Consider the following 72,089-nt stretch of genomic DNA (forward strand, 5'->3'; position numbering starts at 1 on the left):
TTCTAGAAGTCATCCATATTTACAGTGTTGGGGGTGCCTTCAAAACACGAAGTGAAGCACTGAGCATTGGGATGGAGCCTTCAAAAGGGATTGCATCCACTGTACAAAAGGACAGTTATGTATTAGTATGTTGAAGTACATTTGATGCAGCCTTATAGCAAGTACTAGTTAAAAACATAGAACACAGTTCTTTAAAACGAGGGCATAAAATGGAGTTAGTGGACAGAGAGACAAGACTTTTCAAAATTAAAAAAGACATGAAAATATTAGAAGGTAAACATTTTATCTGATGCCTTTTATTACCCCCTCACAGGCTGAAGCAAAAACATTCTCTTATAGTCATATAACAGGTTTCTTTTTTGTTTTGATTTTTGTCTTACACAGCACAGAGAATATTTTAGGATTGCCACTGTAGTTACTCAGTGTGACAGGGTAGTCTGCCCTCTTAAGGGTAGGGGTGCCTAGTGCTCAGCCCACCCAACACATGGCTTAGCCCTTTAAGGTTTGAATTGATACAAACTCACACACACACAGAGGCCTAGGGGTTATTGATAAAGAGGAAGCAGTCCTAGGAATAAGAGGTGCTTGGGAGACAATCGCATCATTATATTTTTAAGGGCCCAGGTCCAAGAGCCTTGCAGTGATGGTGGGTCAAGGCTCCTCTCTCGCTCAACCAATTGGGGATAAGCTGTGGGTAGGGGGCCAACATAAATGGTGTCTTCACCCTCAGAACAGAACAGATGCACGTAGGAGTTGTCTGTTGGTTTGGTCTAGCTTGCGGATTAATTGGGGGAAAGGGGCCCAGGTGGGGGTGGGGGAGAAAGTTGGCTAAAGCATAACAGCCCAAGGAGGAGAGCAGCTAAGGGCTCCTGTTTAAGGAGAGAGGTAACATTTGCCTGAATTACTCAACTCCAAGGGAAGGCTGGGGTTCCTGCCATAGAGACAGAGTGACTGTCTCATGGATGTATACTCTGTTCCAGGAGAAGAGCTGAGGATTCCTATTTAAGAAGAGATGGGGAACTGGTTAACTCGTAACCTGACAGCCTCCTCTTGAAGGAGGAGAGCTGGGGGGCACTCTTGTTGTGAGGGTGTGAAAGACCTTTGGAAGCACAGCCCCAGCTCCAGGCAGGGAGTTGCGGGGGGTCTCCTGAACTGGGATGAAGAGCTGACCTGAACTCCTAGGGGGGGACCTAGAGTGAGGCAATATGGGGCAACTAACAAAGTAACTCCCCTTTTTAGAAAAACTTAATAACTCAGCCCACATGAAGGGGGTGCATGTATTTGAACCAAACAAAATCTGGTAATTGATTGAAAGAACCTGAAGGGGTCCTGAGTGCAACACACCTGCATTGCCACAAGGGGGTGTGCTGGAGAGGCTCACTCCTTCACAGGTAGTTGTTAAAAATGCCATAGTTTATTAAGCAGGAATACTGGGCCCCAATCCTGCAACTGGATCCAGGGCCGGCTCCAGAGCCCAGCGGGGCAAGCACCTGCCTGGGGCGGCTCTTTCCCGGGGGGGCGGCAGGCTGGGCCGGCGGACCTGCCGCAGTCATGCCTGCGGGAGGTCCACCGGAGCCCCGGGAGCAGCGGACCTGCCGCAGGCATGACTGCGGAGGGGACGCTCGGCCGGCGGCTCCAGTGGACCTCCCGCAGGCATGACTGCGGCAGCTCAACCGGAGCCGCCGGACCTGCGAACCGCCCGCAGCTGCGGGAGGTCCAGCCGAGCCGTGCGACCAGTGGACCCTCTGCAGTCATGCCCGCGGGAGGTCCGCTGCTCCCGCGGCTCGGGGGCGCCTCCCGGGCATGACTGCTTGGGGCGGCCAAAAACCTAGAGCCGCCCCTGACTGGATCCCTTGAAGTTAATGGGCTCCACATAAGAGTCTGCCCACATGGAACCCTAGTGGCATCAATGGATCTAATAGCCTGATAAAGACCCAGGTTTTTAGTTAATATTTTTAAAAGTTTTCCTTGAATTTCATATAGAATTGGCCACCTGTAAAGCCCAATGCATCTAGGGAGGGTAGGAGCTCCCAGTGAATGTGGAAGATTGTTAGGGTTTCCAAGACCATTGCAAACAATTTTCTCATACCACAGAAGTGGTACATATCAGGTTATTTTCAGTCTCTGTATTAGGAAATCTTATTCTGAGTTTGGCTTCAGTAGGACTTTTCCCACTCTTATTTAAAACCAAAATCTCTAGCCATTATGAAGAACAGCACCACCTTCAAACAGTAAAGAAACCAAAACAATAAGACATCATGAGAGGGGAAAAAATTCTACAAATCATTTCAGAAACAGCAGTCACGAAGAGCACACGTTGAATGTGAATATCTGCTTTAGGCCTGAAAAATCAGTTCAGATACAGAGGTAATCAGTTAAGTGCCAATTTGGAGCAATAAGCTGTGCCTTTGCTAAACTGTATGTTTGAAGGCTTTTTTTATAAGGATAGCTTACTATATATATTTCAAGAATTATCATAGGGGTGTCTGTGTTTCCTTTAATTTTTGCAGTGATCAAAGGTTTTAAATGTGCCCTTATTGGGTTTTTTTAAAAATGTACTGGTAGCTGTATATCACTTAATGATTATGTAGACTCAATCAAAAGACAAACTGCAAAATCCATTATCTGTGAAAAGCTTTGAATTCAAAATTTCAGAAATGAGTTAACTGACCTAGACTTAATATTATGCCCAGGTAGGTGTTATGTAAATTCAACAAGTTGGGGATTACATTGATTGCTATTAAGTTAATAACATCAACATTTTTGTGGTGTGTGTATGTGTGTGTATAGTTGCACCTGTAACTTTTTGTCTCTCTCTTACTGTCCAAGTTAGCATGGGATGTTAGGAAGAGCATATTGCTGCCTTTTTAGAAGGATGATTAATAGATACACCCACTACCTAACCAGCTAAATGTGAAGACATCTGAAGACATTTGGTAACTGCAGGTGGCAGGAGAGGGAATAAAAAAATCACAGTAGGATATTCACACTTTTCATTTCAGTTGTCTCACATGTCAGAACTGACTGACCATTAACACCATCTGACAGTGCTGGTATGAAATGGGTGATCTGACTCAGTAAGTGAACAGGTGTCTGCCTCACTGAAGCCACCTCACAGGGCTGGCTCCAGCTTTTTTGCCACCACAAGTGACGAAAAAAAAAGACCCCCCCCCCCAAAAAAACCATCTGATTGAGCTGCCACTAAAGTGCTGCCGAAGAAGAAGGGGAGTGAAGAACCCGCTGCCTAATTGCCACCGAAGACCCGGACGTGCCACCCCAATCACATGCCCGCCCCTTTCTATTGGCATCCCCAGGCACCTGCTTCCTTCACTGGTACCAGGAGCTGGCCTTGCACCCTCACAATAAACATGCCCTGAGGACTGAATAGCACAGAGACTGAAATCTTTCTTGTCCCCAAAAGGTGATCCCTCAGGAACAGACTGAGGCAAGATAAGTAATTATGCACTGTTGCTCCCTGTGCTGTAAATATCCTGTAGATAGACGGAAAGGCACTCTTCAAAGCTATAAATATGGCACCTTTTAGGACCATGAAGACTGAAAAGAAATTCTTGAATGATGCTCTTTTGGGAGAGCCCTGACAAAGCAGTTTAAAATTACATGCAGCATAAGAGGTTCTCATTTACCATCACTCACAAAGAGAACCCTTCTACATTTTCATGATTACTCACATCTAGTGGTGCTGAAAATTTGGTCATATGGTTCCACTCACAGCTCATCCAGCTCAGGTTACCTAGAGATGTCCAGGTGTGCACTGGGGTGGTATTGAAATGAAACACATACAGTAATGGCTTCATGAGCTATAAAAACAAATGTGTGGATGCACTTTCACAATGAGAATACATAAGTTTGTGTGCTAACTTTGCAATTCAATACACCAAAAATCATACAAGGCAATTAGCTTTCTATTTTAAATATAGAAGCAAGCTGCATTAAGCAAGATGTGCTGCAGACCCTGACTAACCAGGCTAGAGGGCGCATTCAGTACTGTGTAAAAAATATACTGTTTTCATCAGCTTTTAATTCACAAAGACACTTCTGCAATTCACACTCGTGCACCCTTACAACTTCAGCATTCTCCATTACAGCAAGGACACAATCTTTAGAGGAGGAGAGAAAGATGCACAGATGTGATTAAACTAACTCAAAATGCCTCAAACAATTACGATCCTGTCATCCTGGTTTGTATCTACTGTAATAAATCTAACTGAAGAAATCGTCTTCTCTGTTGTGATGGTGCCAGATACTGACAGAAGTTGTCTGAAGTTTAGATATCCACTTTTTCTGCTACTACTACCCCTACATACTTCTCTCTACTATGGGACTCATTCAGCTGTGTTTGTCTATCTGTAAAGGAACAGCCTGGCCCTAGAATACATAGCTAGTCTGTAAAAGAATAGTGCCTCACTTCCTAGATTCATTTTCTTCATAAAAATGATTTGGGATCCAATCTAACTGCTGTACATAATACCCATAGCCCCGCTACAGAGTTATATAACTCTGACTTCTAATCCCTCTCATATGCTAATATGACTCATTTATTTCTATTCATTTGATTATTTTTTTAATTCATATTTAGGTCATCTAAGGTCCTATTAAAAATGGGTGGTTCTCTGGTACAGAAAGTTGCCAAGAATTCCAATGTAACATGGTGGCCTGTCCTTTGAAGAGCCAAAGGCCTTGGGGCCAGCTCTACCCTAGTAGTTTATCAGAGTCAGCTGGGAAGAGGCCAGGTGTGCCCCAGAGAAGACTGAGAGGGAGCAGTTGAAGGTTGGGAGGTATTGTGGGGGCAGTGGTTAATTTTAGCCCTAGAGTAGACTGAAAGCTCTCTGGATCCCAGTAGCCTGTGCAGATTGAGTTTTTGGTGGCTTTGTGAAGCTTTAGTTTGAGTTAATAAAATAGTGTTGTGGAAGCCTCCGGGGACCAGCAAAGAGGAGGTGATGTGCAGCTGAAGCCAAAAAAAGGGAAGAACTGGAATGGAGCTTCCAGTGTGGACTAGGTGGGGCCATTAATTTTAAATATTTATTATTTAGTGTTGTGGGCCTCTGAGGTTTCTGTCTTGGTGGGTTAGCACAAGCAGGCAGGGTCTCAGGAATGATGATGACACTGGCACAAGCTCAGTGACCACAGAACATGTATTTATTACTGGATGCGGGGACAGAGGCCACTGCTGACTGCAAAAACACTGTATCCCCCTTCCCCTCTCGGGGGTTGCTTCCTCAGTCAGGGGTCTTCCCTCTCTAGGAGGAGCCGCACCTTTTCAGGGGCTGTCTGTGTGGATATGCCACAGCCAGCACAGTAACTCAATGACAATATCTATTCTTTAGTTGGGATCTGGGTGAGCAGGCATCTTGGTGATATGCAGCACTGTATGCAAAATTAAACCATGTCCCTAAGTGAACTCAAGTTAAACTTGGCTCCCAGCTGCTGTTAAAATAATAAACCCTCTCTTCTTTTTGTGTAACTGTCCATTTGCAGCAGCACCAGGCATGATGAGAGCTGCTGCTCAGAAGTCTCTCCACGGGAGGAGATGTGGGGCTCCCTATTCATGACCCCACAAAGTTCTGACACCATCTCATCAACAACTTTCTGCCACTGGCCATGCATACATCTCGGAGATGAAAGCTGGATGGGGGAGTGTTCTCTATCGCTGGGGCCTTTTGTAGAACAACCTGTAATGTTAAAGCCATCATCTTCCTCATTACCTTCTCCTTCATCATCAGTGCACCATCATTCTGGTACCTCCCAAGAACTACATCTCCTTCTTTCTCCTGCCCTAGGCTGGGATGCAACTTTTATAATATGTTATGCTGACGCCACTATATTTGATGTATATTTGGCAGGGGATTTTTCCCTTTTCCTTCTTTGTATTTCCTTACCTCTCCAATATTAGAGTGTCTTTCTTCTATAGGTTAGTATATCAATGATCTCAATTTATTAACGTATAATTCAATTCGCTACCATGGCCCTTTTGTGGTTAGGTAGTACATGTACCTGTTATATACATCAACTCATTGCCATGATGCTTTTGTGGGTGGATCGTGTACCTGTGGTCAGAATTTCCCCTTAAACATTCTAATTTTGGCTCCCCAATACTTGGGGTTTCCATTGGCCATTTATCTGTTTAAAATGTATCTGTTCAAAGGTCATAGGCCTGAAGCCTTATGCTAACTTGCTGAAGCTGATACAGGCCTGTAGGTCCCTTGCATTACTGCTGAATATAATGCAAAGCAGAATATAATGCAAAGCAGTGAATATAATAAAGGCAAGCTAGCCCACTGGGTTACACTGGTGGCAAAGGATGACAAAGGCCACTTTTCTAGAGAGGCTTCTAGTTCACATCTGCCCATCATAGTAGTACCCTTATAATACCTGAAACAAAGTTGTTTAAATTCCCCTATACAGTTGTATTGTAATATAGCACATAATACTAACTGCTGAAGAGGTCCCTGGCATAACACTGTGAGCTGGGTCTCTGCCTATGTTTCAGGGGCTGTCTCCAGTTCTGTCTCTGCTTCAGGGTCTATCTCAGGTTGGCATGCTGAAGATGTCCAAGGCAATCTCTTCCTGCTTAGAGCCCTGATTGGAGTCTTTGATCACTTGAGTGGCATCAGTACTGTTCATAAAAAGCTGGGGTTCAGTGATGTCTCCCTTATAAAAATCTGGTACAGCTCCTTCTAGTAGGTGCAAGTACTGGTACCATTGTTAGTGGTCTTGATTTTGTACCTGGAACTTTTATCATTCTCCTGGAACACCTTTGCTTTGTTGTAGCACTGGGCCAGATCCCCAAATCTCCTTTACCAGGACTTGTAGGTGCTTGTTGATCCTGGCATTCTGGTGACAGCTGTTCAGATGGGCTTGGATATGATCGTCTCCCCAGAGGGCAAGGAAGTCCAGGACCTCTGTCCAGGATCATGTGAAAGCATGGGGCATGCCTGCAATAATGGATAGGTGACTGGGTGTATGAACTGGAAACACAAAGGGGTGCACTTGGCTGCTTCCCATGAGCATTCAAATATGGAGGGGGCATCTGGTCAAGTTTACCATAGAGCCGTAGAGGACACACAGCCAGTTCGGCGTAGGCCAACCCAGGTGTGCAGCAATGTAGAGTGGAATATCAGTGGGAGGACTGCCTGAAGCAGAGTAGCTCATTTGAAATGGGGATGTGACCTTATTCCAGGATTGATCAACTCAATTTTGGAATGAGCTATCTGCTTTGGAAGTGGATTATTGTGGAATGAGATGCCAGATAATTTTAAAAAACCAACAACACTACTTGTGTGTGGACTTTCTTGTGTAGACAAGCTCTTAGTCCCCCATACAACTACTCCCCTCTCTTAAGTGTGTGTGCCCTTTTAAACATGCCAGAAGAAGTCTCTTGATCTCCCTGTGTTAAGGGACCTTTACCTCTCTTGACATTGTCTCTTAAGAATTCTCAAGTGTTTGCAGAGGAGTGGCTTATCTTGAGCCATTCTTGCCCTTTCCCAACAGCCCCCTATTAAAGTACCCTATTGTATTCATACTATAAGCATTCCAATAACAAGGTCAACATACAGTACCCATAAAATATTACCCCAGAGAAGCTCCAAATCTGTCACAGTCATCTGAAAGCTGGGGAACCTAATCATGTATTAATCAGGCTGTTGCCTCTGCCAGTGTCTGCCATACAGATAAAGTGGAACAAACTTCCTCCTAACAAGTCAGCATATCTTTCTGATTATAGTATTCAAGCTCTTAAATTCTTTTCTCTAATGTGCAAGAAACAGCATGCCTGTGAGAGTTATCCATTTGTGCATTATCTGATCATTCCTAAAAGTCAAGTGCATTGCAGGAAAATAATTTTAAACACCAGAGGCATTTACAGCAGCTTCCCTTTCTGACACCCTTTCTGATGGGTTTAGGCTGAAAGCCAGCCATCTACAGTATAGGGGAGCTACAGTAGTGGCCCACCTACTTTAGCTACAAAGGTATGGTGACCAAAGGGAAAGAATATGAACACTGACAAACCCCAGATAGGAACACATGAACAGTGTGCTCATGGCATTTGTACAGCTGGGCTTATGGCACACCCATGTTTGCTTAAAGTTTGCATAAGGTTATGAGCAAGCATGCACATATAGCCTCTGTATGCTTTGCACACAAACATATTTTGCATACTATTTAATGCCCCATGCAGACATTAATGCATATTATTCCAATTTTTCCATATATAGCCACATGGATTATATGGAGATCCACTAGTCTTCATGCATATTTCTATGGCTTACCAGATAGTGTGCCTGACTGGCACTCAAGAGACAGTGATTCTACTCCAGGCTCTGCCAGTGTCCTATTGAGACATCTAGGGCAACTCTCTGTGCTTCCGTTTTCCCATCTGTAAAGTGGGATAATGATACTGGCCTCTTCTGTAAAGCTCTTTGAGATCTACCGATGAAAAATACTAAGAGTGAGGTGGTGGTAGAATTAGGTGGTTGATAGAATTGGCACCATCTCAATTGGTTCCTAACTAACTATGGGTGTGTAAAACACATTCTGAGCCTGCATTATTCAAATACACAGTGTACAGGGACGCAGTTTAGTGTGGGCTTATTTCCAATCTGATAGTTTATAAGTGTGTGATGTTAATCTGCTTTCTGCTGTGGAAACCTTAATAAAACCAACCGCCAGGCCTATGCGATTGGGAGAGGGATGTTAATTGATTAAATAATTAGAAGAGTGTGTGGGGGGCGGATTGGTGGAGGCATCACTGATAAATAGAGATATGAGTCAGACAGAGGGAAATAGGAGTGTAGCAGGATATGCTAGTCCTTTAAGATAGTTGCCTAGTCTAGCACTACCCAGCACTGAAGAATGCTGAGAATTGCAGGCTACTGTAGCAAGGCATGCTAAGAAAGAGAGTTTGGGTCTATGAACAGCTCCCTTCCCTCATGGCAGAGAGAATCTGGGGAATTGCCAGAGCTGCCAATTGTCTTTCTATTAGGAGTGTTGGAAGGAAATATAGAGTTGGAGAAGAAACCCCTGGGAGGGGAAATAAAATCCCCTGGAAGGAGAGTTGTTAGTTTGTTGATTTTTGGGGTCTTTTGATTTTTTACTACCAGACCCTAAGAAGTCAGACTGAGGTGTAAGCAAAGTGGTCTGCACTAAGAGGACAACTGGGTGCAGTGGCTGGATAGCCAGCCATGGATAAATCCCAAGAGGGAAGAAATCCAGGGACTGCGTCAAACCCCTCTAACTAGGATTTTGCTTGGGAAGAGAGGCAAGAAGGCATCTTGGAGAAGAGGGGAGAGAGTTTGAGGCTCAGATGTGACTTTTTTGCTGGAGCTCCTAGCTGGTGGAACACAGGAATTCCCCTTCACTGTTGCAGCAGTCAGGTGAGAGAATGCCCCAAAGATGATCCATTGTTAACTACAGAAGGAATGATTTGGGGGTGATGGGGGAGATCTATTGGATCATAGAAGTTGAGAGGCACGTGTGAGGTGGGGGGATAGAAAGGTCATTAGGCCAACATTTGGAGCATATGAAGGAACCCTGGCAGACTCCTGATAGTTCCTCACAGCTCTATCCTGACTCTGTATCCACACCTTCACCCACCCCTAAATTGCAATAATCACCTTTTCCTTCAGCTACAATGTGTTTCATAATGCACCTCCCTGTGGGTAACATGATGTTACGGGCACTGACTCCCAGGAAAAGCTGGCTGTGAGGGGAAGAAGCTTGTATTTAAACACGAATGCCTGGCATTACCCACAGTAGTTTTATGAAGTGCTCTTCACTATAACATCTCAGTGCCCTTTACTTCGCTTAGATCATGTAGTATACATGTTTCTTGCTTGTGCTCGGCAGAATGAATCATGTTGAGACTCAAGCAATGAGTACTTCTGGCTGTTGAAAGGTGAGATAAGGAGACTCTCTCTTAAAAGTGATCCACAGAAGGAAAATGTTAGAAGATAACTTTCCCTAGCATAAGAAAAACTTACTTTATGATCCACTAAGTGCAGCAATTACCCAGGTTATGTGAAAAGGCAAATGATCCAACAAGTACACTAAATTCTGGGATGTTTCAAGGTCTGCGGTTAGCAGAGACCTTAAATAAAAAGATGTCCTCTGATTGCAGCCATGCTAGGGCTCAGATGTATTTGCAAAGGGAGAAAATCTCACAGATAAAGTTTGGACTCAGTAAATAGCTGTCAAAGTAAGTTGTCTATGGCAGAAGTGCTCTTTTTATTCACCCTTATCCAGTAAAAGAGTCTGTCTAAAAATGTGCACAAGATAGACCATGTTTTTGTTGTAGCTTATGGGGTGGGTAAGGCTATGCAGTTGGTTAACAGGAAAAATCACAGGTTGCTATAGAATTTTGCTAATATTCAGGGCTATCAATATTCTCATTAGAAAAGAGGCTATTCATCTGTTTAATAGAAGTTCTGAATAACACTCTTGAGGGCCTGGTCATGCATTCCTTGTGCACACTGAACTCCCTTGGTGCTAAGGAAGGTGAGATCAGGGAGTGTTTCATTATTAGAATACAGAAAATAAGCACTTAGGTAGGAAGAAACTTGAAATTCTTGTCCTCTAGGTGTGGAAGATAGGTATGAGTAGGGTGTGTGTGTTGTGGTCACTTCAACACTGTTACCTTTATACAGTTTAAATGTACTCCAAAACAAACTACCTCCTCTCCTAAGCTGCATTTTTATGGGGGAAAGCTTTACATCAACAGAGGAAGACTTTATATGGCCAGTCTCGTGACTAAAATGCACTGTATATTGGCTGCCTCACGAAATGGAAAGAAGAAGCTATGTTCTTAATAAACTTTGTGAAGCTTAGAATCCCGCCACAGACGATTCACTTAGAATCTTGAGCTTCTATCAAAGTCTTATGAACGCTGCTGCAAACTGGACCTACATTCTGTGGCAAGGTACCCTGGCATCTGTGGCAAACTAGAAAGTCTGTAACTGCTTAAGGTAAATTCAGAAATAAGTATGAAAAAAATAATACAATCCAAACAGTATTTCTTATGTTTGTTTAACCCCACCAGTCTCGTGTTCCTCTTCACATTCTCCCACCATGCTACCTGCACTTACCAATTCTATATTTTCCCCTCTTCCTCCTTCATTGTCTCCCACCTCTTTAGATTTGTCTGTTCTTCTGCTGCCTCAGTTTCTCTGCCTGCCCTGGCCCACTCTCCTGAAACCCCCAAACTCCTCTGCACCTCCTCAGCTTCCATCCCTTCCTCACATTCCTTTTTTGTACTCACTCTGTCTTCTCCTTGCCCCCTCACAATCCATTTTCAGTGGTACTGAACTATCAAGAACATGGACTATATGTTCAAGAACCTGGGCACAAGTTTGATTTGCATTTTTGCACCTCACCCCATTGCAATTGTGAATAATGGAGCTTGGGCTTGCAATGTAACTTGCTAAGATGCATGCAGCGTTTAGCCACCCAATAGCCTATATCTGTGCCCATAATTCATCTGTAGGTGAAAAACTGTTCTTGAAAAGGGGAACCATAGAATCATAGAATCTCAGGGTTGGAAGGGACCTCAGGAGGTCATCTAGTCCAACCCCCTGCTCAAAGCAGGATCAAACCCAACTAAATCATCCCAGCCAGGGCTTTGTCAAGCCTGACCTTAAAAACCTCTAAGGAAGGAGATTCCACTACCTCCCTAGGTAACCCATTCCAGTTCTTCACCACCCGACTAGTGAAAAAGTTTTTCCTAATGTCCAACCTAAACCTCCCCCTCTGCAACTTGAGACCATTACTCCTTGTTCTGTCATCTTCTACCACTGAGAACAGTCTAGATCCATCCTCTTTGGAACCTCCTTTCAGGTAGTTGAAAGCAGCTATCAAATCCCCCCTCATTCTTCTCTTCTGCAGACTAAACAATCCCAGTTCCCTCAGCCTCTCCTCATAAGTCATGTGCTCCAGCCCCCTAATCATTTTTGTTGCCCTCCGCTGGACTCTCTCCAATTTATCCACGTCCTTCTTGTAGTGTGGGGCCCAAAACTGGACACAGTACTCCAAATGAGGCCTCACCAGTGCTGAGTAGAGGGGAATGATCACATCTAGGGTGACCAGCTGTCCTGATTTTATAGGGACAGTCCTGATTTGGGGGTCTTTTTCTTATATAGGCTCCTATTACCCCCCACCCCCGTCCCGATTTTTCACATTTGCTGTCTGGTCACCCTAATCACATCCCTCGATCTGCTGGAAATGCACCTACTTATACAACCCAAAATGCCATTAGCCTTCTTGGCAACAAGGGCACACTGTTGACTCATATTCAGCTTTTCGTCCACCGTAACCCCTAGGTCCTTTTCTGCAGAACTGCTGCCCAGCCATTCGGTCCCTAGTCTGTAGCAGCGCATGGGATTCTTCCGTCCTAAGTGCAGGACTCTGCACTTGTCCTTGTTGAACCTCATCGTATTTCTTTTGGCCCAATCCTCTAATTTGTCTAGATCCCTCTGTATCCTATCCCTACCCTCCAGTGTATCAACCACTCCTCCCAGTTTAGTGTCATCTGCAAACTTGCTAAGGGTGCAGTCCACACCATCCTCCAGATCGTTAATGAAGATATTGAATAAAACCGGCCCCCAGCACCGACCCTTGGGGCACTCCACTTGATACTGGCTGCCAACTAGACATGGAACCATTGATCACTACCTGTTGAGCCCGACCATCTAGCCCATACTTCTTTAACTTGCTGGCAAGAATATTGTGGGAGACTGTATCAAAAGCTTTGCTAAAGTCCAGAAATAGCACATCCACTGCTTTCCCCTCATCCACAGAGCCGGTTATCTCATCATAGAAGGCAATTAGGTTAGTCAGGCATGACTTGCCCTTGGTGAATCCATGCTGACTGTTCCTGATCACTTTCCCCTCCTTTAAGTGGTTCAGGATTGATTCCTTGAGGACCTGTTCCATGATTTTTCCAGGGACTGAGGTGAGACTGACTGGCCTGTAGTTCCCTGGATCTTCCTTCTTCCCTTTTTTAAAGATGGGCACTACATTGGCTTTTTTCCAGTCATCCGGGACCTCCCCCGATCACCATGATTTTTCAAAGATAATGGCCAATGGCTCTGCAATCTCATCGGCCAACTCCTTTAGCACCCTCGGATGCAGCGCATCCGGCCCCATGGACTTGTGCTCGTCCAGCTTTCCTAAATAGTCCCGAACTACTTCTTTCTCCACAGAGAGCTGGTCACCTCCTCCCCATACCGTGCTGCAGAGTGCAGCTGTCTGGGAGCTGACCTTGTCTGTGAAGACAGAGGCAAAAAAAGCATTTAGTACACTAGCTTTCTCCACATCCTCTGTCACTAGGTTCCCTCCCTCATTCAGCAAGGGGCCCACACTTTCCTTGACTTTCTTCCTGTTGCTAACATACCTAAAGAAACCCTTCTTGTTACTCCTAACATCTCCGGCTAGCTGCAACTCCAAGTGTGATTTGGCCTTCCTAATTTCACACCTGTATGCCTGAGCAATACTTTTATACTCCTCCCTGGTTATTTGTCCAATCTTCCACTTCTTGTAAGCTGTTTTTTTGTGTTTAAGACGAGCAAGGATTTCACTGTTAAGCCAAGCTGGTCGCCTGCCATATTTACTTTTCTTCCTACACATCGGGATGGTTTGTTCCTGCAACCTCAATAAGGTTTCTTTAAAATACAGCCAGCTTTCCTCGACTCCTTTCCCCGTCATGTTATTCTCCCAGGGGACCTTGCCCATCAGTTCCCTGAGGGAGTCAAAGTCTGCTTTTCTGAAGTCCAGGGTCTCTGTTCTACTGCTTTCCTTTTTTCCTTGTGTCAAGATCCTGAACTCGACCATCTCATGGTCACTGCCTCCCAGGTTCCCATCCACTATTGCTTCCTCTACTATTTCTTCCCTGTTTGTGAGCAGCAGGTCAAGAAGAGCTTTTCCCCTAGTTGGTTCCTCCAGCACTTGCACCAGGAAATTGTCCCCTACACTTTCCAGAAACTTCCTGGATTGTCTGTGCACTGCTGTATTGCTCTCCCAGCAGATATCAGGGTGATTAAAGTCACCCATGAGAACCAGGGCCTGTGATCTAGCAACTTCTGTTAGTTGCTGGAAGAAAGCCTCGTCCACCTCATCCCCCTGGTCTGGTGGTCTGTAGCAGACTCCCACCACGACATTACCCTTGTTGTTCATACTTCTAAATTTAATCCAGAGACACTCAGGTTTTTCTGCAGTTTCATACTGGAGCTCTGAGCAGTCATACTGCTCTCTTACATACAACGCAACTCCCCCACCTTTTCTGCCCTGCCTGTCCTTCCTGAACAGTTTATATCCATCCATGACAGTACTCCAATCATGTGACTTATCCCACCAAGTCTCTGTTATTCCAATTACATCATAATTCCCTGACTGTGCCAGGACTTCTAGTTCTCCCTGCTTGTTCCCCAGGCTTCTTGCATTTGTGTATAGGCACTTAAGATAACTCGCTGATTGTCCCGCTTTCTCGGTCTGAGACAGGAGTCCTCCCCTCTTGCAGTCTCCTGCTTGTGCTTCCTCCCGGTATCCCACTTCCCCACTTACCTCGGGGCTTTGGTCTCCTTCCACCGGTGAACCTAGTTTAAAGCTCTCCTCACTAGGTTAGCCAGCCTGCTTGCAAAGATGCTCTTCCCTCTCTTCGTGAGGTGGAGCCTGTCTCTACCAAGCAATCCTTCTTCTTGGAAGACCATCCCATTGTCAAAGAATCCAAACCCTTCTCTCCAACACCATCTGCGTAGCCATCCTGGGGCTTTCTGGAACTCCAGCCTCATGGTTGATGTGACATATTGTTACCACATGCAATATCTTTGGGGATTATATTATATTAAGTTTATGCATCACTATAGGCCAAGGATTGTATGCAACTCCCAGGGAGGAGGGTTACCATAGCTCCTTCAGGTACCAAAAACAGTGGGGAGTGATTATGGCAAATCACTTGGGTTGTAAAGATCTCCAGAGAGGTACCACCGCCTGGGGAGGTTTGCATAGACTGGGTTTTCCAGAGACCCAACAGACAATGGAAGGGCTTTTGATAGAAAAGGATTGGGTTTAAACTTACTCAGGGCCTTCTTTCTGATCCAGCAAACAGGACCTTCTGTCCAAGGGGAGTCCCAACCCTTGCGGAAGGTTGGAAACTCTTGCCTACTAGGGTCAGACTAATGGGTGACTCCTGGTATGTTTAATGTGTGTTTAAATCTCTTTACTTTTGTTTTATCTGTAATATTTTTACCTTAAGAATAAATGTGCTTGCTTAGAAAGAGCTGTATGGTAAGTTGTAATTGCTGGCAATGCATGGTTCATAGCCCTTGGTGTGAAAACAAAGGACAAGTGCTTTAGGAAGACTGCTTGCTGGGAATATCTCAGTGTAAGGCAGGGAGCTATGCAGCCTTAAAACTGCAGCAGAAGGGAGTGGGATGAGAGTCCCTGTCCAGACACAGATATGGCTACAGACCTGAGACTTGACTGAGCACTCCTGGAGTGGACCATGGGGGTGGGGAGACATAAAAATATAGTTACCTTCTAACTGTGACACCAGGGGTTGAGCCAATCACTCTTTACCCGCTGATGCCATATTCTTGGTCTGTTCAGCTGTCACTTCCAGACTCACTGCCTCCTGTTAATTACACAAATGAGTTTAATGCCAGCCAATGATCTTTGGGTGTTAAGTAAATACATTTCTGGGAGTAAAACTTGAACAGGCCATTTTATGGTCTCTATTGGTAGAATTGTATAATGAGTTCAAGTTATAAAGTCAAAGGGTGACATCCTGACTACATACAAGACAATGGAAAACTGCCATTCATTTGAATGAGGCCAGGATTTCTCACACAATCCTCTCACAGGTTTACTGTTTGTAGCTATAGAACTTCACTGTGGTAACCCCCATAACAAAAATCTCTGAGGCAGGCCTTAAATATATTAAGTATGGATTACTAATCCTTTAATCATAATGTAACAGTACAAGGTGACTCGAACTAAGGACAGCATATGGAAAGTACCAGCTGTAGCTAGCTCTGTGTATATTGCTTGGCTTGGAGATTAAAAAAATTAAAATGTAAAGTTGAAAAACCATGTGATGGAGTATCACTGAAGGTCATTCGGGTAACTGCCCTGTACAATCATAGGTGACACTGTAAACTGAATGTAGGCTGCTTGTCTATTTTTTATTATTATTTCAGTTATATATGTTTCTGATATGACAAACATAGCCAGAGCAGAAAGGAGCCTCTTTCTGTTTCTAGAGGTGGGGAATTTTTGGAACTACTGAAATGCATTTAAGCAAAAGTTTTTCCATTTTCCTGTCTGACTAAATGTAACTTCATATAGACCGTTTGTGGCTACAGCTGTTGCATAGATGCAAAGCCGCAGCTAGAGAGATTTAAACTCCTGGGGGTGCTTCTAAAACTGTACCTGAAGATGATGGAGGATGAAAGTCCCCTACAGACAGCACCAGGAAAGTAGTCTCCCTCCTCCCCCCCCCCCCCCATCTTCTCTATTCACCAATCTTAAAGCATTGAGAGGCCCAGAGATACCAGGCCTGATTCTCCCTTGCTTAGCATCTTGCATAGTGACTTGCACATGTGTAGAGTGTGTGCAAAATGTTACCGAATCAAAATAGTTGTGTATTTAGCCCACTGTGCACAGGTGTAAATGTCTACAGGAGAAAAACAAGGGGGAGTTAAATCCATGGTTTTAACCCCATTCTCAAATATATTTGCAGACTGATGTAACAGGATAGCTGACTAACCTGCTATAACTAGCTGTGATATAGGATATCAATTGAGAATAAAGGTGGTGATAAATAACTTCCAGAGGTGCTTGATGCAAATTTAAATCTCACGTTCATATGCAGTGTTACTTTCCTCCCCCTTTAATTCTGTTGTTGTAGTCTCTCATTTAGCTGCAAGTTATATTTAATTTAATTATCTTCCTTAAAATAATACAATGGCTACCACCTGGTGCCAGAGGCCCAAAACAAATCCACACATAGTTACATGAAACCAAAATAATTTATTTCCATGAAAATATATTATTGACTATCATTCAAGAAAGAGACATTAACAGGAGTTGGATTGTGTGAGTACATAGGACATCAGTATTAACTATCAACAGACAGCTTTGCTTTGTGAGTTGCTAAGTGTTCAGAATTCTGCTATCATGTTACTCAAATGAAAAATCTCACATTTTCCCAAGACTGGATCCACTTGGTCCTGCTCATTTTAAGAGAATTCAGTACAAAATGTCCTGTTGTTGGTCTCTTAAATTGCTGGACTTGCTGCTTCTGCTCTTGTTGGTTTTATTATCCCTTATTTGCCTCTGGTTCTCAGTGTGGGACAGTCCACTTCTACTTCCGGCCCTCTTTGCACGTTGTGGTACTTCCATTATTCTGATCAGGTTGTTAGGATCCCTTCCCTTTAAAATCTTGGCCTACATTTTCAAAAGTGACTTTCAGCTTTGCGTGTCTCCATTTCTGGGTGCCCAACTTGAGAGATCACTGCTGGAAAAAGCTGAGCCCGTGTCTTCTAAAAACTCAGGCCCCTTTAAAGAGTCTCAAATTGGGCAGCCAAAAGTGAAGGCCCCCTCCCACCTCCCAAATTACTGGTCACTTTTTTGAAAAATCATTCTACTGCCCCATCTGTCTCTCTTCTTACTCTTTCTGTAGCTTCCACAGGCTGCTTGCTGTGCCAGCTTTGCTGTCAGGAAACTCTTCCATTAGCAAAGTTGAACAGGAATTCAGTCCAAGTTTCTGCCCTGAAAATAGTCTATTTGAATGCCTTTTTGATGGCACAGTCTGCAATTCCTTAGTATTATGTGCCCAGAATTTGGCATACATACTATCTTCCACAACTAAAGGAAGAGGTGCCCACAACTGTAGCTTTATTTTGTGTTTTTTGCTTTGTTTTCCTTTGACTTTTCCAGAAAAATAGGGTGTTCCTCAGAGTGGGGAACATTAGCGTGAAAACTGTATGTACTATCCATCATGTTTGGGAGACTTAAAATATTTTTGAAAATTCTAGCTGTGGAGTTGTTGTGGCTTTTTTGTGTGTGCATGTATGAGTTGTTCTTTTCTTTTTTTTCTTTTTTTTTTTCTTTTTTTGGTCTGTTTGCTGCATACCAGGCAATGTCCTGGCTGGTCTATTGAGACTTTCAGTTGTCTTCAGGGAGCTTTGCATGTGTAGCTGGAACAACAGACCTGCTTACATATCTAGTGGCTGGCATGTAGGGGGGGGAAAAATCTTAATACAGTATAACCAACAGCTAACAGGATTTTCTGTGCTAAGTATATACAGTCTATGAAAATAAAACTCAGTCTATTAGCATGTTTCACAGGATAAGATGGAGTGATTGAGTTATTCTTAAAAGCTCAGAGTTATCAGTATGAAAATGTCTAAATCCCGGGTGTCTTTCCCCACCCCCAGAGTGCTTTGGAAGGGATCCAGAAGATCTGGAAGCATTTCTCCTGCTTCCCATGTGCCCCATGCTCAGACTCCAGCATTTAGAGAGTCAAAAATACCAAATGCTATTCCCTCTGCTAAATGTGTATAGGGTATTTTTTTGTCAGTGATTCTTGTTTCTGTATGTATGGAAGTCATCAAACTGTGCACCTGGATTTTACTTTAAGATCTTGTTGATGGTGGTTGTTTCCTTCAAAGAAGGATAACTCTTCCTCATTAGTATGCTTTGGATTTTATGTTGCCGTATGAAAATGTAGGGATACGTGATTTTTACATATAAATATACAGAACATGATAGGGATAACATTATTGCCAGGCACAAGTCAGCAAGGCGCTGTCTAGCCACACTGCCAAAAGTGCAAATACAGCAAAGCCAACAGAACCATTTCCTCAGCCTCCTCTTTGGTCTCTCCAGTGTTGTATGATCTGCACTCAAACCTTCCACTCAAGACATTACAAACTACCCGTACTGAAGTTCCAGAAGAAAAGTCTTTCCGAGAAGGTTATTCTTCCCGAGCTACTGCCGCTGGAGTTTTATTTCCATTCTGAATTGTTAATTTAAAAGTACCAACTTGGTTTCACCTGCGTTTCGCTCTGGTTCAGTGCTCTCGCTCGAAGCCTCAGTTCCAGGCATTCTACAGTGGGTGGGTATGTTTTGAGTTCAAACTTGTTAGCAAACACGCTTGTAGACTTAAATAGCCACTTTAGGTCACCTGTTCCATATATACAAATGCCTCTGATGTAATGGCCTGCATAGGAAAGAGATGACAAGAGCAACATCAAATACATAGAGTGTTCTGTGGAAAAGAGATGAGTAAAATTCATCCTTGTGATAAATCTGTTAACGTCAGTGTAGTGAAGCCCATTTACACCAGATCTGAATTTGGTCAGAAGTGAATCGGGAAATACAATGGGGAATAATAACTGAGTGGTGGCATGAAGTTAAAAAATAGCTAATATAGGGTGCCCATCAAGCAAAACTTCCAAACAATGAGATCTATAAGCAGGGGTGAAAGTAGGCCGGTACAGCATACTGGTAAAAAGTGGCCACCGGTACCAGCCCGTACTCAGCTGACGTTAAAGCGCTGACGTGGCAAGCGCTTTAAGCAGGGTCCTTAAAGTGCTGCTGCGGCAAAGGACCCTGCTTAAAGCACTGCCAACATTGTTGCCCCTTTTGCTCCCCCGACCTCCTCCAGGCTGCCGACGAGGAGGACAAAAGGGGCAGCTGCCCTGAGGCCGCAGCGGCGGCCAGAGCCCTAGGCCCTTTAAATCACAGCTGGAGCCCTGGGCAGCATGGGCCAGGCAGTGCGGATGGGCTGGCTGGGGGACACTGACTGCCAGCCTCACCCCTTCCACCTGAGGCCCCACCCCTTCTGGGGGCTGGAGCCGGCCCCTGTACCAGTAAGTGCTTAATGTTATTTTCACCCCTGTCTATAAGAATGAAAACATCATCACCTAAGACATTTAAAACTAGCCCAAACAAACCACTACAGCTACATGGGAAAGAGCAATTTCACTCAGATGGGCCAAATGATTCCATCTCTAATTTCTATGATTCTAGGACTCAGGTTTTCCACCAAGTTACTCCAGTTTTAAACTGATGTAATTCCATTGATGTAAGTGGCACTACACTGGCACAAAACTATAGTGATCCAGTAGCTAATTAGGCCCACTGTCTTAATTTGCTAAATGGTAGATGCTCTGATATTAGGGTGACCAGACAGCAAATGTGAAAAATCAGGACATGGGTGGGGGATAATAGGAGCCTATATAAGAAAAAGATCCAAAAATCGGGACTGTCCCTATAAAATCGGGACATCTGGTCACCCTATCTGATATGTTCATTAGTTCATCTATGTAAGAGCCTGGAAGCTCAGCTCAGAAGTAGCATTTCTTGTAAGAAGGATTTCACTTTACTTTTTTTGTTTGTTTTGGTTTTACACCTGGGTGGCATTGATTCATATGGAAGTCAAGTGAATCACTCAGATATGTAGTATGTCTATGGACACATCTAAGCAGTTGCTGGAAGGTACAATTTGATCAAGCTAGGGTACTAAAAACAGAAGTGTAGCTGTAGCAATGCAAGCAGTGTGAGGGGCTAGCTGCCCAAATGTGTACAGAATGGTCCCAATGGGATTGTATTTGAGGCAGCTCGCCTGTCCTGCTGCTCATACTGCCATACCTTCACTTCTATTTTCATCATACTAACTTGATCAGTCTTACTGTGGGTACATCTATTCAAGCTAGAAATTAAACCTTCCATAGTAGATACTCCTTGTGACTCAGCCAGGGATAGAATCCTAGGACTCTGCAGTCTCCTTGCTCTACCATAAATCATAATCCCTGGCTCACCTAGTCTGAAGTACGGGATTTGGGCAAATGTATATGTATGTCGGGATTCTATAGTAATAACGAGCATTTTGCACTTCTGTAGCACCTTCCAACTTAAGATTGCACACAAATACTTGAGTTTAGTGAGTCTCATGCCTATGAATTACTGTATATACTCATTCATAAGCCGAATTTTTTTTTTAGTAAAAAGGGACGCACCAGAGAAGGGGGTTGGTTTATGAACGGGTATAGAAAGGGAGAGGTGGGACACAGCCCCTCCCCACAACAGAGGGAGCAAGGAGAGGCAGCTCAGCCAGAAGGGAAGAGGCGGGACCAGAGTCTCTCTGTTTCTGACCATGCTGCTCTCCCCCCAGCCTCCAAAGCAGCTGCAGTTCCGGGGCTGGCAGGCTGCAGCCCTGCCACTCGGCCCTGCCCCCTAGAGCATGCTGCGGCCATATCGCCAGGCCCAGCTCACCGGAGCAGGCTGCGGCCACGCTGCCCAGCCTGCCAGAGCAGCTCCAGCCAGGTCAGAGACGTCCTCCCCAGATACAGTGGGAAGGGATGGGATGGGGAGAGAGTGGGGGTCCCGAGCTAGGGGTGGGGTCATGTGGAGGGTGGTCACAGGGATTACTCCCCTGACTCCCAGCTTCTCCCCCCAAAAAACATTTCCCCACCAGTTGCTGTCCTGGCCCATCCGGGTAAGCAGCTGGTGCGCCAAGACACTTTGTTTACATAGGTTTACCGCCATGCTTGCGGATGCTCAAGGTAAACAACTCAACTCTGCCCACCACTGGCTTATCCTGATGACCCAGGAGCCAAGGTTTGCTGACCCCTGAATTATCGGGTCGGTTTATGAATGGATTATAAAAAACCTGTCATTTTCACTTATCTATCTTGGCGGCGGGGCGGGGCGGGGGGGGGGGGGGGTCGGCTTATAAACGAACTGGCTTATGATCGAGTATATACGAGTTAATGATGATCCCCATTTTACAAAGGAGAAAATCTCCATGCTTCAGGCTAAGTGACTTGCCCAAATTCACACAGGAAGTCTGTGGCAAAGTCCATGGTTGGGTCCCAGGTCTTATGAATCCTAGTCCAGTGGTTTAACCATCCATCCCTTTTTAGTGCTTGATTGTGCTTAGGCACTGGTCCATGCTGAGTTGGTTTGGAGCCACCCTCATAACCACACAAAGAGGTATAGTCCCTCCTAGAGTTACCAGCTGTATGAGGAAATGCAGTTCCTGCTACACCCCATAAGGGTCTCTGCTGGAGGAGGAGGACATGGCCCTGTTTCCTCCTCACCCATTTTGAAGTGGCTACTACTGTTAACCAAGAGCTCAGACTCCAGCACAGACTGCCGTGCTGGCCACACCTGCACAACAACTAAGAAGGGGGAGGCTCCTTGAACTTGTGACACTATGTAGGGATTGGCTACAAATTAGAAATTGGGATTATTTTACCTGGAGGAAAAAAGATTATAGCATAGATTTAAAGAAAGGGCTAAAAAATTCCTGAGAAGAATTGTATAGCTGCTCAATTACCAACAGAGCTGGCTGGGAATTTTCTGATGACACTTATTTTGTCAGAAACTGTTGATCTGTCAAATCCCAAACTTTCCATGGGAACGTACCAGTTTCAATGAAACTTTCATTGGGAAATGTTTATTGGGTGCAGGAAGGAATTTCTGGTGAGAGAGGGAGAAGGAAAAAAATCAAAACACCCCACTCCCCACCCACTGCAGAATAGCTCAGTGGTTATAGAACTCCCCTGGGCTATGGGAGACCCAGCGTCAAGTCCCTGCTCCATTGAATCTTTATTTATAAGCTCCAACAGGAAAAATGGTGAGACCCATTGCAGAATAGCCAATATCCTGCTGATGAGCACACTCACCTGGGGTGTGGGAGAATGGCAGAGCAGCATCTGAACTGAGGTTTCCCACATCCCAGGTGAGTGCTATAACCACTGGGTTATTCTGGGGTGCTGGTCTCTTTTGCTGCCTTTTTTTGCTTAACTTCAAAAAGTGTCAGCTTCATGCTGATGGGGGAACAGCAAAGCTTCTGAAATCTTAAATGTTTGCAGGACAGAAAAATCATTTCCCACCCAGTTCGAGTTCTCAGATTTCAGTGCAAGGAGAGGAAAAGTAAAGAATATACACATTACCATGACAACCTCCATGAAAGCTTTCCATATCGTTCCACTTGATAGCTCTCAGGTTACCTTCCCAGGATGCATTTGGCATGGAACCAGGGACATCTACAATTTGATAAGATGGAGAGAGAAATTAGTCTTTTTTTAGGTGGGGGGGCTGAGTTCAGGTTGGTTTGTTTAAGTCACTGCATAGCATCACTCTCCTCAGGGAGTTCTTACTGACTTGTATATCTTCTCAGCACTGACAACAGAATTAGGTTGAAATCGATGAAGGCTTCAGCGATTTCACTTCATAGTCCTGAAACAGAACTCTTTAAAAACAAAGATCTCCCGGTTATACGCCCTTTCAACAAGACATGTATTTGTGTGCTACCCTGCAGCCACCAAGAGAAATGGAATCCTTCCAAGGTGGTGTAGGGCAGCTCACTACAGGAGTAATGAAGAGGTTAAATCGCTTGTCTGGGCACAATCCACACCAACCCAGCACATCCGAGAGGTTTGGCAAGCCTGCAAAGGGAGGCTTCCAGGCCAGTCTGAGGTGGCACTCTGAAGGAGTAGGCCTGGAACTCGGAGTGCCTAACAAGAAGGGGATGCTAACTGGGGAAACTGCTTGAGAGCTCTGACCACCCAGGTCCTCCCAGAAAGGAGAGGGTTTGGTTCTTTTTTTTTTTTTTTTTAAATATAACCCTTTGCTTTCCAAAAGCTGTGGACTCTGCCTCTCGGGCATTGCGGGGAACATCCTGACTTATTTATTTGTCCTTCTTTCACCTCCTGCCCCTGTAAGTGGGAGAGACCCCAAAGCAGTAAGCTGTGCCCCAAACTCTGGGACAATTCCACAGTAATGCTGTAATACAAGGAGACAGCTCCCCCAAGACAAGAACAGTGCCTATCTTCTCCCCAACAGGGTGCAAGAGGTATTACCAGGGGCGGATCTAGGAATCCCGCCGCCCCAAGCAGGGCGGCGCGCCGCGGGGCGTGCTCTGGCGGCTCCAGGGGACCTCCTGCAGACGTGCCTGCGGAGGTTTCGCTGGTCCCGCGGCTCCGGTGGAGCATCCGCTGGGCATGCCTGCGGGAGGTCCACCCGAGCCGCGGGACCAGCGAACCCTCCCAGTCATGCATGCAGGAGGTCCACTGGTCCCGCGGCTCCGGTCGACCTCCCGCAGGCATGACTGCGGAAGGTCCGCGGGAGCCGGCTGCCGCCCTGCCGGCAAAATGCCGCCCCAAGCGCACGCTTGGCACGCTGGGGTCTGGAGCCGGCCCTGGGTATTACCCACAACACATAACAACACATAATACTTAGTGCTTGTATCTTAAAAAATGTTGTTTGGAGAGGTATATCTCCATATTATACTATCTCATAGAACTAGAAGGGACCTTGAAAATTCATATTGTCCAGTTCCCTGCCTTTACAGCAGGACCAAGTACTTTCCCTTACAGGTTTTTTGCCGATCCCTAAATGGCCCTCCTCAAGAATTGAGCTCACAACCCTGGGTTTAAGCAGGCTAATACTCAAACCACTGAGCTATCCAACTTTATCCCCATTTTCCAGCTGGCATACTGGGGGGGTACAGTGAATCAACTCAGACTGAGTACAAATGGGTGAACTGCCATTAAGGCAATTGAAGAGTATTTGCTTATGACACCTGAATTTGGCCCAGAGAGAATAAGTGATATGTTCATGCTACACATCTGTGTAAGAGCCTTCATCCTTCTTGACTGACTATTAACAATGAAGACCTATTATTAAGGCTGTTTTAGTCATGGGTATTTTTAGTAAAAGTCATGGACAGGTCACAGGTAATAAACAAAAATTCATGGCCCATGACCTGTCCAGGACTTTTACTATATATCCCTAACCAAAACTTGGACTGGGGGGCTGAGGGTGCTCTTGAGGGGGCAGGGGGAAGGCCAGTACTGCATATCCAACACTTCTTCCTTATGTCCTACTCATTTGAAAGAAATGAAAAGAATGAATGAAAACTGCTGCTGGAACATATGTGATAAAAGTAATAAACACAACAGTGACCACTACAGAGAGTGGATACTACCATGTGAGGGGGTATTTTTCCCCTGAACCTGAGACCTAGGTCATATGACTGAGGCCAGGAAATAAAGGTTGAGTTTCTTTTCGTATTCCTGTGCATCAGAGTCTTACTCCAATTAGATGGTCAATTTGATATTGAATAGGTTGTTTCAACAAGATAGTAAAAATCATCCCTTAAAATATTCTTGTTCTCAGAATGTGGCAGAAATAGCAAAGAATCAGTGGCCTAAATACAATGTTCCCACATGACCCTGTACAAACTCCAGATTTTGTCTCTTCAAATATACGAGACCTGATTTGTTGTCTGGCACCCAAGCAGCTTTGTCGACTTCCTTTAATCCACAATAGTCAGTTTGCCACCTGATGTACAATCATCTTCAGCTAGGAAAATGAAGTTGCACTGTCACGGTACAGTTAATCCCCACTGATCCTGATCTGGTGACTCAGTTACAATTAGCAATCCTAGCTCTGAAGGGTTCAGGGAGGACTACACAGAAATGGGAGAGAACTCAGTGAGGAGCAAGGAGAGTTCCCTCCCTCTCTCTGTGAAGGAAGGCTTGAGAGAACCACAGATAGCAAGGCAGGTTCCTGTGAGAGGCCCTGAGTTAGGGCTTGTAAGAAGCAGGGAGGTCCCCAAAGAAGCTACCAGAGTCCCTGGGGAGGGGAAGCAGTGGGGAAACCTGCTAGGAAAAATTGCCCCTAAGGAAAAGCCTGGGAGACAGTGCTCAGCCAAAGGAGAAAAGAAGGAACTGTGCAGTCAGAATAGGGATGAAGAGCAGGGGACTTCAAAGTAGCTCAAGAGGTGCAGAAGGATCTTCTGTTTGGATATTGGTATGGATTCTTTAGCTGGACTTTAGTTACCTTGAGAGGGAACAGAACTGGAAAGAGGTGGAGGGCTGGGCCATGGAAAACGTAGCCAGAGAGATGTCATCACAGGGCCAAAGAAGTTGTCAGTGGGGTCTGGGAGATGAAGAACCATACTCTGACCGCAGGGAGCAATAGAGAAGTGAGTGAAACCCTTTGCAGGCACCAAGTGCTGTGCTGAACACTCTAGGATTCTTTCCTAGTCAACTCTTGAAGAACTTTTCTGTTCTTTGTGGGGGAGGCACTGGAGGACCATCAGCAAATGAGCTTGTTTTCTCAGTGCAAAATAGGTGCATTCCAGGCATAGTTAAAGCAGAGCTAGCCTCTAACCCACAGCCCCAGCTGGGTCAGGCTTAAAGCACTTCCAAACCTGGGTTGGAGGTTTTTGTGTGTGGATGGTAGAGGAGTTAAAGCTGATGCCTGGGTTACCCCTGCTGTGTAGACTTATGCTTAAGCAGCATCTTGCATCCAAGGATGTCTAAGTGCTCTGCAATTGAGTTTTATGGCAGGTTTACACACATTCCATAAGTGTATAACTGACATCCTTAAGATCACAAAGTGACTCAATGGCAGAACCAGGAATAGAAATAGAAATACTTGTGCCCACTGCTCTAACCACTATACACACTTTTTATTTATTTGTGGAGGCCCAACATGTCTGCTGAGAAGCACATAAATAGACAAACCGATCTCACCTCAGAGTGAAGGTGAAAGCAAGGATAAAAAGTATTAATCGCAGTTAACTCACATGATTAACTAAAAAAAAAAATTGTGATTAATCGCAGTTTTAATTGCACTGTTAAACACTAGAATACCAATTGAAATTTATTAAATATTTTGGATGTTTTTCTACATTTTCATATACAGTGTGTTGTAATTGAAATAGGTGTATATTTTTATTACAAATATTTGCACTGTAAAAATGATAAAAGAAATAGTATTTTTCAATTCACCTTATACAAGTACTGTAGTGAAATATCTTTTTTGTGAAAATGCAACTTACAAATGTAGATTTTTTTTGTTACATAACTACAATCAAAAACAGAATATAAAATTGTAGCGCTTACAAGTCCACTCAGTCCTACTTCTTGTTCAGCCAATCACTAAGACAAACAAGTTCATTTACATTTACAGGAGATAATGCTGCCCTCTTCTTATTTATGGTGTCACCAGAAAGTGAGAACAGGCATTTGCATGGCACTTTTGTAGCAGGCATTGCAAGGTATTTATGTGCCAGATATGCTAAACATTCATATGCCCCATCACGCTTCAGCCACCATTCCAGAGGACATGCTTCCATGCTGGTGATGCTTGTTAAAAAAAAATGCATTACTTAAAATATGACTGAACTCCTTGGGGGAGAATTGTATGTCCCCTGCTCTATTTTACCCACATTCTGCCATATATTTCATGTTATAGCAGTCTTGGATGATGACCCAGCACATGTTCATTTTAAGAACATTTTCACTGCAGATTTGACAAAACGCAAAGAAGATTTAAGAATCTGAAGTGCCTTCCAAAATCTGAGAGGGACAAGGTGTGGTGCATGCTTTCAGAAGTCTTAAAAGAGCAACGCTCCGATGCGGAAACTACAGAATCCGAACCACCAAAAACAGTGCCATGCGAACACCTGTTCTCACTTTCAGGTGGCGTTGTAAACAAGAAGCAGGCAGCATTATCTCTGCAAATGTAAACAAACTTGTCTTAGAGATTGGCTGAGCAAGAAGTAGGACTGAACTTGCAGGTTCTAAAATTTTACATTGTTTTAGTTTTGAATGCAGTTTTTTTGTACATAATTCTACATTTGTAAGTACAACTTTTATGATAGAGATTGCATTATAGTACTTGTATTAGATAAATTGCAAAATACTATTTCCTTTGAGGTTTTTTTACAGTGCAAATACTTGTAATCAAAAATAAATATAAAGTGAGTACTGTACACTTTTTATTCTGTGTTGTAATTGAAATCAATATATTTGAAAATGTAGAAAACATCCAAAAATATTTAAATAAATAGTATTCTATTATTGTTTAACAGTGTGATTAATCAGGCCATTAATCGCGAATAATTTTTTTAATCGCTTGACAGCCCTAATAAAAAGACATGACCCAATAGAGCATTAATTTGGCTTTATGATTTTAATAGTACTTTATATTTTTATCCTTCTTCCTGCAGATGGGGAAAGTGACGCACAAGCAAGATAAGTGATTTCTTCCAGGTCACATAGACAAATCAGGAATCGAGCCAAGGGATCAGATTCTTAGCTAGTCTAAACTAGCTGGGTATCTGGCCCAGAAGCTCCATACTCTCAATTTTTGGCTGTAACTACTAAATGATTTTGGCTTTGTTTATGTAGCTAAACTTCTTAGTTGCTTAAATCTTCTTACACAGCAAGCTTGATTTAACAAACGGTTTGCAAAGTTTATACTAGAAATGGGCCCAAACTGTAACAGTTATTCTGAATCTCCCTGAGCCTGAGGGGAAGTTTGGATTTTATTCCAGCAGTTTGGGTAGCAGTCCTTTCCATGACCGATTAGTCCAGGATAGTTCTTTTAGAGACCAGTGTGGTAACACTAAGCAGAAAAAGCTGTGATTGGTTATGGAGCTGAACATCCTGACAGCTTAAAGGGACCAGTGGCCTCAGTGAAGAAAGCCATATGTATTAATTACAACCAAGTCCTGTCTCCTCTCCTCAGATGAATCTAGAGCTACAGCTCTAGAGCCAACCTTCATGACTCAGGCCAATCTCTGGTCTAGATTAGTACACACTGTAGGAAGAAAGCTACAATAATTCAAGTGAATGATAATTTACAGAGTTGGTCAACAAATTATAATTAGCCCCCCTTTTTTAATCAAAACTCTGAAACTTAGCATTCAAACAGCTCTATAGTTATTTGAAAAAAATGGGGGAAAGATCGTGGAACTTTTTTTTTTTTTTAAATCCTTTTTTGAGGGGAGGAGGTGTCAAATAAATCAAGTTTGAACTTTTTGACTGGCTGAGTTGGCTCTGTAAACTGTAAAATAAATGCACATGGTGGGACTGTTTCTCATTCTGCATTTTACACTTCTTTAATTCCCTTGACCTCAGTGCAGGTACTCATCGTTAACAAGCAAGGCCAGAATCAGGCCTGATGCTTGAGTATGTATAAAAAGCACAGCAGCATTAGTTTGGAGCTGAAGGACCCATGCAAAGAAACAAGACACAAAACTCAAGAGGGTGACTGCTGCTAACTTATTGATCTCAAGTGACAAAAGTATTCTTAAACAGGGTTCCAAACATTTGGATGCTGAACAACCCCTATATCATACGTTGTATGTGTTGTATGTATGATTTACCAGTTGAAAGCTCATGATATGTAGATGTCAAAGTTGCCACTGGTTTTATACGGTGATCAAATGGTCCAGCCAGCTGTTATGACTAAAAGTAGTTGTTTACTTTACACTAGCCTGCGTATGTGGTTCTTTAGCAACCAGAGGGAGGAAAATGGGGGTCAGTAAGTGCAGTTTCCTGTGGAGTCCTGTTGCACTTCCTCCCCTCGTGGAAAGGAAATCATATCCTCTTACTAAAAGCTGATAGTAACTATACCTGCCAACATTTGTAAGCTGTAATGAGGAGCTTTACAAGAAATAGTGGAAAGCCTTTAAATTCCATTGGACTAAGTATTTTTGGAGGGATGTGATGGCAGAAAGTTTAAAAAAAAATCAACATTTAAGTATAGATGCTTTCTTTTAACTACAGCTGGCTGGAAAGTATTCAATAATGACTCTTAACCCCACACCAAAGAAGTGGAATGGTACAATTGCAAAATCACTGGAACTCTGCTATAAACAAAAATATGGACTATGACGTGACAGCAGAATAGCCAGAGCTCACTTAGGATTTATGAAATACACCCCCTTGTATGCTGGCCTTGCAGCAGATAAAATAAGATGGAAAAAAAGATGGTTCTATCCTTGTTTACAAAGATTCAGGAGTGCACAGAAGAAGCCACCTGCTATGTGAAAGGGTCAGCCATAACTCGGGGAGGGAGAACAGGGACTGCAGTAGGAGACAAAGAAGTGGGTGGCTGGTGACAATGTGTGTATGAGGGTGGAGGGAGGGGCATAGCTTTGTACCCCTTTCCCATGGGCTAGCAGAGCTGTCTGCTGTATGGAGATAGCACACACTGGGCTAAAGCTGGGTGAGCTCCGCCCTCTAGCATGCATTCCCTGAGACCACTTGAGAAAGATTCTGGTTGAGTCAGTCAGGATTCCTGATGCTAAGCAGCCCAGTCTCTCCCCCTCCAATGTTGTCAGTGACTCAAAGACAAAATCTGGACCAAAATAAAAATGTAACCAATAGGAACACTTCTTGGACAAAAAATCAATTAGCAATTCCTTAGCTAGCAAGAAATCCTAGTCAGATGGGGTGGGGGAAGAGAGTGCACCAAGACAACTCCACTTGGAAACTATCTACCTTTCAGTTTTTGTTAGTTTAGGCTTCTTGGGCCAAGCATTCTCTAATCCAAGATTTCCCCAAAAGGAATCTACTTAGTCCAATGGTGTTGGCATTTTTCGGACAAGTTGCTTTCTCCATAACTGGGGCAATGGTGAACTCATAGTATTGGGTCAGGTCAGGACTTGAATGGGGAGACCTCTCGGAAAAAAATTGTAGGTATAGAAAGTGACGATGGTATTTCAGTAGATGTCATTCGTCTCTCAGATCAGTACTGGACGAATGATTCAGCAATGCTAGGGAGCACTGTGAAGTTGCAGGTGCCATATTTTGGAGAACACATAAAACCAAGATTCTGACCAGGAGATCCCTGGAGCTATAAGAAATGGTACAGTGTAGTCCTGCCATCATGATATTCTTCACTTCCTGTCCTGAAGTACTGCTGTAAGGCCACCTCAGATATGGCTGAATATAAATTGTAGAGGGAAAAGGGGAGGGTGTGTATGCATATCTGTCTTTTTATATGTCTGCCTGTCTTGCCTGGTCTTTACTGGACACTCAGCTCATGGGGGTCAGTGCTAATATCAACCATGTTACAAAAGCATTTGGTATCTAAACAGACAGGACTAACTTGGTTCTTCCTAATAAGGTTCAGAGCCTCTCACATATAAGCTCTGGACAGGAAATCTCAGAAGAACTGGTTCTCCATTATATTTCTAGCAATTCTGCATTCCAGCCAAGTTAAAAATACAGTGAAAATAGAGAACATACTTTTTTCTGTGGCATTTTGATTGAAATAGACATGCAGTAAGCAGAAGATGCAGATATAAGAAAGAGAAGTTAACTTAGAGCAGTGGTTCTCAACCAGGGGTATACATACCCTGGGGCTTACGCAGAGGTCTTCTGTGGGTACATCAACTCATCTAGATATTTTCCTAGTTTTCAACAGGCTACATAAAAAACACTAGCAAAGTCAGTACAAATTAAAATTTCATACAGACAATGACTTGTTTATACTGCTCTATATATTGAAATATAGGGTACAATATTTATATTCCAATTGATTTATTTTATAATGATATGGTAAAATGAGACAGTAAGCAATTTTTCAGCAGTAGCCTGCGGTAACACTTTTGTATTTTTATGTCTGATTTTTGTAATCAAGTAGTTTTTAAGTGAAGTGAAACTTGGAGTATTCAAGACAAATCAGACTCCTGAAATGCGCACAGTAGTCTGGAAAGGTTGAGAGACACTGGCTTAGAGGTTCAAATTCAGCTTGAGGGATGGAAATTCATGTCCGTTCTTATCGTACCCAAACTGGCTTTCCTGTTCCTACAGGTTACTGAGGATTTACTGCTGCATTAACTGAAATTATACCCACTCTGACAGCATGGGTGGTAATTTTACAACTATAGGGCCAGATCTTCACCTGGTTTAAATCAGCATGGATCCATTGACTCCAATGGACTAGGCTGAGATTTTGGCCCAGAGTTAATAGAATTTCCTCCCATTGTTTCTCCTTCCTCTTTTCCCTGCATCAAGCATAAACCACTTGATTTTTCTTTTAAGGCATATACCCACCCCATCTATCATGTCTTAGATGCTATAAAGCCATCAGCCTCCACTTCCACTTCACTGACAATACCAGTCTCTTTTCCTATTTGTCAGATTTCAGATTCTCCCCCATTACATCCATTATACATGGAAGGAGCTCGGGTTAATGAAATATGCAAAAACTCTACACTGTGTTCTTTCCGATCCCTCCTTAAAGCCCATTTATGCTGCGTTGTCGAGGAAAAGTGTGTCTGCATCTTAGTAGGCTTGATCTTTTTATAATTCGTGCATTAAAAGGTTGATGACAGTGGTGAGCCTACTGTGGGAAAACAGCATGATAAATGCAGAGGACAAAGCTTAATGGGAAGCAGTAGCTACTGATGAGTAGATGATGGAGGAGGAATGAGATAATAGATCAGATCGGTGGTCCCCAACCTTTTCCGTGGGGTGGGCGCCGGACGACTAGCCGCTGAGGACCGTGGCCGCTGGACAAGCAGCCGCCAAAATGCTGCTGAGCCGCCAGTGAAATTCGGCTGGATTTCGGCAGTAGCGCTTCTTGACATTGCCGCTTCTCAGCAGCATTTTGGCAGCTGCCTGTCCGGCAGCCAGCAGGCGGGTGCACATGGATGCCCTGGTGGGCGCCATGAAACCTGTGGGCACCACGTTGGGGACCCCTGGATCAGATAAAGTGAAGGGCAACTGCAGACTCAGTGGTCACTGCAGAAAATGTGGTGGTTATTCTGTGATGAATCTTAGTCACGGGTGCCACCGCATTGCGTGTACACTAAGCAGAACTAGGTGTTAGTATTGTTGTGACAACAACAAAAATGTCGGATGGGGGTGCATACAGCCCAGGGAAAAAAGGAAGGGGTCAGATGTTAAGAAATGTGTGAATGTTTGGGGCCAACTTTTCTAATGATGTAAATTGTGGCAGCGCCATTTAATTTCAGTGGCACGATACCAATTTACACCAGCAGAATATTTGGCCCTTTATATGGTTCTGCTGAAGAAGTCTCAGATCGTTCCCATTTGTGGCATTGCAAGATGCAATGATATTATTCCCCTCACAATGAGATGGATTTCCCGTGACAGTCAACAGGCTTTCTTCCCCAACTCACACAGCTACAATCCAGAGAGAACTACAGGGGAATTTATGGCCTGAGCCTGATAGGGGCAAAGAGGTGAATTCATGAGGATTTACGGGTACCAAGTTCCTCTCAGGATTAAGCCGTTAGTCCTACTAGTTACTGAAGGATAATGTGCTGGTCTAATCTGATTTAGATACATTTGGGGAGATTATTTTTGAACAACGGAAAGGTGGCCTTGGGCACTCAGTTTCAGAATGTTTGCTTTGTTAATGGAATGGACAATACAATGGTTACTGGAACCAGCCAATTGAAGAGTAGATTCCCCTCTTGCATACACTGATATATATCAGGAGTAATGCCTCTGAAGGCAATGGAGATGTCCCAGTGTAAGCGAGAGGAGACTCAGAATAGCATGATATGAACTGTAATGGCCACAAATAATTCCAACTCTTCTGAATGTAGATTTAATCCCAAAGCAGGAATTATGGAAGTCCCTATGGCTGACACCTCTGAGCTGGTCACATGGGCTGCGCTGCATATCCTATGATCATCCAAAAACCCTTTTAGTGATCTAACAGTGGTGGAAAATTCAATGAATGAAGAAACATATTAAAGCATTTTAAAATGGCATTCCCACAGTGCCCCAGAAGTTGGCAACCAGTTTATCAAATTTCCAACATTTTCCAAGGGGGACATCAACCTCCCCTCCCCCCAAGACCCACAAAGAGGCTGGGAGTCACTAATTCTCGCTTCTCAAAAACACCATCTCCTAATCATTTCCTGGAGATGTTTCCTGAAGATGTTCACAGATAACTGTAATGTATGTTTTCATTTATATACATGCTGAGGGTCTGAGCTTAAATGCAGTGAAATCAATGGGATTCTTTCTGTTGGTCCAAGCTTCTATAGCTTAAGTCATGTCTACATTAGAGAGCTTACAGCAGCAAATCTGTACCAATGCAGCTGCTGCTTTATGCCCATGGGACTGCTGTTGACATAATCAAACCACCCCCCACAAGAGGCGGTAGTTATGTTGGCAAGAGAGCTTCTCCTGCTGACATAGCACTGTCCACACTGGTGCTTCTGTCAGTGTAACTTATGTTGCTCAGTGGGGTGTGTTTTTTCACACCCTGAGCGACATAAGTTATACCAGCAAAAGTGGTAATGTACACATAGCCTTATTTATGGTACTTTTTGAGTCTCACTTTTAAAAGCGACTGTCACAGCTAACTTATGCCTGAAATGCACTTTCATTACTGTCTAAATTTGGTTTATTAGTTTTAATCTTGAACTTCTGAAATTCATTTTGTTGCATGAAATTAAATACATTGTCCCCAGTGAACATTGCCGGTGCACAATGACCCCAGGAATCCTTGCGAAACTGCCAAGGAAGGTACTGCTTGGCAATAATTCAGAATTTGTTCTAGCTGCTTTGAATTATTCATCTTCACAAAAATAAAGAGCAAATAGTTCTTTTTCTAAGTTATTCATGAAGTAAAAAACTCTCACTCAACAATGAAGAAAATCGAAAGCCACAGGAAGTCTGTGTCAGTCCCTCCCTGCCAAGCCTGAATGGATGCCACAGATCCCTTGCTACAAAGTCCAAACAACATCCTATGGAAAAATTACTTGATTAAATAGCATCCAGATTTCTCCCCAGCACCACCCAACTGCATACTTTATTGCACAAATTCACTATTTATTTATTTATTTCAAATGTAGGAAGTGTCCCTAAGGACACTTTCTACACCTGTATTTGTATTTAAAATTTACAATTAAGAGTGAAGGATAGTTCAGGTTCTGGGACGAGTGACCTGCTCTAATAATGCCTAGCTCTTTTCATCCACTGATCTCAAAACACTTCACAAAGGAGCTTTGTATCACTTTACATCTGTTTAGGGTTTGATCTTGCACTACTGAGGTCAATAGGAGGTTTGTCATTGAAACAAATGGAAGCACAAACAGGCTCTCAAGCAATAATGTAAGTAGATTTTTACCTCCTAAAATATGGTGACAAGAGTATTCTTTGACCTCTTTGTTCTCCTTTCTCTGTAAGGTGGAGGAAGTCTTTGGGATCCCTACTTTCTTCCCTTTTATTCCCATGCATGTGCGGGTGGGGAAGAGGTGTACTGAAAGGGATTGGATTGGCATGATGGGGGATACTATGAAAAAGAAAGTCTTTATGGCATGTAAATGTATATATCTATTGTGTTATTGGAGTTGCTTTTATTTGTGATAGGGTCTGTTTTTATTGATCCTGAAAGTGCAGAGAGCCATGGGCAAGCAATTGAAATATAAACTGAAGGAATGAATAAAGGCCCTGTGGGTAGGTGACCTGTCTTTCCAGTAAGATGTGGCTTTCTCTATATCCCATCAGTGCCCGTCCTACGTCAGAGGTATGAGGCACTCCTTTCCCCTAGGCAATGAGTCTCCTGCCTATGCATTGCTCTTAACCCGGAATAGTCCTGAAGGGGTGGAGTGGCTCAGGGAATGAAGCTTGAGAATGGAAGGCATGAACTCAATTCTGAGCTTGGATCACACCCACATAATAGTGTGTTGTGCTGTCACCTATCAGCCAGGCTGTTCTCTTTGGTTTCTTTTTTCATTGAAATTTGGATGATAAAAATACACATCTTGCAATGCTAACTAGTTGCATTTGCATTACTCAGGATTCATGCTGTTCTTTCACATCCTTGTATGACCCCAGGTGCTCTTGAGCCAGCCATGGTACATGTGCATGCAAAAATGGAGGCTGATTTGACATGATATGTACATGGCATGAGCCTGCATATCTACATTCAGCTGTCTCTTCAGATCACAGAGATGCTGCACTGACGGAGGCTGATGTGCTTTGAATTTCAAACCATATATAGTCTAAGATCAAACTTCCTCATGCTGTAAAAACAAGCAGGCAACAGATTGATCTGTGCTGAACAGTCTTTTGCAGCTGTCTTTACTAGGTTATTTGCATGGTGTTAGGTGTATTTAACATATGATCAGATCACTTCTTTGCACATAGGGAGTATTTATATTTTACTGTTTATATTAATTTTAAAAGTAAGCATGCAGTAATTACTGTGCAATGAAGCTGATTGTCTTTTCTCCTTTTATCTAATCCAATAGGAAAATGAGTTGGAATAAATCTCATTGCCAGAACTACTGTACATGTCATTCCTAGACAGGGGACTCATCCTTAAACCTTAGACCCACTGACATCAGTGGGAGCTTTTTGTCTGAATAAGGCCTGCAAGCTTTGGGGCCAGACACTTAAATATGTAGAATTACCTCTGGATGGCTGTGTGCAGAGTGAGACAAATCTAGATCCTCACCTTCACAGACAGTGGTCAGTATCGCTGTCAGCAGAATTGAAGCAATATTCCTGCTCAAGATAGATTTGGGGTGCACAAAACTTCTTGAGCAGCTTCCAGCATGGCAATGTGCTGGAGTCATGTAGACGTGGGACCAGGAGGATATTGTAGAAAGAAAGGGCTGAATCAGAGGATTTTCCCCCTGCGGGGATCAGACTTCTACTTCTCTTTCACCCAGCAAAGTGTACTAGATCTGCAGAGGGTTAAAACTGTGGCTTTTCTGCCAGCACAGGTATGCTTTCTATAATCACCACTAGTGCTGGACACTGTGTCCCTAGATTTGGCCCCATATGGGTTTGTGGTTGAAGCATCTCAGTTCCCAAAGGACAAAGATTTAATCCAGAGGCCAGAAAGGCAATCCCTAAACAAGTATTAAAGTCAAGTGACACAAGGAATAATGTTGAGATTTGAATGATAGCCACATCCTTAGCTGGTGTCACTCAAAGTCAATAGAACCCCACCAATATGCACTAGTTGAAGTTCTGGCCCATTATAACTTTAAGTGCTCTGAAAAATGTCCTTGCTACAACAGTGCTAGCTCTGGGGTGCCCAACATTAAGGTCAAGTCTAAATAATCCTCAGTATCACAGTGATGCTTGCTAAATATGAAGACCAACAAACAGACCACAGACCTGTAATTTTACCATTCCCTCTGGGGTATGTTTTTTTAACAAGAATTCATTGTTAGTTAGAGGAAGTCACCTTGCATGATAGATGGGATTCTAAATCTACAGGACTTTGCTATGGGAATAATGTGTGTGTGTAAATATGAGTAAAGAAGGCAACGTGACCTAGTCGATAAAGCGCTGAACTTGGGGGGGTGACTCAGCAATCGCGTCATTTCTCTATGCTTCCGCTTCCCTATCAATAAAATTGAGATAATGATATTTAACTCGTGTAAAGTGCTTTGAAATCTACAAATGACAAGCGTCCTATAGGAGCTTGGTATGAAAGGACTGAATGAAATCGGGCATACTGGTCAGCCCCATGTGATTATCCTTGGGCAGTGCCATCCGTTTATGGCTTCATTTTTCTCATCTTTGCAAGGATAGACGGAATATAGGTTTCCATAGAACAAGAGCATCCTGAACGTTGACCTAAAGCAAATATAAAGGTATATAGCACAGAAATCAGTTGTTTCCTTTCCTCTCTGTCTTTCCTAGCTCAGCAGGGCGCAAGCCAGCTCCTCCTATACACACGAATGAGTAATGAAATCATGCTACGTACCTGGTATCCGATTGAGTGTTACCCAGAAGTGTTCATCTGGACTGTAGCTGTCCTTGGACCACTCCAATAAATCAATGGCACGTTTATCATTGAGAATGAACTCGACAAATGGCTTTGTGACCGCGATATAAGCAGAGCCAAAGTAGACGGTCAGATTGTGTGGTGGGGACTGTTTCAACACATTGGTCTTTTTCATGTAAGAGGAGTCCGTCCCTATGTGCTCCTTATGGATATATTTGGTTCTTGAAATCACATGGGCAGGAGGCAGCACCCCAGGAGTGATATTTTTACCCTTATAGCTCTTCAGGTGCTGAACTATTTCCTTGTTGGTTTTCAAGGGGAAATCTTGTCCACACGCGTTGACCAGATACTTCCACCGAACTCCTGATTCCAGCAGGTCTTTCATGCAGTTCAAATCCGCCTGAAGTCTGGATATTCCAGCATAAATGACTGGCTCGTTTTTTGAGGCAAGAAACGCATTGGGGAAACAGTTCAACAATGTCTCCACGTCTTGCTTAAACTGAGCCGTTGCCTTCTCATCCACGTGGACACAGTAAACATTTTGGGGCATATAAATAGTCCTGAAGAGCCTCTCAAACGTATCAAATTCTTTATGCAGAGTTATGATATAAGCCAAAGGAAAGGAAGCTTCTTCTGCAGAGAGAGGGCTCGTTATATAGTGATTGTGCATTAAGTACTCACTGCAGGCAAAACTCCCTCGAGAGGTTTGCAGGAGGTTTCCCCAAACAAAAGCTTTCTCCTGTTCGATTAATGCATCACAGGCTCGACTCAGCAGGTCGCTTTCGTGGGACATCGTTTGCCGGGGATATTTTTTTGACCGGTGCAACTCACCCTTGTGCAGCACAACGAAAACCATCGCGCCCAGGAGAGGAATGGCCAGGAGGTAACGCCTCTGCGGGCGCATTGTCGGTGGGTTTATTTCCCTCTGGAGTGACTGCCGGAAGCACAAAGCCCCCCACAACTCATCAAGTTATTCAGCCAGGCGGAAAAATCTCCCGTTGCCCACAAGTGTCCCGGGAGATCCGACCAGGATGATGTCTGTTGTGCAGTCCGTTGCCAGAGTGTTGGTTTCTGTTCCGTCCCCTCTCTGAACAGGCGCTAATGCGCCCGCCACCGGCGCACACACCCGCTTTGTTCCGCTTCCCCTTCTTCTTCAGCTGGCTCCCAGCAAGTGGCTTGGCTCCGCCGCCTGCCCGCTCTCTATTTGCATATGAAAGCACCTCAGGCCCGGTCCTGGCGTGATAGGACTCTCTGATTGGATCTGTTTCACCTCCGGCTCCCACTCCCTCGGAGCGAGCTATTCGCTCTAATGGCGAGCTCGCCTGCTTTGCCCGGAGCCCTGTTGGTTCCGCCCAGCCCTCTGGTAGCTCTTAGCATATGAAAGAACAACGAACCTTGCGAGGCTGGTTCATTGTGTCTGCTCCTCGGGAGCCCCGGCCCCCCTGTGACAGCCTCAGACCCTCATTAAGGGTGGAATGCTGCTCCCACGGAACTGAACAGGGCTCCTAATGAACTCTTCATTCTTTCTGTTCATTACTGTTGCCACTTTTCTGAGTAGCAGCAGATTTAGGGGATTTGCAGAGGGTCACTTTCCCACCGGGAGAGAAACTGGGGAGCTAGACTCAGGGTATTACCTAATGTAAATTATTTATTTACAAAATCTAGTTTATCCTGAATCAGGATGTTCAAACCTGCCCTCCAGCAATTTCACTTGCAAAAGGCACCGATGCAGTTGAGGTAACTAGCCCCTTACAGCATATCTTGGGCCAGGTCCCCACTGTTTAACCCTTTCTATAAAGAGTTTCAAATAAAATTCTTACCTATCAGCGATGCATGATGTGATTTCATTAAAAAAAAGTGATCGAAGGAAACCTTTTTTCATCCAATGTACAATTAGCTGATGGAAATCATCACTGCAAGAAACTGCTGAGGCCAAATATTTTGCAGGATTCTAAAAGGTTTAAACATTTGCCCAGAGTAACAATAGAAAAGATGGTAAACAGCTGTTATGGTTGTTCTCTTTTTCTGCTTAGAGCTTAGGGCATCTTCAGAAACTTGACAACTTGACATCATGACATCTAGAATGGGTCGTGCACAGATCAGAAAAGACAAAGTAAGCAATATCAGAACTGATTCACAGAATATCAAGGTTGGAAGGGACCTCAGGAGGTCATCTAGTCTAACCTGCTGCTTAAAGCAGGGCCAATCCCCAGACAGATTTTTGCCCTGGATCCCTAAATGGTCTCCTCCAGGATTGAGTTTACAACCATGGCTTTAGCAGGCCAATGCTCAAACCACTGAGTTATCTCTTCCCCTCTGTATAGGCCTATTTACATGGGACTGCTCACTGCTCCATGAGCAAGGTACTATAAGGATGCAGAATCTGGCTCATAGATTTCTTCTCAGGATTTCCCATGGTACTATTCCCACAAATCTATTTTATTCCCATCCCAATCTTTTTGGAGCATTTTTTTCTGCTTGGATGTTTTCTTGAGCAGATTGGGAGAGGCCACTTTCAACTGAGTCCTGTGGTGTGCCAACTGTTACACCGGCGAGTGATGCTGTCTATCTTGCTCTCCTGTCACAACTCTGTCAGCCTCACCATCTGCAGTTGTGTTCTGTGGTTCGAGTGGTACTCAAGTCAAGATTCAGGGCCAAATCCTCAATTGTGCTGAGCTCACAAATGACACAACTTGGGGGGGGCACCTCCCTGCTGCTTTGATGTTAAGGCCACCTGGAGACCATTCTCCTGGCTGAAGTTCTAAAAGGGCATAATGTGGTCCAGCCCTGGCCTCAAAATGTCTCTTCCTCCTGCAACTTCATCATGCCCCCCTAGCCAGCTCTGTTGGCTTTAGGCCACTTGCCAGATTCTCCTATACCAGGAGAAATCCTGGTTGACTTTTTAGGGCAGCTTTCTAGCCGTTTTCTGAGATTCTGGTCCTCTGTTTCCCTAGTACCTCCTCAGATCATCTTTATGCATAACTTTGGGCCTGGGCCTGCGGCCTAATGGGATTCCATACATCACTTCATTTATTTGTGTCAGTACTTTATGGGAGAGTGGGTGAAATAATATCTTTTATTGGACCAACTTCTGTTGGTGAAGGAAGGCAAGCTTTTGAGCTGCATTTCTTCAGTGTCACAGCTAAATGGGAGGTGGAACAGATTGTTTAACATAATAGTTAGCATGTATTGTAAGAGACTATTCAACGTAGAGTGTCCCATTAACACCTCTAGTCATAGGACAAAAAGCGGGGCTTAGTGTATTGGATAAAATCTGTTTCTGACCCGTTTTATGTAATGTCCATCTTGGATTTGTAACAGGACAGCTAAGCCTCCATCTTGGATACCCTTCTTCTCAGATGATTTAGTGCCCTTTCAGCCTTTTTCAAATCAAGGAGGAGAAAGGTCAGTGCAGTTAGAGTCATGTGACAGCCATAATCTGCCTAACAACGGCAGGTTATTTAGTGAGTGGCATGCCTGTCACTCAGGGCTGTCCATCTGAGTGGCAGACAGGGTCCCACATGGTTCAGCTAGCTGCCAGGAGCCCCAGAGAGACCAGGACCAGGGCCGGTGTAACCACTAGGCAAACTAGGCGTCCGCCTAGGGCACCAAGATTTGGGGGGCGCCAAAAAGTGGGCTGCGCTGTTTCTCAGGCAGCTGCTTGGCCACCTCTGCTCCCGCTAGGCCCCGGCTTGGGCGTTGCTTGGCAGAGGGATGCCAGCTCTGAGGGGAGGAAGCCGGTGGGTGTGGGACGGGTCCAGGTCTGCCCCACACGGCAGGATAGGGCTGGAGATGGAGCTGCTGCTCCAGGCCTGGAGCTACTTCAGGCGGCAGAAGTTCCAGCTCTGTGCAGATCTCTGCTCCCGGCTGCTGGAGAAATCCCCCGGACACCAGGTACCGGGCCCAGCTGCGGGGGTAGGGGCGCTGCGTGATTGACAGGCGGGTGGAGGCTGAGGTCCCAGACTCCCGGGAGAGCTGGAGCAGGGGTAAGAGTGGGCGGGCGCCGGGGCGTGTGTGTCAGCGCCCCCCCTCACTTGGGGTGGCCGGAGTGTGCCCGCGTAGTAGGGTTTGTAGCTACACCTGGTGAACCCAGCTTTCCCCTGGGCCCCCAACATCATCACTTTCCTGCCTCCAATCCAGCCTGGGACTGGGTTGCTCGAGGAAGTACATGAGCATCGGTGCTTAGAGGAGCCATGCTTCCTACAAGGGAGGCTCGGGCAGCTTCTCTGCTTTATCGCCTGTTGCCATCCTGGCCTTCCAAACATAGCTGTCCCAAGTGGACGACTGTCTCTTAATGACAGAGGAATGAGTGTAAACCAATAAATTGGATCAGTCACCTAGACTGAATTTAATCAATATAGAAGGTGGACCAATACAAGATATTACCTAACTGACTTTGTCTCTCTAATATCCTGGGACCAACACGACAACATCAACACTGCAAAATAATGTTAGATAGTTCTTATATATTGCTTATTAGTAGACAGGGGCGGCTCCAGGCCCCAGCACGCCAAGCGAGTGCTTGGGGCGGCATGCCACGGGGGGCACTCTGCCGGTCGCCGGTAGGGCGGCAGGCGGCTCTGGTGGACCTCCCGCAGGCGTGCCAGCGGAGGGTCCGCTGGTCCCGCGGCTCCGGTGGACCTCCCACAGGCGAGCCTACAGGAGGTCCACCAAAGCCACGGGACCAGTGGACTGCAGGACCAGCAGACCCTCCGCAGGCACACCTGTGGGAGGTCCACTGGAGCTGCCTGCCGCCCTCCCGACGACTGGCAGATCACCCCCCGCGGCACGCTGCCCTGCTTGGGGCGGCAAAATGTCTAGAGCCGCCCCTGTTAGTAGATCTCACAGAAGTACTATTAACTTGATAACTTGACTGAGCAAGAATAAAAATCAAAAACTTGAATGTATATCTGCTGTCCCCATTTGGATTCTTGGTCTCTATTAACATACTTGCACTCAACTACTACACACCATTAGTGAGCGCATATTTGCACTGGACTACGAGGTTAAGCAGAGATGTGTGGGCAGGCACTGAATACCTACCCGAGGGAGAAGATCTCCCTCTTAGACAGAAGACCTGCCCAGAGGACCTGTCCAGAGGGAGAAGAATACCCAGTTCCTGATTTCCTGTTTGGTGTCCAGAGCCCCTGATTTTCACCACTATCCCTGTTGATATCCTGAGTTTTTGTCATTGTGTCCCTGTCTTCAGGATATGGTATTATAATACCCATTGTGGTTTTCCTCTGTTTTACATTCATAGGTTAAGGTGGTTTAAGGACTCTGAGCTTCATGCTCTGGTAACTGTTAACAACCGAGAGTGTCTTCCTTATGTTGTTTATTATCTGAAGGGGGTCCTTGTCTAGTTTACTGACTAGTGGCATAATAAATATGTGTGTGTTACATCTTATTCTGCCTCTGTCTTACTAAATCACCTGATGATAGATGTGGGATGGGGTGGGATCTGCAGACAGCCCATCTTCTGAACTGTGTAGACCACAGTTAAAATGTTTTGGGCTAACAAGTGATACCAGACACCTTTGTGTTCTTGGGGAACCAGGGTGCAGTATCCAGCCTGACTCATGAAAGACACCCCGCCCCCCCAGCCTCTGCTTAAATCAAAACCCATCAGAGGAAAAAAAAACTTGCAGAGAGCAGTGAAGGGCGTTGGGAGACACACCTAGACCCCTCCTGACAAGGGTGACAAGATTAAGACATTTCTATTAGCATACAGAATGGAAAGCAGAGACAACTCCCCTAGCCTCATCTGCATGACAGATGGGACAGGAAGACATCTCAATTTACATACAGAATGGAGAACAGAGAACCACAGTGAATTCTGGGACCAGAAAAAGCAGGGAAGCTCTGCATCATGGGAATCTCTGCTCCAGATGCTAATGAACCTATGTCTGCACACACCCAGCTCAGCAATTATCAGACCAATTCTAGTAATGAATCCTTAATTGATATCCAAATACTGAAGCAGCCTAGTTGCATTGTGAGCTCCCTGGAAGAAAACACCACCCATAGCCAAGAGTGATCAGCTCCTTTTGTCTAGTCTAAAGAAAACCCTTGAGTCATCAGCTTACCTATAAACAAATCTATTCTTTTCCCTTGAACCATTGTATTTTCTCTACAAAAATCCCTACTCACCCTCCAGTCAGGGTTCTGATGCTTAGATCCAAACTAGGCATCAGTTCCACTGGAACTCCATCTTCTCCTGGATGATCGTGCTGGGGACTCTGCCTGTCTCCAGCCCTCAGGACCACCATCACCTGGGAACCCCAACCAGTTCAAGTCTCATGTTGTGGGTGAGACCCCCCCGCTTTTCTCTCTTTCTGTTTTCCTTTCTACCATAGGTATTAACCTTTAATAATGTATGTTATGTTGGTTTGGCCTCCTTGTGTAGTTATCACTAGTATTCAATAAATAACTTTTATGATTAAGTTGGTTGCTTCTCTCTCTCTTGCTGGACTTTACTCTTTTGTGTTTTTAGCTTCCCCCATTCACTCTGCAGCAACGCTTCTTTTACCTAAGTTAAAGATCCCTGCAGCGCCCAGAACACTGTGGGGTTTGCTCATCAAGTAGGTTACTGCCAGTACAATTGTGTTGTGAAGGTGGGGATAGGGACGTGCTGAATCTGGGACACATAAGGGTAACAGCTTGAAAGTGCTGTTTGACCCAGTCCATGGAGCCCAGGGGCATATAAGGAGAGTCAGCTTGACAGTGCTGCTTCATCCAGCCCAGTGAGTCCGCTCAGACTTGCTCTGTTAATGTATGTGTGGGTGGGTGGGTGTGTGCTCATCTGGTTTTGGAGCTGGAGAAACCCAGCCCTAGGGAACCTAGGTCCTGCAGGATAGCTCCATTGGAAGGGGACTTGCAGAAGGGAGAAGTAGAGCTCCATATGAAAACACACGTGACATAAGCAGTACGTTGATAGAATTACAGAATCCCCTTCCCCAGAAAAGTAACCCAAATAAATGAGCATTCCCCAAAGTAATGGGCAAATCTGGTAACACAAGTGGGCTACAGATTGCTGTAATAAGCCATAAATCCAGTGTCTCTGTTCAGTCTATGTTTTTTAGTGTTGAGCAGAGTAATGAATTTAAGATTCCAGGCTCATGTTTTGAAAGTGTTGTGCAGGTTTCCTTTGAGGATGAGCACTGATATAGTGAGTGCTTTTTGAAAAGTGTTCATCACCCAAAGGTGATAGGGTATTTTTGTCTTTTATCATTTTACTGTGTAGTGATAGTTTGGTTTCATGAACATAGTTGTTATTGGGGCATTTAGTGCACTAGATGAGGTACACCACATGTTGTGATAGGCATGTGTAGGATCCATGGATCTTGAAAGCAGTGTTGCCAACTCTCGTGATTGTTTATTGTGATAACTATTGTTTTCCTTAAAGCCCCAGCTCCCAGGGTCAAGTGGATATGTGATTATTTCAGCCTTCATTCTTAAAGAAAAGTTAAGTTTCTACCCTTTATGGCTGATGAGAAAGCTTCAAAATGTGATCCCTACAGGCTCAAAAAGCAGAAGGTAAATAAAAAGAACACCACATCTATTATTTTTACGTAATCTTATGTTTTTAAAGCCAATCTTGTGATTTTTTTTTTTTTGGTGGGCCTGACTCATGATTTTTGAACATTTGGGGTTGGCAATATTGTGAAAGGTGTGTTATTGGGAGTGCTGATCACTGTAGCAGTGGAGATTATGCCTCCAGTTTTTGTATCTGTTGTCACAGGGTCTGGTGCGGCTTTGAATTGCTGTGTCCTGGTCTGTGGAGAGCTTGCTTCTGATGATGAGCTTGAGGGGCTGTTTGAAGGCCAGAAGTGGGGTTCAAGAAAGATTTCCTTTGGGATGGGGTCCCAGTCAAGTATGGATCCACCCTAAGAGCTCCTACCCTTCTTTCCTCCAATGTTTACAAAATAAAACTTGGTACCTTTCTTTTAAAAGTTTCCTCAGTGTGACACCTTATCACTTTATCAGAGGTTATTTGTGGCAAATGTGTGAGCTTTTTCCATTTGGGATTGTAGTGTTCCTACATATTCCAAAATGGTCCAAATTCCTTTGTTCCGCCTGCAGAATTCCATGCGAACTGTATGTTGGATTCCTTAGCTCATGTCTAAACACCAGAAATGCTGGGGTACATTGTATGTCCTCCTAAGTTGTTGTTCTCTAAAGGAATGGAATATGCTGGTTCCAGTCCCTTGGTTGTTGTACAAAGGGAGCTGGGTGAACCATTCTACCATTTAATCATATTGTAGGGGCACTGAGGTTGTGTGAGTTTGGATTTAAAGTTTTTAAGCAGGCTACTAAGATCCTCGGAGTCCACCACAGTGTTTCTTTTGTTCAATGTGTGACTCACCGGGAAGCCCAAAGCTAATAAGGAACAGGTGCACTAGAACCTCAGCTTTATTCGCAGTTTCTCAGTTTTGTACTGAGAAGTTGTGCGTGTGTGTGTGTGTGTCCATGGTTACTAACAGTTTATTGATTGCTGGACTCCATCTCAGACAAAGGCTCAAGCACATCAACAGCAATACATTTCATAGGTGCCCCATCAATGCACTGCTACCACAGGTACTCTCTTGCCTTAGAAAAGCTCTTTTTTTTTTTCCAATGCAAGCCTGACATTATCTACACTAATTTTCTACATTCTGTTAGCATTTCACCCATTACAACTATCCTTTAGCTTGGCTAGGGTTTTTTATCACACTCCCCAGAAAATGAACAACCAACCCGTTTTTCAGGACTTTCCAAAACTAGGAGGAAAAAAATGCATTAGAAGGTGATCTCTGAGGGTAAAGCTTGCTAAAGGCAGACTGCACAGTTTCAAATGTTCCAGGAAAACATACTGTTTGGCCCTGATCCTGCAGCCTTACTCACACAAGCAGTTCTTGCTCAGAGTCCTAGCTATTTCAGTGGGACTGCTCATGTGAGCAACATCATCTCCTGGGAATAAAGGTTGCATGCTCAGGACCCTTCTGGCTAAGTATATGAGGAGGGTTAACTCAGTGGTTTGAGCATTGGTCTGCTACACTCAGGGTTGTGAGCTCAATCCTTGAGGGGGCCATTTAGGGAACTGGGGTAAAAATCTGTCTGGGGATTGATTTTGCTTTGAGCAGGGGGTTGGACTAGATGACCTCCTGAGGTCCCTTCCAGCTCTGATGTTCTATGATTCTCTTCCATCTAGGCTGGAGACAGTGGGGCTGCTACTAAGCATTTTGACAGTGACTGCTGCTGAAACAATCTGATAACAGCTCTTGTTATAAACTACACTTCCCACTCTTGGCAAACAATTGTTTAAATGAAAGGATAATGATACAATAAGCATGAGTAGAAATATTTCATGGCAGGGTAAATAGCCCTTTCCTTCTAACAACATTACATTGATCACACTCAAGTGTAAATGATGCCAGGATTTCAAAATAAAGCTTAGTTTGCCTGTTTATAGCCACTGAAGCTTAAGTGCTGTATTCAGTGGGAGTGTGTATAGCTGAGGACAGAACTAGGTTTAAGAAATGTACTAAGTAAGTATTATCCGTTGATCACAGTGTAGAACTGAGTCGTGTTTTAAGGAAGATTTTCTTTTTTTTTAAAGAGTGCAGCTAAAACATGCACCTTGTTCTTTTGCCTATACCTAGGGCCCGATTCTCCTCTCGCTGACCCTGGTTCTCCAATGGTGTAACTTTCTTGACTTCAGTAGAGTTGCACCTGATTTACAGTCATGTGAGAGCAAAGTCAGACTTATAGAATTTAAAAAGAATACTTTGGGCCAAATTCTGCCCTCAGTTAACATCAGTGGTGTAACTAAAGGCAGAATTTGGCCCAACTGGATTAAATTAATTTAAGTGAAAAGTTATATCAGAGCCTTATCCTGTATATGGTTGTGACATTCTATACCTTGGGGGAGCGTACTGTAACCCCTATATTCCTCATTTTCATCTAATCATGATCTTACATATAAAGTATGCCTTGTAAGGTATCAGGGGAAAGGTTATGATCTGCTGAAAGTCATTTCTCTAGCCACAGATGTATATCAGTAATGCATATGATGTTATGAGAATTGTGTAGTATGATTGTCACTAAAACATGCTGTGCATTGGGGGAATCAGCCAGATTTTTGCTCCCCAGAGGCAACAGCAAGGAAAGTAGCCAACACGCGGGTGGAGTGTCATTCAATCCATCAACAGCAATTTTCCAGCAAGGGCACTACAATACGCTGACTCACCTGCAAGAGGCCACACCAGGGGATTTCTCAACCTTGCTTGGAGACACTCAGTAATGCTCACCTGACTCTGAAGGTGGGGGGAAGGGGCAAAGCCAAGAGGGAAGAAAGGACGTGATATAAGGGAGAGACATTTGCCATGTTCTTCCTCTCTTCCACCTACATCTACAGACTCCACCACTACCAAGCGACTGAGGCGCTGATCAAAGGGGAGAGCCTGGCTGAAGAGCAACCAGCCAGCCTGTGGTGAGAAATATCTAAGTTTGTAAGGGCATTGAAAGTATTAAGATCAGCTTAGAATGTGTTTTGCTTTTATTTCATTTGACCAAATCCGACTTGTTATGCTTTGATTTATAATCACTTAAAATCTATCTTTATAGTTAATAAATCTGTTTGCTTATTCAGTGCATTTGGTTTGAAGTGTGTCAGAGACTCCCCTTGGGATAACAGGGCTGGTAGATATCAATTTCTTTGTTAAATTGACAAACTTATATAAGCTTGCTGTGTCCAGCAGGTATAACTGGACACTGCAAGACAGAGGTTCCTAAGGTTGTATCTGGGACCGGAGATATTGGCTAGTGTCATTTGGTTGTAAGTAGCTGGGAGCAGCTACCATGCCAGAGGCTGTGCGTGACCAGCCCAGGAGTGGGTGTTCTCACAGCAGTGCAGGCTAAGGCCGGCTCCCAGAGTCAAGGATTGGAGTGACCTAGCAGATCACCGGTCCAGATAACACCAGAGGGAAACCTCACAATGTTGCTTCCAGACAGGTGCTGAGTGCTTGCCGATCTTATTGTCTTTATTGGGAGGCAATTCCATGTATCTGAGGGAAGAATGGGCCCACTCAATTTAGCATCACCCTCCAGTCACAGGAGCATTTTAACTTGATTGCACACAGTGTGCTTTCTCTGTATGAAGAGGCAAATATTAACAGTAGCAGGGCTGGCTGCAGAATAATGCCTGAAGAACATGTGGGAGAATTCCTTACATGGTCTGGTTCTACAGCCATTCCATGGAAGTTGCACAAGTGAAGTAGCCTTGTGTTCCCCTAAACCCCAGGGGAACAGATCAGAACCTCTGGCACCTACCCTTCCCCAACCCAGGAGACTGGACTGCTTGCACAGTTCCCTAGAATCCAGCCACCTCACTTCCACAGTGGAACCACATCATTTTCACTGCCACAAGGATATCTGTAGCCATGGAGGTGTGGGCTAGATTTGGATTTTAGTTGATTATTGTATCAATGTAAAGTTCAAGGAGACTAATAGTATGCTAAACTGTATTGTACCAGTTGGCCACCCAGAGGCACTGTGTGTAAAATACCTTATTTAAACTAATATAAACCTGGCAGAGCATTAAAGGATCTTGTGATGATGAACACATCTGTTGGTATAAGCAAACTCTGTGGCCAGTCAGTGTCTGGTACAGAAGTATATTGCAGAAAAATTATTAACAAATCTCTTTTGTCCTCATAGCAAAATGGAGCTAAAACTTCCTTAATGAGAACAGGAAACAAAGCATAGCTCTTCTAATTATGAATGTTAATAGGTCTGACTGTTCAAGGTGACAGTCTAACGTCTTAATCCAGACTAATGCCTTAATCAAGATGAATGCCTTTAAAACAAATATCTTTTAAAGTAAGATTCCATTTTTCCTGCTGTTTATTCCCTGTTAAACAGATTTAAAACCTAAAGATCTGTTTTAAAAATCACTTCTTAATTTTGTGATTATTTAAATTCAGAGGCTCATTTCTGTGCATTCAAAACTGTCATTGAAGTTAATGGATGCTTGGGGTCCACCAAAAATGCAGGATCAGGTTCTACGCTATATGCTTTTATAAAGAAAGATTGGGCTGTTTAATCATTTTTCCCCCCACAGTTTCATATCTTTTGTCCTGACAAATCCATAATTACCACCCCACAACCACCACCCCGTCCTTCCCTGCTGCCAGATATACCAAAACATTTCTATAGCTCTACTTCTAGAGACAGGCCTGTGTTCATACCTCCTACAATCACACTACCCTCAGGTGAAGTTCACATGTGCGTTAACCGCTTGTGAAGATATTGGCAGTACACTTGGAAGATGTGGATAGGAAACTCCCAAATCCTGATCTAGCCTCAGGGGCCAGTTTTGGTCCCAGGTTCACGGGTGTAAATTTGGAGAAACTACACTGATTTCATTGGAGTTACTGCAACCTTACACCAGCATTCATTTGTTCCTCTCCTATGATTCTTTAAAACCAGCTCATAGGTTATACATAGACCATCTGTTTAAAAAAAACATGAGCAATATCAACAAAATAAATACCTTTGTGGGGTGGACTAGAAGATGCTCTAATACTAGGGTCAACATTTCAAAAGTGACTAGTGATTTTAAGGGGGAGGGAGAGAGGAAATAAGCACTAATGCAAACCTTCACTCAAATTTCAAACCAAATCTTTACCGAGGTTCAAAAAAGTCTGGATAACTTTCAAAATAGAATATTTTTCATTTTTATGAGTCTGCACTACTTAATTCCATCTGGGAATGGATATGTTGAAAATTAAATACTGTGAGAAAGGCTGTTCTCACGAGATTTCTCATGCAACCAAATAGAAACCAAATTTAAACTAAAACAATAAATACTATGTGATCCCCCAAAAAAACTTCTGTTGAAAAAGTTATTGTTGAAAGCGCGCTCCAGTAGTGTCTTCACAACAATTCTATTCCTTTAACACCCAGTGTTAAAGTCTTGGGAAGGGAAACCTTCATCTGGCCACTTAGCCAGCTTTAAGTCTGCTGGGGTGGCAAATAGCAGACTCTGTGGAACCTGAGTGACAGATGTAATAACAGATCTCTGTATCCTAACATTTATGAGTCGTGCTGATTGAAAATTCTCTATCAAAACTGTGCTTTGCTGAGTTTACCGACAAAATGAAATTTTTCATGAAAAACGCCTGTGGTCTATGGCAACACCCTCCCTCTCTCCCCCAAATATTTTTTGGCTAAAAACTAAAATATTTTGATGTGGCTATCACACCACAGTGACTCAGTTTCCTCACATCTTCACTAGGGACTGGGTTCTCCAGTCAGACTTAATTTCCCAGGATGTTTCCTGAGGGGAAGCACTTTTGCATCATGGGAGATGTAGTGTGATGAGGAGTCTGTCCTTGAGAAGAAATGGGAACATGAGGCATGCAAACTACCATTCACTTGAGGCACCCCATCAGCTCTTCTGAATTGAAATATTAAGGTTTTCAGCCAAAATACGTGTTTTGATTTTTTTCCCCACTGAGAAGTCACAATTTTCCATGAAGAAAGATCAGACTGTCTGACCAGCTCTAATTGTTGTTGTTTTAAGTTATTAATGGCTGGATCCTTCATTCACTGAAGTCAATTGCAAAACTTCCATTGAGGAGCTGGACCTAGCTGTATTCTCTGTTTTCTCCAGTCAGGGGCAAACCCTCGGCCCAGCCCCTTGTTAGAGCACTTGGGCTGGATTCTGAAAAGCTCTGTGGAGAGGAGGAAGGAAGTGGAGAAACAATGGAACCATGCTCCAACTTCTGGGCTGCAGTAACCACTGTGGAACTTGTGCTCTCCTTGACTAGGCCAGCTCCTCCACTGCTGTAAATTGGTGTAGTCCCATGGAAGTCAATGGATCTCTGCTGATTTATACTTTCTGAAGATCTGGCCATTCTCATGGAGGGTACTGGGGGAAGGGGAAGAGGGATACAAAGAATCAGACCTGTCCACTTTGCACCACCCCATCTTCAAATCCTTGCTGCACACTGATACATAAGCAGCAAAGAATCCTGTGGCACCTTATAGACTAACAGACGTTTTGCAGCATGAAATTTCCACTCTTGCATCCGACGAAGTGGGCATTCACCCACGAAAGCTCATGCTGCAAAATGTCTGTTAGTCTATAAGGTGCCACAGGATTCTTTGCTGCTTTTACAAAACCAGACTAACACGGCTACCTCTCTGATACTGATACATAAGACGCCGCTGTAGACCTGGACTCCAGAGTGGACGGAAGGGTGAGGGGGAAGGTTATCTCTGGAATGGGCTCTTGAAATGCAGCTGAAGGGGGGCAGGAAGAGATTCCTATGTACCTGCCTAGGATGGGGAAGGCGTTCCCCCTTACTTTTTGTGAATGGGACTGGGTCCCAAAAGGGCAGATTCTGCTCTTGGAAGTGCAGCCACAACTGCCACTGACTTCAATAGTAGTGGCACCAGCGTGTTCAAGGACAGAATTTGACTCAGAGACAATAAATATAAAAACTGTATCATGAAAGGGAGCTTTAACTGGTTTGACTATGAAAGTGGAATTGTAAAGTGGCAGGATAAGGTGATAAATTGAGGGGAAAGGTCACCATATCAAATGGTAATTCATAATGTATTAAAAGATTAGGACTTGGAAACATAAAAGATAAATGTGCCTACATAACTGGAATAAACCCACAGGCAATAAACAGGTTTAATAAATAATATATGGTTACTGGGCTAGCTCAAACTATGTCCCCTTCCTGGTCTCTGTGAGTGCCCCCTTCGCAGGCCTTATGGCTTCACCTATCCTGCAATTATCCCACTTTTAGGTCAGGCCCAGTGCTACAGCAGCCTGTGTATCAACCCAGAAGGTCGAACTGTGGCAATTAAATACGCATTGAGGTAGAAAAAGAGTAAGAATGACTCTATAGCTTGGTGGTAAAGAGACTCACCTGGGCAGAGACCCATGTTCCCGTTCCAATGCATATTTAAGTATACATACACAATGGAACAGCTTCAACAGGAAAAATTGAGAGGTCTGCCACTGAATATCCCACAGCCCAGTAGTTAGGACATTCTTGTGGGAGGGGGAAGATCCGCCTTCATATCCCTGATTCAGATCAGGCAGAGCCAGAGTTGCCAACCCTCCAGGATTGTCCTTGAATCTCCAGGAATTAAAGATTAATCTTTAATGAAAGATTGTGTCATGTAATGAAACCTCCAGGAGGACATCCAGCCAAAATTGGCAACCCTAGGCAGAGAGGGGAATTGAGCCCTAATCTTCCAATGTCTATATCTTGGGTAAGTGCTCTAACTTAAGAGGGTGTGCTACCACCACCATGTCCTCCTTTGACATTCTTTTGTCTGGGGCCCAATCCAGTAGGAGGTTTCTGAAAACACCTACTAGATCAGGACCCAGAGGTGAGATAGGTAGGAGAACGCCTAGTCTGAGGATCCCACTGGGGCTTGGTTGTGAGTTAGCTGCTTGGACAGCTGTAACAGATGTGGCTGCGTGTCAGGGCCAGTACAACCCATTAGGCAACCTAGGCAGTCACCTAGGGCGCTAGCATTTGGAGGGGCGGCATTTCGGGTCCTTCGGAGGCAACCATGGCGGCCGGATCTTCGTCCGCCCCAGTTGGCGGCGGCATTTAGGCAGAGGGAGCTGGGGCAAGGGGGCACGGGGAGGGCTGCCGGCAGCAAGTAAGTGGGGGCGCGGCACGCAGGGGAACCGCTCCCCGCCCCAGCTCACCTCTGCTCCGCCTCCTCCCCTGAGCATGCCGCCCCGCTCTGCTTCTCTCCCTCCCAAGCTTGCGGCACCAAACAACTGATTGGCGCCTCAAGCCTGGGAGGCGGGAGAAGTGGAGTGGTGATGGTGTGCTCGGGGAGGAGGCGGAGCAGAGGTGAGCTGGGCCGGGGGGAGCTGCCACAGGGGGAAACCTTAGGGCAGAAGGGGGGGGCAGAGAGCTGCCACTGGGCTCGGGGGGTGGGCAAGGTGGAAGTTTCGCCTAGGGCATGAAACATCCTTGCACCCGCCCTGCTGCATGTATTTTCACTGGTAGATTTTTAGATGCCTAGAGGACATTACCAGCAGAAATTTAGGCACCTACAGATTTACAGGGGAGATGAGCAGGAGCTTTACAGATCTACAGATTGGATATAGCCACCTAAAGTGGGTGGATTTAGCCCACACACTAGCATTTCTTGGTGGTTTAACACTGTGAATGCTACCACATTTTGGATCCTTCCTGTTTGTAGAGACACTGGGCCAGATCCTCAGCTGTTATAAACTGGCATCATCGATTTCACAGTGGGTTGAGGACCTGAGAAATTCAAAGGTAAATCTTGGTAGACATGATACACAATTATATTTGAATTCTTAAGATGATGATGGGCACATAGCTTGGCTTGGCAGGGTGGAAAGGAAACTGAATGGTTCAGGACATTGCCGATGAGATACAGAGCCTTTCACTTCTAGGTCAGGACAGAAGCCTTAGGAGGAGGGTTTGAGTCTTTCTTTAACAACACATGAAGTGGCTGAGGCCTGGTCTACACTACGCGTTTAAACCGATTTTAGGAGCGTTAAACCGATTTAACGCCGCACCCGTCCACACTAAGAGGCCCATTATATCGATATAAAGGGCTCTTTAAACCGGTTTCTGTACTCCTCCCCAGCGAGAGGAGTAGCGCTAATATCGGTATTACCATATTGGATTAGGGTTAGTGTGGCCGCAAATCGACGGTATTGGCCTCCGGGCGGTATCCCACAGTGCACCACTGTGACCGCTCTGAACAGCAATCTGAACTCGGATGCAGTGGCCAGGTAGACAGGAAAAGCCCCGCGAACTTTTGAATATCATTTCCTGTTTGCCCAGCGTTGAGCTCCGATCAGCACGGGTGGCGATGCAGTCCCAAATCCAAAAAGAGCTCCAGCATGGACCATACAGATGTGATTGCTATATGGGCAGACAAATCTGTTCTATCAGAGCTCCGTTACAGAAGACGAAATTCCAAAGCATTTTTTAAAAATCTCCAGACAGAGGCCACAGCAGGGACTCAGCACACTGCTGTGTGACAAGCGTAACGGAAAGCCAAAGAATCAGATGGACGCTCATGGAGGGAGGGAGGGGGGACTGAGGACTCAAGCTATCCCACAGTTCCTGCAGTCTCCGAAAAGCATTTGCATTCTTGGCTGAGCTCCCAATGCCTGTAGGGTCAAACACATTGTCCGGGGTGGTTCAGGGCATAGCTCGTCAATTTACCCCCACCCCCACCCCCAGAAGGAAAAGGGAAAAAAATCGTCTCTTGACTCTTTTAAATGTCACCCTATGTGTACTGAATGCTGCTGGTAGACGCGATGCTGCGGCACTGAACTGTAGCATCCTCGCCCCCCCCCCTCCTTGGTGGCTGATGCTACAATATGACTAATATCCATCATCATCATCAGGCTTGTGGCAGATGGTGCAGTACAGAAGGACTGATATCCATCCTTATCATCAGCCCATGAGTTCTACTACTTCCCAGTAGATGGTACAGAACGGCTGGTAACCATCTTCATCATAGCAACAGGGGGCTGAGCTCCATCAGCCCCCACCCTTCATGTGTAAAGAAAAGATTCTGTTCTGCCTGGACTATCATAGCAGTGGGATGCTGGGCTCTTCTCCCACACACTGCTTAATGTCCTCTCTGGACTATCATAGCAGCTAGAGGCTGCCTTCCCCTAATTTTATCTCACTAACAAGTCATTGTTTCTTATTCCTGCATTCTTTATTACTTCATCACACAAATGGGGGGACACTGCAACGGTAGCCCAGGAAGGCTGGGGGAGGAGGGAAGCAACAGGTGGGGTTGTTGCAGGGGCACCCCCTGTGAATGGCATGCAGCTCATCATTTCTGCGGGATCTGACACAGAGCAGCTGTGCTTTCTGGTTCTCTGATACACTGGTTCTCTAGTACACTTGCCCCATACTCTAGGCAGGACTGATTCTATTTTTAGATACCATAAAGGAGGGATTGACTCAGGGAGTCATTCCCATTTTTGTCTTTTGCGCCCCTGGCCGACCTCAGCCAGGGGCACCCATGATAGCAGCAGAGAGTACAGTACAGAAGGACTAGTAACCATCATCTCATTGTCAATTTACAATGGAAGCAGATGGTACAGAACAGCTGATAACCATCTCTGCTATCATGCAAAAGCAAATGAATGTGGCTGTGTAGCGCTGCTGAATCGCCTCTGTCAGCGGCATCTAGTACACATACGGTGACAGTGACAAAAGGCAAAACAGGCTCCATGGTTGCCATGCTATGGCATCTGCCAGGGAAAAAGGGCGCGAAATGCTTGTCTGCCGTTGCTTTCCCAGAGGAAGGAGTGACTGACGACATTTACCCAGAACCACCCGCGACAATGATTTTTGCCCCATCAGGCACTGGGATCTCAACCCAGAATTCCAAGGGGCGGGGGAGACTGCGGGAACTATGGGATAGCTACGGAATAGCTACCCACAGTGCAACGCTCCAGAAATCGACGCTAGCCTCGGACCGTGGACGCACACCACCGAATTAATGTGCTCAGTGTGGCCGTGTGCACTCGATTTTATACAATCTGTCTTACTAAACCGGTTTATGTAAAATCGGAATAATCCCGTAGTGTAGACGTACCCTGATAGAGCTGGCTGGAGAAAGTTGATGGAGGAAATAGTGGAAATAAACTTCAGTGAAAAGTTTTGCAATTCCTCTCTCCCCTTCCTTGCCATAATGGTTATTATCTCAAAAGCTCCACCCTAGCACTGAGGAGTCCTGGGTTCAAGCCCCTGGTATGCCACAGACTTCCTGTGTGACTTTCACTTATTCTCTGTGTTTTTCAGTTACCCATTTATAAAATAGGGATAACAGTACTTCACAACCCCTCTTTGAGATAGGGAAGATAAACACATGAAAGACTAAAAACTGCTCAGCTGCTATACTCCTAAACTGTACTTAGGAGGTATTTGTACTGTGTGGGTTAAAATAGCATGACTTCCTCCTCTTGCTGGCTTGACTGAGTAAACAGTTGTCTCCCACAGGTCTCATTTCTCTTTGGCTGGTGTGGTGAGAGCTCCACACCTTGTTTCAACGTGTGGTAACCAGTGTGAGTGGTGCTGGTGTTTGTGACAAGGCATGTTCCCCTCTTAAGGACAAGCTGCACGTCCAGCACTGCCTTGTTATTGTTCCTGCCCAGAACCAAGGCATTCTGGGGGTTGTAATTCCTATGGGAATTTGAGGGTACAGAAAAGTATGCTGGGAAAAGTGCCAGACTAGTGTAGACAAGCCCTTAATATCAGTGGAATACAAAAGTTTACACTTGCTAATGACCTGTCTGGATTTGATGTCTCTTGTGTCCAACAAATATTTAAAGTGTGGTTCTGCTCTGAGAAGTGACTTGGTAAAAAATATCATCGTGGAACTTCTCCATAATTGTCTCAATGATTACAGATCAGATTTAGTCAACTAACAAATAGAAAGATGCATTCAGAAAGTCAAGCTCCATCCTTTCACAGTTCATTCATCACTAGCAATAAAGATTCTGCAATTAGAATTTAGTTACCAGTTCTGTGGCCAATGTGTGATCCAGAACGGAATCCATCTAATTCTCATATAGTTGTGTTGGCTCTGTTGAGCGAACATGAAAAAACTTATTGTTGTCACCAAAATAATGAGACGTGACTCTAGGTGCGAAATCCTCGCCCCCTGAAGTCAATGGTAAAACTCCAATTGCCTTCAGTGGAGTCAGGTTTTCACCCATGGCCTACAATTGGAATAGGATGTCTATTTAAGTAAAAAGATGCCATTTTTATAAAGTCACTTCTCAAAGCAAACCCACACCTTAGGCACAGATGTGACACTTGTTTTTCAATGGGTTTACCTATTAAATTACAAATTGTTCTAGTAAAACATTTGTTTTGGCTTTGAGTATATGCTCTCTGCTCTCTTCCTTCTAGCATTCTCGGTAGTTTGAGGACAGTGACATAATCTTAAAAGAAAAGCAATCCATTTATAAATGGAAATAGGTGCTTAGTTTTATCAGGATTAGTATCATAAGGAAATTTCCTGTCTGTGAAACTTTTAGCACAAAGGGCTGCCTTTAAACATAAGAATGGCCGTACCGGGTCAGACCAAAGGTCCATCTAGCCCAGTATCCTATCTACCGACAGTGGCCAATGCCAGGTGCTCCAGAGGGAGTGAACCAACAGGCAATGATCAAGTGATCTCTCTCCTGCCATCCATCTCCATCCTCTGACAAACAGAGACTAGGGACACCATTCCTTACCCGTCCTGGCTAATAGCCATTTATGGACTTAACCACCATGAATTTATCCAGTTCTCTTTTAAATGCTGTTATAGTCCTAGCCTTCACAACCTCCTCAGGTAAGGAGTTCCACAAGCTGCCTGTGCACTGCGTGAAGAAGAACTTCCTTTTATTTGTTTTAAACCTGCTGCCTATTAATTTCATTGGTGACCCCTAATTCTTGTATTATGGGAATAAGTAAATAACTTTTTCTTATCCACTTTCTCCACATCACTCATGATTTTATATATCTCTATCATATCCCACCTTAGTCTCCTCTCTTCCAAGCTGGAGAGTCCTAGCCTCTTTAATCTTTCCTCATATGGGACCCTCTCCAAACCCCTAATCATTTTAGTTGCCCTTTTCTGAACCTTTTCTAGTGCTAGAATATCTTTTTTGAGATAAGGAGACCACATCTGTACGCAGTATTCGAGATATGGGCGTACCATCAATTTCTATAAGGGCAATAATATATTCTCAGTCTTATTCTCTGTCATAAACAGATAGTTAAGGGTTAATGTCTCTTTTACCTATAAAAGGTTAAGAAGCTCAGTAAACCTGGCTGACACCTGACCAGAGGACCAATAAGGGGACAAGATACTTTCAAATCTTGGTGGAGGGAAGTCTTTGTTTTGTGCTCTTTGTTTTGGGGATTTTTCATTCTCGGGACTGAGAGGGACCAGACATCAATCCAGGCTCTCCAAATCTTTCTGAATCAGCCTTATGTTTCAAACCTGTAAGTAGCACAGGCAAGGCGTGTTAGGGTAGGTCTACACTTACCTGCCGGGTCGACGGGCGGCGTTTGACTTCTCGGAGTTTGAACTATCGCGTCTAATCTAGACGCGATAGTTCGAACTCCGGACACGCTCCTGTTGACTCCGGAACTCCACCGGAGCGAGTGGCGGTGGCGGAGTCGACGGAGGAGCCGCGGACTTCGTTCCCGCAGCGTCTGGACAGGTGAGTAGCCCGAACTAAGGTACTTCGACTTCAGCTATGCTATTCGAGTAGCTGAAGTTGCGTACCTTAGTTCGACCCCCCCCCTTAGTGTAGACCAGGCCTTAGTCTTATGTTTGTTTTCTCAACCTGTAAATGTTCCTTTTTGCTGCAAGGATTTTTACCTCTGTTTGCTGTAACTTTGAACCTGAAGCTAGAGGGGGTTTCCTCTAGGCTATATGAATCTAAGTACCCTGTAAAGCATTTTCCATCCTGATTTTACAGAGATAATTTTTACCTTTTCTTCCTTTAATTAAAAGTTTCCTTTTTTAAGAACCTGATGGATTTTTCTTTGTTTTAAGATCCAAGGGGATTGGGTCTGAACTCACCAGGGATTGGTGAGGGGGGATGGTTAATTTCTCCTTGTTTTAAGGTCCAAGGGGTTTGGATCTGTGTTCCCCAGGGAAGGTTTTGGGGGGACAGAAAGTGTGACAGACACTGATTTCTGGCTGGTGGCAGCGTTACCAAATCTAAGCCAGTAATTAAGCTTAGAAGTGTTCATGCAGGTCCCCACATTTGTACTCTAAAGTTCAGAGTGGGGAAAGAAACCTTGACATTCTCTATCCCCTAACATCCTGTTTGCTTTTTTGACCGTCTCTGCACACTGCGTGGACATCTTCAGAGAACTATCCACGATGACTCCAAGATCTTTTTCCTGACTCATTGTAGCTAAATTAGCCCCCATCATATTGTATGTATAGTTGGGGTTATTTTTTCCAATGTGCATTACTTTACATTTATCCACATTAAATTTCATTTGCCATTTTGTTGTGGCCAATCACTTAGTTTTGTGAGATCTTTTTGAAGTTCTTCCCAGTCTGCTTTGGTCTTAATTATCTTGAGCAGTTTAGTATCGTCTGCAAACTTTGCCACCTCACTGTTTACCCCTTTCTCCAGATCATTTATGAGATAAATAGGCAAAGCTTCCCCCCAAAAAATGATATAATAACTCAAATGGGACTTTTGCCTGCATAATGGCTTTAAAATGTATATTTCAACTGACATCAGTGGGTGCTGTGAGTGTTCAGCACCTCTGAAATTCAGGCCAGTTCTGTAGTTGCCTAACCTATGGATTTAGGTGTCACAGTTTGCATAGGCATTAATGACTGTGGCCTGGTCTACACTAAGAAGGGGGTTCGAATTAGGGTACGCAAATTCAGCTACATGAATAGCGTAGCTGAATTCGAAGTACCCTAATTCGAACAACTCACCCGTCCACACGCGGCAGGGTCGAACTCCGCGGCTCCCCCGTCGACTCCGCCAACTCCTTCTGCCGAGGTGGAGTACCGGAGTCGACCGCGGCGCTTCCGGAGTTCGAACTATCGCATCTAGATCAGACGCGATAGTTCGAACTCCAAAAAGTCGAACTCTCCGCGTCGAACCGGCAGGTAAGTGTAGACGTACCCTGTAACAGGGGTAAGGCTGCTGAGAACCTGGACCAATGCCTGAGAGCACAGGCACTGCGGCACCCTCTGAAAGTGTGCAGCCTACTCTCCTCTGTGTCAGTTTGAAGTGTGTGGAGGAGGCAGAGAGGCAGGATCATACTCTCACACTCCTCTGTTCCCTCTGGGGAGATTCACACCACTGTAGGCTTCAGCCTGGTAACATCTTTTTGCTCAATGAATGCAAGGGCTGGGACTGTCCTCCTGAGTCCCTGTGTGTGTCTTCCCTGAACATACTTCTCATGTTTTATTATGACATATACTCCTCCCTGGACTGAAAATTGCTAAGTACTTATCAGTGCTGGTGTTAGCATGTCAGGATCCTGGGCTAAGGCAGGCAGGACTACAGGCAGGAGCCTGGGAGCCAGGAACTGAAGTGAAACCAGGGGTCAGAGGTAGTATCAGCTGAGAGTCAGAGATAGTCAGGAATCAGGCCAAGGGCCAATACCATGTTGCAGTTCCAGGGGTCAACAGGGTATCAGAGACACATCGATACCAGGAGTTCAGAAGCAGGGCCATCATGGCAGCTAGCTAGGAATCCGTATTGTTACTGGGCACTTCCTGATACACCCCAGGGGCTTATGTAGGATCAAGGAGCCAATCAGGGATTGCTAAAACAACTGTTAATCAGATCATTCAAGGCAGAGCATCCCATGGTGTACAACCTCTGTAGATTGTGGGTCACAAAGTACAGTCATGTTATGGCTGGTAGCAGTGGGGCCTGTTGGTTTCCTACTAACATTTTGCAGGCCCTGGTTCAAGTCCCCTTGATTCTTACCTAATGTGCAACAGGTATACATCCTTTCAGCATGTGAAACAAATGACTCAGAGGAAGATGACTGCTATGAAGCCTCTGGACTAAAGTTCCAGCTGGTGTACATACCTCCTTCAACGTCAGTTTGCATCAGCTGAGGATTTGGCTCTCTATGCCTGCACATTCATCTCAATGAAATAAACTGACACATGAGTACATATAGCTATATAGATATGCTGGAGGGTAGGGATAGGATACAGAGGGACCTAGACAAATTAGAGGACTGGGCCAAAAGAAACCTGATGAGGTTCAACAAGGACAAGTGCAGAGTCCTGCACTTAGGACGGAAGAATCCCATTCACTGTTACAGACTAGGGACTGAATGGCTAGGCAGCAGTTCTGCAGAAAAGGACCTAGGGGTTACGGTGGATGAAAAGCTGAATATGAGTCAACAGTGTGCCCTTGTTGCCAAGAAGGCTAATGGCATTTTGGGCTGTATAAATAGGGGCATTGCTAGCAGATCGAGGGACGTGATCATTCCCCTCTATTCGACATTGGTGAGGCTTCATCTGGAGTACTGTGTCCAGTTTTAGGCCCCACACTACAAGAAGGACGTGGAAAAATTGGAAAGAGTCCAGCGGAGGGCAACAAAAATGATTAGGGGGCTGGAGCACATGACTTATGAGGAGAGGCTGAGGGAACTGGGATTGTTTAGTCTGCAGAAGAGAAGAATGAGTGTGGATTTGATAGCTGCATTTAACTACCTGAAAGGGGGTTCCAAAGAGGATGGATCTAGACTGTTCTCAGTGGTACCTGATGACAGAACAAGGAGTAATGGTCTGAAGTTGCAGTGAGTGAGGTTTAGGTTGGATATTAGGAAAAACTTTTTCACTAGGAGGGTGGTGAAGCACTGGAATGGGTTACCTAGGGAGGTGGTGAAATCTCCTTCCTTAGAGGTTTTTAAGGTCAGGCTTGTCATAGCCCTGACTGGGATGATTTAGTTGGGGATTGGTCCTGCTTTGAGCAGGGGGTTGGACTAGATGACCTCCTGAGGTCCCTTCCAACCCTGATATTCTATGATTCTATGATTGATAAAACATTGCCCTCTGCTGGCTATAAAATCAGACCTGCTTAAGTGTTCATAAATTCTGCACAGGGAGTGTCTTATGGCAAGTAGCACATCCCCTTGTATATTCACTTTTGATTTTTTAGTCTCTCACAAACTGCAGTGATAACTTCCTAATCTGTCCCTATTTTATACAAATGACAGCTTTGTTTTAAATAGAATAAAATAAACTAGTTCAACTAATAAGCAATTCACTGTATACTCTTGATCTTTTACAAATTTCACTTAATATTACTTGGCACTTAGTTACTGTACCTTGTACAGTAGGTAGAATATTCTAACTAACCTCGCATCAATGATGTGAGTTAGGTAAGCATTACTGTCCAAAATTTTAAAATGTAGGTGTCTACAGTTAGGCATCCAAGCTTAAAAATGCAAACGCTGTTGCTGTGCTACTTTCCAACTTGTGCAGTTGTTTACATCTGTGTAAAGAGGGTGTAAAATGCTGCTGTTGTGATTCTGCGGCATTTAACACCCACTTCACACAGGTGTAAATGGCTGCACAAGGGACAAAGTAGTAGAGAATCTGACATTTTGTCTATTAATTCTAGGTTATAAATGGAGAAAGGGGACTTCACTACTATTGCTACGGCTGACCAGAAAACAAGAATTCAATTTTTTTGAAAAAATTTGAGCTTTGGAATTTATTTTTGTCCTTCATCGGCACAAAAATGACTTTTTTGGGGGGAGTGGAAAAAGCAGAGACCACTCCAGAATTGCCAATTGTCCTGTTGGTAGGGCTTTCAGCTCATTCAAGGCCCTGCTCTGAAACAGGAAGTACCCTAATCAGCAGGCTAGAGGGTCAGTCTCATAAGCTCTTCTATTTGGAACTGATCCACTTTGTATCAACAAATATTCATTGGGGGCAGAAAGAGAAACTGACTTGACAATCTGGTGGTTGGGGGCTTCTCTGGGATGTAGCAGACCTGTGTGCAAGTCCCTCCTCTGAATCAGGAAGAGTGGGGACTTGAATCTGCATCCCCCAGGAATGTGCCCTAAGCACCCGGCTCTGGACCTCTTGGAGGAGGGCATGTCTAGTTTTGACTAGAGATTTCCTTGTAGACGTGAGAAGCAAAACAAATACATTTCTGAGAAAAGGTTCAGTTTTGACTGACATTTTCTGACCAAAAATAAAAAAAGTTTTGTTTGAAAAATTCCTGACCAGCTCTAATCCTTTCACCAATTTTAAACCAAAGGAATTCTATTGAACTCATTGGGGATAGTGCTTATTTACACTGATGCAAGTGAGATTAGAATCTGGCCCTACACATCTTATTCTTGAGTGTTTCTTTGTTCCCTCATTCTTTGCTGCATGAAATCATAATGTACCCCATAATTCTTGAAGAGGAGTGTATGAGAGGCCTGTTTCAGCAATCAGTAGATTGCAGCTGTGCCTGTATGAAATTGCCTAGCTGTGGTATTTTGCCATCCATCTATTTAAAGTTATTGAGCATTTCCTGACATGCAGCTTTCCTCTCTCTGCAGGCGTTATCAATTGTGAACCTCAGTGGTGCCCATCTGACATCCTGTTGACATAATACACATATTCTCCTGATTTTCAAAAGATGACCCAGACAGCTGCATATGCTGACTTAACAGCAGAAAGTCATCTCACTAGGCAGGAGCAAGTAAAACAAATTCCCCTGAGCTCATTCCAAGAGCCCAACTAAAAGGTAGGCAATTGGGGAAAATGGAATCTTTGCACTTTGGAATGGGCAGGATTGTGCAGCTGTATAAACATGACGACAACTCAGGGCCACATCCGACCTGTCATAAACAGTTAGTTAAGGGTTAAGGTTTTTGTCTACCTGTAAAGGGTTAACAAGCAGTACCTGTGGACACCTGACCAGAGGACCAATGAGGGACAAGATTATTTTCAAATCCGTGTGGAGGGAAGATTTTTTTTCCCTGTTCTTTGTTTTCTTAGAGAGTCTCTCTTGGGAATTAAGAGAGTCCAGACATCTTAATCAAGTCCTCCCAGGTTTCTGCAATAAATTCTTCTATTCAAGCTAGTGAGTATTAGCAAGGAACTAGTATTCTTATACTTTTATTTCTGTATTTGCAATTCTGTGTTTTGCTATAGAATTTCTTTAAGTCTGTACTGTATTGCTTTTACTGAGAGAGAAGGGAGGGGGAATTCTCTCCAGAGATTGATAAGTTTAGACCCTGTAGATTGTTCCATCTTGGAGACAGAGACGGTGACTTTCTTTTTTATTCTTTAATAAATTCTTTTCTTTTCTATTTGGACTTGGTTAATTTCTTCTCTTGTGGAGATTCAAGGGAAGCGGAGGGGGAGGTGAGTCCCTCTTTGTGTTGGGTCAAGGATTTGACTCAGTGTAATCTCTCCAGAGCAGGCTGGGGAGAGGGAAGGGGGGGAGGGGAACTGGCTGTTTCTCTCTCTCTGGTGAGATTCAAGGTGTTTGGATCTGTGTTCCCCAGGGGAAGTTTTTGGGGGAACAGGGAGTGTGTCAGACACTTAAAAACTGACTGGTGGCAGCTTTACCAGATCTAAACTAGGATTTTAGTTTGGAGGGAAACCAAGGCAGGTCCCCACTTTGGAACCCAACAGCTCTAAGTTGGGGTGAGACCTATGACACGACCTTAGAAGTTTCCATATTGCAATAAATTTGCCCCTATGTCAGGTTTTATGGTTGCAGCTCCATTTCAGAAAGGACTTTACCTTTGCTTTTGATTTAATCCACACAGGTGAGAAAGGCAATCCCTCAGCAAGCACTGAAGTCAAGCAAAAGAAGAAATAATGTTGAGATTAAAATGATAGTCACATCCTCAGCTGGTATAAATTGGTGTCACTCAAATGACGTCAATGGAACCCCACCAATATGCACTAATTGAAGTTCTGGCCCATTATAACTTTAGGTGCTCAGAAAATGTTCCTGCTACAACAGTGCCCAACATCAAGGTCAAGTCTAAAGAAATCTCCATATCACAGTGATGCTTGCTAAGTATAAAGACCAACAAACAGAGCACAGCACAATCCTGCATCTTTACCATTCCTCCCGGGGGCGGTTCTAGCCATTTCACCGCCCCAAGCACGGCGACACGCCACGGGGGGCGCTCTGCCTGTCGCTGGTCCCGCGGCTCCGGTGGACCTCCCGCAGATGTGCCTGCGGATGCTCCACCGAAGCCGCGGGACCAGCGGACCCTCCGCAGATACGCCTGTGGGATGTCCACCGGAGCTGCCTGCCGCCCTCCCGGCGACCGGCAGAGCGCCCCCCGCGGCATGCCGCCCCAAGCACGCACTTGGCATGCTGGGGCTTGGAGCCGCCCCTGATTCCTCCTGTCCTGCAATAATAATTAGTTACCGCACAGAAGCAATATCACCAACAGTTTTCCTTGCCATCAGTGTGGTTGAATTTTTGTATAGTGTAAGTCAGAGACAAAAAGTGGTTTCACTGGGCAAACTACTTTATGCTTGTCGAAAATCAAACTTGTGCATCAGAGTGAGGTGGGGGAAGGGGAAGTCAAAAGAGAAACCCCGCCTACCACAACAGGCTTCGTTAGCTGAATCTGACCCTCGTGAGCAACAGGGGTCAAAATCATAGAGGTGAAGGGTGAGGAAAGGGAGAAAGAATAAGTACCAGATAGGGTTAGTAAGGAATCGCCAACAAGCTGATGGATGGACATCTACTATTCATTTTACTAGCGCCCCAGAAACTGATATAGCATTTATGCCATTACTGAGGGAGATAGTACCTGAAGCAGAGTGGAGACAGCCAGACTCATCACACAAGATCCTGGCTCAGGAAAGTAAAAAAGACAGCTTGAGAAAGAGTGCTGGGGTTACAAGTAGGGGGCAGTTGCTGCAAGTAAAGCTTATGCCTGTGGTAACTTTGGCACATTTGTAAGTCAAAATAAATATTAGCCAATGACACACTTATATTCCTCCCCCATCCCCATGATGACTTTACATTGCAGGTATTTGTGTCACATCATTCTGATTAACAGCAGAGGAGCCATCCAGCCAAAGAGAAAAGATTTGGAGGATGAGATAAGAGTTTTCCAAATACCAGGTCCTGATGGGTGGAAGGAGGAATGAACTAAAGCAATAAGGCCCATCTACATTACAGGCCTAACCATGACAGTACACTGTTCTCTGGCTTGGTCAGAGGGGTTATTTTTAGCATATATTTATTACGGTAGTTGACTAGGGGCAAACCAAGAATGGGTGCCCATTGTGCTAGGCTCTTTCCAAACACTCAGTAACAGAGAGTCCCTGCCCTTCCATGTTCTACTATTGTTTTGGATTTGTAGTGTGGCCAGGACATTATCACAGAGCCTGGTTAGAGAATCATGTAAGATCATTACCTAGACTGTAACATGATTCCTTTAATACAGTTCTGTAACCATGTTGTCCCATCTACACTACAAACAAAAAGAGTGATAGAAAACAGTTTCCCCTGACAGTAACAGGCATCAGTGATTGACAGAAATGAAAAAAACCAACAAAAAAGCAACGTTATTTAATTTGCTTATTGCCAAAAAACGTCCTTTCCCCCGCAAAAGAGTGAGCAGCATTTTGCAAAGCTGTGTTGAGACTACGTCTTCACTACCCGCCGTATCGGTGGGTAGCAATCGATTTCTTGGGGGTCGATATATCGCGTCTCATCTAGACGCGATATATCGATCCCCGAACGCGCTCCTGTCGACTCCGGAACGCCACCAACCCAAACGGCGGTAGCGGAGTCGACATGGGGAGCTGCAGACATCGATCCCGCGCCGTGAGGACGGTAGGTAATTCGATATAAGATACTTCGACTTCAACTACATTATTCACGTAGCTGAAGTTGCATATCTTAGATCAATTTCCCCCCGTAGTGTAGACCAGCCCTGTTATTGGAATCAAACTTAGGCCCCTAATTTGCTATCAGATACACACAGCAGGACACTTAATACGTGCATAGAGGCCCTATTGAAGCCACTGAGGTCTGTCTACACTGATCCAATTGCAGGATGGTGTTATGTAAAGCCTCCGCTCAAATGCAATTGAAAGATCTGTAACTTGTATCATTAAGTTCTACAACCTTTTTGCAGACTTTGTAACTTCAGTTATTGTTAGCATAAGCCTGGTCTACACTAGGCGTTTAAACTGGTTTTAGGAGCGTAAAACCGATTTAACGCCACAACCGTCCACACTAGGAGGCACCATATATCGATTTTAATGGCTCTTTAAACCGGTTTCTGTACTCCTCCCTAACGAGAGGAGTAACGCTAGTATCGGTATTAACATATCGGATTAGGGTTAGTGTGGACGCTGATCGACGGTATTGGCCTCCGGGAGGTATCCCACAGTGCAGCAGTGACCGCTCTGGACCGCAATCTGAACTCGGATGCAGTGCTCAGGTAGACAGGAAAAGCCCCGCGAACTTTTGAATATTTCCTGTTTGCCCAGCGTGGAGCTCCGATCAGCACGGGTGGCGATGCAGTCCGAAATCAAAATAAAAAAAGAGCTCCAGCACGGACCATGCGGATGTGATCGCTGTAAGGGCAGGCAAATCCGTTCTATCAGCGCTCCGTTACAGAAGATGAAATTCAGAATCCTTTTTTAAAAATCTCCAGACAGACGCCATAGCAGGGACTCAGCGCACTGCAGCGTGACAAGCGTAACAGAAAGCCAAAGAATCAAATGGACGCTCATGGACTGGAGGACTGAAGCTATCCCACAGTTCCTGCAGCCTCCGAAAAGTATTTGCATTCTTGGCTGAGCTCCAAATGCTTCTAGGGTCAAACACAGTGTCCGCGGTGGGTCAGGGCATAGCTTGGCAATCTACTCACCCCCCCCACCCACCCCCAGAAGCGAAAGGGAAAACAATCCTCTGACTCTTTTACATGTCACCCTATCTTTACTGAATGCTGCAGATAGACACGATGCTGCAGCCGTCAGCACCAACATCCTCACTCCCCCCCTGCCATGGGTGGCTGATGGTACAAAAGGACTGGTAACCGTCCTCGTCATCAGCCTATTGGCACATGGGGCAGTAACCATGCTGACTAGCATCCGTCAGGTCGATCAAGGGCTCCTGGCTCTAATTTTTTCTGGTGGATGGTGGATGGTGCAGTATGGCTGGTAACCATCGTCATCATAGCAACAGGGGGCTGAGCTCCATCAGCCCCCACCCTTCATGTGTAAAGAACAGATTCAGTTGCCCCTGGACTAGCAGCGGGATGCTGGGCTTCTCTCCTACACACTGCTTAATGTTCTGTCTGGACTATCATAGCAGCTGGAGGCTGCCTTCCACTCATTTCTCACTAACAAGTCACCATGTCTTTTTATTCCTGCATTCTTTATTACTTCATCACACAAGTGGGGGGACAATGCTACGGTAGCCCAGAAAGGCTGGGGGAAGAACGGAATCAACAGGTGGGGTTGTTACAGGAGCACCCCCTGTGAATAGCATACATATCAAGTTTCTGCAGGATCTGACACAGAGCAGCTGTGCTCTCTGGTTCTATGATACAGTGGTTATCTAGTACACTTACCTATATTCTAGGCAGGACTGATTCTATTTTTAGATACCAAAAAGGAGGGATTGACTCAGGGAGTCATTCACAATTTTGGCTTTTGCGCCCCTGGCTAAGAGCAGCCAGGGGCACTTATGACAGCAGCAAATGGTACAAAAGGACTGGTAGCCATAATCATCCTCACCAGTTCCAATTTATGGAAGGGTTTGGATGGTGCAGTATGACTGGTAACCATCTCTGCTGTCATGCAAAAGCAAAAGCATGCTTCTGTGTAGCGCTGCTGAATCGCCTCTGTGAGCGGCATCTAGTACACATACGGTGAGAGTCACAAAAGGCAAAACAAGCTCCATGATTGCCATGCTATGGCATCTGCCAGGGCAATCCAGGGGAAAAAGGCGCGAAATGCTTGTCTGCCGTTGCTTTCCCAGAGGAAGGAGTGACTAACGACATTTACCCAGAACCACCCGCGACAATGATTTTTGCCCCATCAGGCACTGGGATCTCAACCCGGAAGTTCCAAGGGGCGGGGGAGGCTGCGGGAACTATGGGATAGCTAGGGAATAGCTACCCACAGTGCAACGCTCCAGAATCCGACGCTAGCCTTGGACCGCGGACGCACACCACCGAATTAATGTGTTTAGTGTGGCCGCGCGCACTCGATTTTATAAAATCTGTTTTACAAAATCGGTTTATGCAAATTCGGAATAGTCCCGTAGTGTAGACGTACCCATAGCCTTTTAAGTTTTGTAACATCCCATCCCTCAGAGAGAGTGTGAACGAGGGAGTGTGAACAAGGGAGTGTATGTGGGACTGGGCAGAGAGGAACTGCAAGGAGCCAGGAGCCAGGTGTGAGAAGGCAGTCATGAAGTGCTGAAAAGAAAAGAAGAACCTGGTATGCATGAAAGGAACTGGTCTGGGAATGCTTCTCGGTGACGGACACAGAAAGGAAACTCAGTGTACATGACAGGAGCCGCCCAGTTCCAAAATAAGAGGAAGAAGGCATGCACACAAGCCCCTGCTTCTTGACCCTCGCAGCAGCCTGGATTCGTGACCGCAGACAGACCCACCAGATCTACCATGCTTCGGCTTCTCAGCCTCCATGCTGTCTCCGGTAACTCTCTGCCTGTGTAAGTGTGTGGGTGCATGTGGGTATGAATGCAGTGAATGTCTGCGTGTATGAATAAGCTCCATCTCTTTTCTATCTGACCTAACAAGCGGCAGTGTAATAAAACTAATACAAGTGTGACCCTGGGTTGGTTTTTAGGGGAACCGAGGTAACAGATGGGGGCAATGATTATGATTAATAAGTGACTAGGATATGTACTTTATGAAATATGTTTTATATTGGCTTCATCTCTAACATGTGAACCATCCCAATTAATACAGTTTCCTTCGTTGTATACATAATACACACCTTTATATAAATCCTCCATTTACGACAGCCTAGAAATAAAGTTCTTACCCCCCATTTATAATTAAATAATAGAAAATAAAACGATCCACTTTCTTTGCAGTATAGTAGACCTGTTAGGCAGAAGGATTACATAGGTTAATAGAGAGGACATAGTGGGAGAAAAGTCAGACATACCTGGTATCGAATTGAGTGTCACCCAGAAATGTTCATCTGGACTATATGTGTCCTTGGACCATTCAAGTAAATCAGTGGCACGCTGGTCTCTGAGAACTAACTCAGTAAATTCCCTTGTGACAGCAATATAAGCAGAGCCAAAGTAGATGATCAGATTGTGTGGAGGTGGTGCTTTTCGTACAAAGGTCCACAGCATGAAAGAAGCGAAACTGTATATTTGTTCCCTGTGGACATATTTGGTCCTTCTGATAATATTGGCAGGAAGCAGACCTCCAGGAGTGATGTTTTTCCCTTTAAATCTTTTCAGATACTGAACTATTTCCTTGTTGGTTTTCAAGGGAAAATCTTGTCCACATGTGTTGAGAAGGTACTTCCACCGAACTCCTGATTCCAGCAGGTCTTTCATGCAGTTCAAATCTGCCTGAAGTCTGGATATTCCAGCATATACCACTAGCTCCATTTTAGAGGCAAGAAAAGCATTGGGGAAACAGTTCAATAATTTCTCCACATCTTGCTTAAACTTAGCAGTTGCTTTCCGATCTACATGGATACAATAAACATTTTGGGGCATATAAATAGCCCTGAAAAGTCTTTCAAAAGTATCAAATTCCTTATGAAGGGTTATAATATAAGCCAAAGGAAAGGCAGCTTCTTCTGCCGAGAGAGGGCTGGTTATATAGTGATTTTGAATTAAGTATTTGGTGCAACTGGTTCTCCCAAATGATGTTTTTAATGCGTTTTCTTGTACAAAAAATGCCTTCTCTTCAATAAGTGCATCACAGGCTTCTGCTAAGATAGAAGTCACTGAGAGGTTCAACTTCCGGAAGTGTTTTGGCTCAGGTGAATTAACAGTATAAAGAACTAATAAAATTGAAACACTAAGAACAAGCACAGCAAAAAAGCAAAATATCCTTGAATTCATTGTTGCTTTTAAAAAGTTTTTCCCACTTAAAATATTGTAAAAAGAACAGAGTACAAAATATAAATCACTCACCCTGTTGGTTGCCTCTGTTACAGAGCTAGAGTTCCTGTTGAATGTGGTTTCATTCTGATGCCTGCTGCATGACTATTCTCTTTCCTGACCTGAGCAACATCTATAACCATCATCTTAATGAAAAGGGCATCAGTGGGCTTGCAAATTGAAAACTCTTGTACTGCATTCTAAGATTTAAACAAACATCATTCCAGTTAGTGGTTTGGTAAAGAGAATACAGGTTTAAACATTTTGGAATGCCCATGTCTGATCACCATTTGCCCACTGACTTTTTTTTTTTTTTTAGAAACCTCTTTCATTTCCATATCATAACCATCCCCCTCCCTATCACTCACACAGACTACAAGTATCAATAATTAATTTGCACTCCTGTTAGCAGTATCAACAGAGGCTGTCAGCGACTGACTGAGCATAGAGATTCATCCCTAGAAGTGGCTGTTCAAGGTTAGAAATATTGGTGGAACAATTGGAGGAGAACAAGGAGTACTTGTGGCACCTTAGAGACTAACAAATGTGTTTGCATATAAGCTTTCACGGATTCCACTCTGAAACCTGTCACCATGCAACTGGGGGAGAATTTATCTATTCTGTGCTCAGATAAAGGCTGTCTCTACAGCTGCTGGTCTGGCACTTTTCATGAGCATTTAATCCACTCCTTTAAAAAAGTTATTAACATCCCTGCTACCTCTGCAGTCAGGGACAGCTCCAGGCCCCAGCACGCCAAGCGCGTGCTTGGGGCGGCAAGGGTGGCAGGGTGGCAGGCAGGCTGCCTTCGGCGGCTTGCATATAAGCTCCTGTGGGAGGTCCAACGAAGCCGTGGGACCAGCGGACCCTCCGCAGGCAAGCCGCTAAAGGCAGCCTG

The 72,089-nt window shown here is 44.6% G+C and overlaps 2 protein-coding genes across 3 annotated transcripts; both read right to left on the reverse strand.

Moving 5' to 3' along the window:
• Positions 1-17,210: 17,210 nt before the first annotated feature.
• Positions 17,211-38,799, reverse strand: GCNT2 (glucosaminyl (N-acetyl) transferase 2 (I blood group)). Of its 2 annotated transcripts, XM_045007255.1 has the most exons (3): positions 37,537-38,799; positions 22,968-23,060; positions 17,211-19,225 (listed from the first exon to the last, which is right to left on the reverse strand). In XM_045007255.1, the coding sequence occupies exons 1-3, from the start codon at positions 38,459-38,461 to the stop codon at positions 19,035-19,037; spliced, it is 1,209 nt and encodes a 402-aa protein (XP_044863190.1). In that variant the 5' UTR covers positions 38,462-38,799; the 3' UTR covers positions 17,211-19,034. The 2 variants fall into 2 exon arrangements, with proteins under 2 accessions (XP_044863190.1, XP_044863191.1); XM_045007256.1 differs by lacking the exons at positions 17,211-19,225; positions 22,968-23,060 and adding an exon at positions 30,583-30,675.
• A 31,315-nt stretch (positions 38,800-70,114) lies between these two features.
• Positions 70,115-71,155, reverse strand: LOC123364817 (N-acetyllactosaminide beta-1,6-N-acetylglucosaminyl-transferase-like). The gene has a single exon (XM_045007257.1). It carries the CDS (start codon positions 71,153-71,155, stop codon positions 70,121-70,123), a length of 1,035 nt encoding a protein of 344 aa, XP_044863192.1. The 3' UTR covers positions 70,115-70,120.
• Positions 71,156-72,089: the final 934 nt, after the last annotated feature.

Source organism: Mauremys mutica, chromosome 2 (assembly GCF_020497125.1).
Source record: "Mauremys mutica isolate MM-2020 ecotype Southern chromosome 2, ASM2049712v1, whole genome shotgun sequence".
In the NCBI taxonomy this organism is placed as follows: domain Eukaryota; kingdom Metazoa; phylum Chordata; order Testudines; family Geoemydidae; genus Mauremys; species Mauremys mutica.

Excerpts from the sequence above, each read along its gene's own strand:
- GCNT2 (XM_045007255.1), bottom strand. The coding sequence starts at position 38,461 with ATGCGCCCGCAGAGGCGTTACCTCCTGGCCATTCCTCTCCTGGGCGCG. Across the intron at positions 23,061-37,536 it reads AACACTCAATCGGATACCAG|ATGTCCCTGGTTCCATGCCA; the intron begins GTACGTAGCATG and ends ATCAAATTGTAG. Across the intron at positions 19,226-22,967 it reads CTTTCATGGAGGTTGTCATG|GCCATTACATCAGAGGCATT; the intron begins GTAATGTGTATA and ends TTTCCTATGCAG.
- LOC123364817 (XM_045007257.1), bottom strand. The coding sequence starts at position 71,155 with ATGAATTCAAGGATATTTTGCTTTTTTGCTGTGCTTGTTCTTAGTGTT.